Below are 72,089 nucleotides of genomic sequence, written 5' to 3'. Positions count from 1 at the left end.
TTCTATTTTCATTTTTGAACCACTATTTGTGCTGAATGTAATGATCCCCTTTTTAAATATTAAATCCAGAAAACTAATTTTTATGATAAATCTAGAAAATCGACTGTCTAGAACCGTCATTTTTGCCGACGGTCTAGATCCGTCATTTTTTCCTACTATCTAGAACCGTCATTTTTTTCTACGGTCTAGAACCATAATTTTTTATGACATTTATCGACAGTCACAATTTAAACGTGACTCCTTTTAAAATGACTACTCTTGCCAGGACAGTCGTATATTGCGCATTATAATATATTGACATTTTTGGCCAATAAGGGTTGTACAAATAACGAGAAGTCAAAATTAGAAGAAAACAATAATAAATCATAAAAGAATTGGAAGAAAAAAAGCATACATGAAAGAATAGAGAGATTGTTCTCTTAGATAGAAAATGCTTGTTCACTATCCAAAGCGAATAACCATTCTTTATGTACACCACATAACGAATGGTAGCAATAGACAACAATTTTCTACTTTCTAGTATGTCTTTTTTTGTAATTTCGTCAATAATGTAATTAACTCCCCATATGAATCTATAAATAGGGTGTGAACTCAGATCAATTCCTCCCTTGTTATCCCTCAAATGATTGTCCAAGATGTCCCTAGAGAAAGAAGGAACTACCTTAAAGTTGGAGCATTTTCCCAACTAGAAAAAGAAAGAAAAATTATTTTTCGTGTTGAGCAATGGAGGGAGAACACTTGTGCATAGAAGGCACTTGATCTCTTGTGGTTGTTGTTTCTTCTCCTACGCTTTGACCTCTTCTTACATCTTTGTGTAACTCCAATGCTCTTTTGTAAAATGATAGCAAAATGGTTCCCTTGGTGATGAACAACAACCATGTGGGGGAGTATGCGAGTGTTGGCATAGATGTTAGTTGGTTTTAGGACCATGGTGTGGTTGAAACGATTTGGATTTAGGGAGAATGTAGGTTGATCTCGAACTATGACCTCTCATTATCATCACAACTCAGGTTATGGACCTATAGATACAATGACATTCATTTAGGTTATAAGCTTGTTGAATTGCATTTGGACTAGAGCTAGGGCACCATAAATATCCTCTGTGAGGTCATTTATTATTGAACTATGTACCATGTCTAGTCCTAGGGGGGAGGTTGGGTGAATAGGATGAAATAAAAATGTCTTCTGATTATCAAAATTCACCTAGCTAGGAGTTTAATTTAATTATGTGATCACCTAGGTTCATTCACCAAATCCAATTTTTTTCTAGTTCTCTAGTTTGCAAATAAAATGAATTACACTTGGAATTTAGGCATTCAACACATGTCATTCTAGGCATTCAAAGCATTAAGTGTAAATGTTGCGGAAACGTAAATAAAACAAGAGATACAAGATTTATACTAGTTTAATAATTTGCCTATGTTCACTCCTAAGGCCACATTTGCAAAGGTCTTGGTGTTTACTAATTAAAGAGGTTTTTTGTTCAAATCAAACGATAAATGAACTTTTTTCCTAGGCTAAATCTCGTAATCTTCGAATTTGAGAAAGGCAACTCCTCACTCAAAAATTTTAGTTTTGTGTTTAGAAAACTCAGAATTTTGTCGCTTGTCTAGAGTCCTACTCAAGCAATTGTTAATTTGAAAAGGCAAAACTAAGAAACTCCTTTAGAAGATTTTGAAATTAAAAATAAAATTACAAGGACTCACTCAATATATAAGATTTGCCAATCGAGATCTTAAGTTCTTCAGGTCCTTGAGCTTCATTTCTTTCATCAATTTGTGTTCATTGCTCCAAGTAATGTACTAATGTGTGTAAGGTGATGGAAATATGAGTCAAGATGAATCAACTGATGGATCTTCCAATCAAGCTCTGGAATTCTTCAAGTCTTTATTTTCACTCTTTCCATTTTCTCAGTTTACTCATTTCTCCTTGAGTTTACCAATGTGTGTGTGCAAAGGAAGGTTTGATGGTGGGAATGGGATCAAATAAGAGGTCTAAAGAGGTTGAAGGCGGGTTCAACTAATGTTAAGCTCTCATGTAGGTTGAGGAATGTCCAAGGTATGTAGGAGGCTTGGGAGCTCAAATTCGCAAGTGTTGATCAAGCCCAAATGAAACCAATGCTTCAAATATATAGAAAATGTGTTGGGCAATAACTATCTACCTGTGGAACATAGATCAACTCGTCATTTAGATTGTTCAAACTTGTTTCAGGTATGTATTTGAAATTCTATCCAAGTCCTTCTAAGGCAAATTCATATGGATCTTAATAAACATGCCTTTATTTCTGTGCTTCATTTTCTAGTTTTTTTTACCTAAAATAAAGATTGTGATTAATGTGAATTTAGACTAAAATATCTCTATAGAATCTGAGAAATGTAACAAAGATCTAGACTTCATTGTATTTTGGAAATTTTCTTTATGCATTATGACTTATGAAAATCTAGCAAAAAAAAAAGAGAACCGCACCATTTTCTTTATAGAAGGAACATATTCATGTTTTTGTGTGGAAGAAACCTAATTGAGTAAAGACAAATCTAGCAAAAAAAAATAAAATAGACCTTATATTGGCATCCTAATCTTCTCAATCATTCACCTATTTTGTTTTTTTTAATTGGGGTGTAATAAGTAAAAGTTGGGGGTGCTAATAGTAGCTTTCTTGTAATATTATGACACTGGGGTAGTCACCATCTTGGTTGATGATGTTTTGAAAGATTGGATATTGATTGCCCTTTCAATAGTTATATTTCTTGAGTCAACAATTATTGGATTGAATATTATTGATTATGCAATCGGTACTTGTCTTGTGTTGAATTTCTTTGTAAAACCCCCACCTTTGTACCATTCTTAATGGTTTACATGTACATTTAAACTTTTTTTTTACAGCTTTTTGTGGTGTTGTCGTGTACAACTACTTGAACTTCAAGGAATCCCTTACATCTCAAGTTCCTATTGAAAGTATCCCCGAAGGAGCAGTAAAGGTCAGTTTTCTTTTTTATTTATATATTTCATTGAGTGTGTATTAGAAAATTCATCCAATAAATTGGTTCTTATTTCCACTCTTATTCTTGCTAATATCATACCCTCTACTAGTAAGAGGGCTTGTTGTTTTTTTACTGCTAAATATAAAATCTCTTCTTCTTTAAATAATGGTATTACCATAACCGACAAAACCCATCCAATAGTCCAATGCTTTGCATTATCGAATTTGGCAACCTTTGGTATAAAGGATCTCCTTTGTGATAATGTTATCGAATTTTGATTTTTTTTCTTTGGGTTCTCTTTGATTGTACACCAACTTTTAATTTTCATTAAAAGAGGGGCATAAACATATAGATTATACCCATTCACCTCACCTATATGGATTAAAAAACTTCTTGTACTATAATGTAGACATATATGTGCACGATCAATTACTATATAGTTGTTATAATTACTATTGTAATTGTTGTAGTTTCTAGATGGATAGAGATGAAGAATTGGATGATTCATTTTATGAAGATATTTTTCATTGTTGTCAAATTCGGAAAAAACTTGTTGGGGAATGGGATCGAAGGCGTCGTATGGCAGCACACGTGGTATGTCTTGTGGTTGCCAATTTGGTTAAATAGTCTGAGTATAAAAATTATGTGGATCGCTCTATAATGCCGAGCAATTTAGAAAGAGAATGTGTGAGACAAGAAATCATGAATGAACTTAAAACTAATGAAAAATGTCGTGATATTATACGTATGGAACCTGAAGATTTTGAAAATTTATGCAATCTGCTTCAAACTTTTTGTTGACTTATTCACACTTGACGAGCTACAGTTGAAGAGTAAGTTGCCAAATTTCTTCATATATTATCACAAAATGTAAGGAACCGTACCATTTCATTTTTTTCGTCGTTCTGGTGAAACTATAAGTCGTCATTTTCATCGTGTTCTATGAGCCATAATATCATTAGCTGAACTCTATCTTAAACAACCTGATGGATTAGAAGTTTCTCCAAAAATATTCAACAATAATAGATTCTACCCATACTTTAAGGTAAACATAATTATTACTTCCTTTTATATGAATTTCATTTAAATAGTAAAAATATTATTTTTGTAATAAAATTTGATATATTATATTAATATCAAGATTGCATAGATGCACTTGATGGAACACATATTCGTGTGAAAGTTTCTAATACAAATGCACCAAGATATCGTGAAAGGAATGAATATCCAACACAAAATGTATTGACAGCATGTACTTTTGACTTGAAATTCACATGTCTTACCTGGATGGGAAAGGACTGCATCAGATTCAAGGATAATTAAAAATACATTAACAAGAGAAGATAATTTAAAAATCCCTAACGGTAATTTATTTAACTATTAATATAAATTTCTTTTATCCAATTAAAAATACCATTGTAGTAATGATTTTTAATCTTAATAGGTTAATATTATCTTGTTGATGTTGGATATATGCTTAGGAGTGGGCTTATGGCACCTTACAGAGGTGTGCGTTATTATTTGAAAAAATATTCTACACATGTATCACAAAATCCTCAAGAGCTATTTAATCATCAACATGCATCCTTGCGCAATGCAATTGAAAGATGTTTCAGAGTATTGAAGAAAAGATTTTCTATTATAAGAAGTACGACACGCCCACTTATCCAATTGACACGCAATCAGAAATAATTTTAGCATGTTGTATTCTCCACAATTTCTTAATGGGTGTTGATCCTGAAGAGCGTCTTATTGTTGAAGTAGATAGAGAGATCATAAATGAGTCAAAATCTCAAGAAGATGTTTATTTTCAAGAGAATGATGATGAAGTCTCTAGACTAGGAACAATTTTAAGGGATAACATAACAATTACCATGTGGAGTGATTATGTACTGAATCAATTGTGATTCTTGATTTTTTTTCTTTACATGCAAAATTATAGCTGGATGATTGTATTGTAAGACTATATTCAATTGTTGATTTAAATTTTCACTAGGAACTTATTTGATATTGGATATATGTTTTAAATGTATTATCTTGTTTGCATAATAACTTACTATGTCACAAATTATGGCTTAATTAATATAGTTCTTTATTTTTGTATATATAATAGATGAGCAGGTCTTATAAAACAAAAAAACAAAAAAAAACAAACTTGAAAATGGAATGAGCAAATGAATGCGATTTTCATTGACGTATTTTTTCACCAGAACGGCAATGGAAACAGAGTTAATGGGACTTTCAAAACTACTGCATATGACCAAATTGTACTTGAATTGAATGAAAGACTTGAGTATAAATTTAATATACAACTCGTAAAGAATCGTATGAAAATAATTAAAAAGAACTTCAATGAGTGTTATGATATTTTCAAGGGTGGCCTGAGTGATTTTGCATGGAATCAAGGGACAAAGATGAAGGATGTTGAGCCTGAAATTTCGAAGGCATTAATTGAGGTTAAATTTTTTTACTAATTTAAACTATGTCACTTTAATTTGCTTATTAACATGCAATAATATTTTAAATTTTGATTTTCTGTATTGTTGTAGGCAAAACCTAAAGCAAAGAAATGGATGAATACACCTTTACCTCACTATGAAAAACTAACAAAGCTCTTTGAAAAGAATAGAGCAACAGGACAAGGTGCTGAAACAGTAATAAGAAAAGTGAAGCAATGGAATAATGATATGTAGACAGGTGGGGGGATGAAAGCGGGTAGGAGTGGTAAAACACTTATTGATGATATTGATCATATGGTGATAAATGATGACATTTGTTTAGAGGGTTTTGAAGGTTCATATGATATGCATGAAGATACTCGACCAACAAGACCTTATGAATCAGTTTCTAACAAGTCTGCAACTTCCTCACAATCCAAGAAGAGAAAGACATCATCTTCAACAGATTATTCGGGAATTGAGGATTCAATGAAAGAGATTGCATTTGTAATAAAAAAAGGAAATGAAATTTCTTAGAGAAGGAAATGATATTCTTAGAGGCGAAATTCGTGAAACAAATGAGATTCTTCAGAGGACTCGAGCATGTGTTTACTCAAAGGAGGATGTTTTCGAAGAGTTGTTAAGGTTAAAAATTGATTCAGACTTACTTGATTGTGCCTACTCTTTCCTCATCGAAAAATCAAGAAAAATGAGGGCATTTTTTGGTAACCCGGTTGATAAGCGTTTGCGATACTTGATGACAATGTTGAATAGTGCTAGAGATTCTTGATTCAGCACCTTTCAACAGGTGAGTTTTGTTTTGCAATGTCGCGGAAGATTCTTTTATATGAACTTAGTATGGTTGGTTCTTACTTGAATCTTTGCTTATTTGTATTGAATTTGTAGATGTAGATCTCAAAGGTGAGTATAACGAATCAGATCCATCTATTGTCCAAAAGAAGTGCTTTTGAGTTTGTTTTTTGTGTGCTTGTGGCGAGTCTTTTTAATTCGATTTGTTTTTCGTGTCAAGTGTCATGTGAACTTGGTTGGATTGGGGAAGGAAGGAGGGAGGGTATGTACGGTTATATATATATATATATAGGGTCCCGTTCAGCACCAAACATTTTAGCCAACCATTTTTGTGCTATATGGGTTAGAAGTTTTGGAATGGGCTGATTTTTGGTGAGGATGATCTCCTCAGTTTACAAGTTGAAAAATTGTGGACCGTCCATTTTTTGTAAACTATTTTTGATGGGGTTAGAAGTTTTGGAATGAGCTGATTTTTGGTGATGATGATTTCCTCACCGTAGAGATCATCCTCACCAAAAATCAGCCCATTCCAAAACTTCTAACTCATGTTTTGAAAAATGTTTTGCCAAAAAGTTAGCCATTGAACGGGACTCATATATATATATATATATATATGGTCCCGTTCAGCAACAAACATTATATATAACATTTTGGCAAAACATTTTTCAAAACATGGGTTAGAGGTTTTGGAATGGGCTGATTTTTGGTGAGGATGATCTCTACGGTGAGGAGATCATCTTAACCAAAAATCAGCCCATTCCAAAACTTCTAGCCCCATGTTTACAAGTTGAAAAATCGTGGACCGTCCATTTTTTGTAAACCATTTTTGATGGGGTTAGAAGTTTTGGAATAGGCTGATTTTTGGTGATGATGATCTCCTCATCGTAGAGATCATCCTCACCAAAAATCAGCCCATTCCAAAACCTCTAACCCATGTTTTGAAAAATGTTTTGCCAAAATGTTTGTTGCTGAACATTTCCCTATATATATATATGCTCCTGCTTTAACTTTTTTATAGGTAAATGCACTTGTTAGTTGAGTATCAGATGCAAATTTTTATTTGTAATTGATTGGATTTTAGGGTGTGAAGCATAGATGATAGAATTTCACATATGCCTTTGGGCTACAACATTTTTAAGTAACTACAATGACCAATATTGTTCTAATTTAGTTAGAATTGAGGCCTCTACTTTTCAGTTTCTGATTTAGTTTCAATTGCCATTTAGGGCATTTCCCATAGTATTGTGCTTCTTCTGTATTACATTATTTATGTCTTATGTTTGGATTCTATAGGTGTACTTGGCAGTGTTGCATGGAGACACAGAACCACTTAAATATCATTGTAGCCATTTGAACTCAACCAAACTAACCATTTTGAATATGTTGAACCAACTTTGCTGGACAATGACCAATACTGCGCTGACGTGGCAGAGAACTACATATTTTTTTTTCCTTGTTAGATTCAACACTACCTAACAAATGAACTTGAGAACATGTGAACACTTAGTTAGCACCAAATCATATCAGTTAGACACCACTGCCTTGATGATTTAGTTTGTACTGGTTAAATCGTGGCTAGTGATCTTGATGAACTTGGCTTTATACAATCTAGGATAATTCATTTGATGCAAGGTACTGGTCAAATATATTTACATACTAATGTTCTTTTTATTACTTTCTGAAATTGAGTAGTTACTTCAGTGGTTTTTGCACATCTCTTCACTATGATATTAATTTTTTTTTGTTCTTTTTTAATTTTCTAACTTTGGTTCTTGAACTTGCAAGGCTCATTTACTAAAACTTCAAATATCCTACATTGCATGAGCGTGTGTTATTATTAGTTTTCTTTGCATATGTCCAAACGAGCTCAAATTTTTTTTCTCTTACGAGAGTTATTTTAAAATTTCTTGATAAAATAGTAGTTTCTGATTTTGTGAATCCTAATTTTATCGCTCATCTCATCTCTCTTGGTAGTTGGTTTATGATAAAATGTCCTCAAACACAAACTGTCAATGGAGACCCATTCTCCTATGCATTCAAGTTAATTGTATCATGTTATCCTATCCTTTTTGTTACTATTCTTACATACCTGAACAAACACCTTAAGCTTTGTTATTGGTAATTAAAAAATCTTGACATCCGTTTAATGTTAATAGGCAAAGAATGTGAGACGGGCGTTTTTGGTTCTTGTGGGAGCTTGATAAGTCAAGCTAAACCCAAGTTAAGTCATTGGCTAGGTCTGACATAGAGGGTGGGGGGCAAACATTTAAATGCTTGGGCATGTGGTAAGGCATTTCATTAGCCATTGCTCCATGAGAAGATTACTTCTTAGGGCGTGGAGCAAGGCATTTCACTGGCCAAAGTCCTGAGATGAAATCCTCTTGAGCATATATTTTTTTTCTTCTAAATATTCCAAACTCATCAAAATCAAATTAAAATTGATTGAGTTACTTCTATGGTTTTATAACGCTTTACCTTGCAAAGTTTCTATTCCTCAAATAAAAACAAATTTTTGAGTGGAACAACTACTCTTAATTGAAAAACAAGCATATATTACTGCAGCAAATATTGATCCAAGTTCAACCTTTAAACGTCACTGATCCACTGAAACCAACAAATCTTGTAATCAATTTCAAGTTTCAACCATTTAAGGCCAAGACCTTTTCTTAGAATGGAATATTTATTTGATTATAATGTATTAAATCCAAAGGAACATGTGATGATTACTCGAGGGTGCCGAAGTAATAGTTTTGTTGTAATCATATCAAGTGGTTATGGGTTGTTAATAATTTATTTCAGATTATCAAATCTTCTCCAATATATTAAGGAAAGTTACATTTTTATTTATTTATTTTTATTTCAATAATTTGAATCCATCTCAACAATTTGAATTTAACGTTTTATAATTGGGTTAAGATCTGGTGACCAATGGAAAAAACACATGATCCAAACCATTTAAATATAAAATCCAATGGTTGAAATTTATCCTCAAGATAAGTGTCTTTGTTATGTGTGTTAGTAGGATACTTATAAACCTCAATTGTTGGATTTCGCATTTAAATGATCAGGATCATATGTTCCCTCATGAATCATTCGAAAGTGTAACTAGAAATCCCTCTCTAATATAAGGGATTTCTACGTGTTCCCTTAGGACACTTGTTAATAAAATCCTTATATTAAAGAGATTCTATTGCCACACCAACTTTTGCTTAGGATGTTCTTGGTAAAAGTGGGTGTGGCAATAGAAACTCTCACTTATAAGCATTCAAACGAAAGGTACCCCTCAAACTGATATGGAATGTTTGGTTGTTTATATTTTGTATCATTGTATAAGTAGAATTTTATTTTTTAGACTATGAAGTGTATAATAGTCATTTGACAATAATAATTTCTCTTCTCTTCTCTTCTCTTATGAATCCTAATCAAACAGAAGAAATCGGACTTTTTCTCTCTCTTCTCTTTCAATCCAAACAGGATGAAGAGAAATTAGTCTTCTCTTCCCTTCCATTCCCTTCTTTTAATGAGTTTCTCTTCCCTTCCCTTCTCTCAATCCATACACATCATTAGAGTGTAAAATAAGAATATAGACCACACAAGGCAGTTCTATAATAATGACCACAAGATCTGCCAACCTCTAGCCTATTGTCTGAAGTAATTGTGGAATCTAATTCAATTTTTAGCTCAATCAGATAAGGATATTCCCTAAAGCTTGGAAGTATAAAGCCCTCTCAATACTTCTTGGATTATCCTGCTAATAACTATGTTTTTTTTTTTTTATCTCTTCTAGTGTCACTAGAAACACTGTTGGTTCTTTTGCTTAACAAAGGATGATATGATGGATGAATATTTAATTCAATCATGAATATGTAAATAATAAACACACCCAAAGACATTAGGTTGCACCACAAAAGTAGCATGACCAAAGCGCAGAAGGAACGATTAATAAGGAAGGATTGAAGCAAGACAGACAGACCAAAACATTTGAAGAACCTGCATGCTAAAGCGAGGTGCACACTCAACCCAAGAAGGTGACAAATTTCTCATAGCCTCTCCATTTGGTTGAGGAGTAGCATAGGAAGTTTGATGAACAATCTCATGCTTAAGAAAATATGATCATAGACCATCATCTAGATATTCTCCCCATTATCTAAGTGGTGGATTTTTAACTTTTATTTCAAATTGGGTACACCATTTTTTGAAAAATCTTAAAGATGGAAAATACGTTGGTCTACATAAGATATACCCAAGTGTATCCATTTGTTATCATCAACGAATGTTACAATCTAGGGAAGACCAAACAGAGAGGTAACTGGGGATGGTCCCCAAACATCTAAAGAAAATGGGTTTCCCAAAAATCTAATTTCCCTTAAGAAACCCAAATCCTAAAAAAATTAAATAAAATTGATACAAAAAAAATCTGAAATTTACTTAAATAACAAAACTATAATCAAGTAGACCCTAAAATTGATATAAATTTTTTTTTTTGAAATTTGCATGTTTATAGCGTTAGAAAAATCAAACCAAAAATCCCGTTTGATTCAGTTGTTTGTTGAGAGAGAAGAGACAAAGTCGAACTCCTGCTCCATAAGAGATGTGTGAGAGAGAGAGAGAGAGAGATCCGTGCGAGATCGAGACCGAACAACTGTGCGCAGCTGTGTGAGATGCTTCTCGACACAGAAGAGAAGAAAATAAATAGAGAGAGAGACCGTGAGATAGAGAGAGAGGGGTGTGCAACAGAGCTTCTGTGAGATCGAGAGGTGTGAGAAAGGTTTTTTGTCGATGGAGAGAATAGAGACGAGGGGTAGGGGCAAAATCGTATTTTCACATGAACCGTTTATTCGGTGATAAATTCTCCCACAAACGCGAAAAAAAAAACGATTTATATCTGCTTCTCGTATTTGTATTTTAAAACGTAATTTCAAAACACACTTTTTTATCGAACAGTGATTTCGATCTTAATCACAGTTTTTCAGTGCAAACAATCTGTGTTTTGAAATGAAAACAAACACCACCTAAGCTTTCAATATCACTATAGAATCTGAAGATATCAGTGGCGGTTTAGAACCACCTCCCACACTACAATAATCACTGGCAAAATCATTAATGATGGTTTCTTTGCACGTCTACAAAAGTGGCGTTGACAATTCTAATAGCGTTCAACTCACAGAAGTTTTAAAACCACCCCTAATGTTCTTGATTTCCAAGCAGTTTTTAGCCACATAATGGCGGTTATTTGCAACCACGAATTTCAATCATTGACGGTCCGTAAAAGTTGTTAATTCTTTTAGAGGCGTTATAAACTTTCGTTAATACCATTAAATATATTTTTAAATAAAATTAAATGCTAGTGCTGACAGTTTTAAACTGCCATTATCTCGTTAATTTGTCTTTTAACATCAAATTAAATGTCATTGTTGGTGGTTAAAACCCGTCATCAACTTTATTTAAAAAAGAAAAAAAATTATATAATTTTGCTTTCATGAAGATTTATCAAGCGTCAAGCTCGAAAATTGAAATTATTGAGGCTCAATGTTTTAATGTTGAGCCTGACATTTTTAAAAGGTTGAGGTTCAACGTTTTATTCTTGAAAAGATTTCGACTATACAATGTCAAATATATCTTTTCGAAGCATTCAAAATGTATATATTATAATGGCAAAATAGATACTCAAATCAAATGTTATAGTTAAATTAGAAGGTGTCATGTACAAACGCACATATCAAAAGGACTTATTTGTAATTTAAAATATTGATTAAAGGGTTTTGAAGATTAGATAATAAACAAGATAATTTTTGTAATTTTGAAAACTAAGTAACGTGATTCAAAGTCGTGAGTTGCAATTTTCTTGGATTTTTACCAAAATGACCTTGATTATATTAAATTGTAATATAAAAGTGAGGGCATTTATGGTCGCTCAAATTTTGGTGTTGAACCACTTCTACTCTACCTTCTCTCATTCTACTAGCAAAGATATTTACAATTATAAGTGCGTTGTTATCCCTTCATTATTCATTGTCATAAATCGTTCAAACATATCAACTGTTACATATATCTAAATCTTTGAAACTATGAGTATATCATTCTTCATTCGTGAATCACCACCACAAATCGCCAGAATGGATCACAATCTCCATTGAAAAACTTAGGTAGGTTAAAAGAGGTGAGAAAGGGAGTGGGAGTTGGATATCTGAATTAGTTCACTTTCTCTTAATCTGGATTCGACCAAGCATCAATTGCTTGATTGGGTATGAGTCAAATAATTTTGGACTATTTAATATTTTTCCACTATACTTCTTTCCTAATTTGTATACTATTCTATTTTATCATTATAAACCTTTTATTCTATAATCATTGATGTTGTATTAAAGTAGTATAAAATAATATTTTGAAAAATCAAAAAAATATAATTTTCAAAGCAATATATCATTCAAATCTAGATAGACATAGGAAAAGATCTGTATCTAACTCGGATTTGAATTGGATCAAGGGACATTAGATCAAATCATATTCAACTCATTTTTTATTCGAATTTACTTTAAGGGTCTAAATTGAGATTTCATATAAAATCTAAGCCATTTTAAACCTGACCTCATTCATCTCTTTCTTATTATCTCAAATAACCTAAATGATGAGTCCCCCCCCCCCCCCCTTAAAGCAAAAAATAAAATAAAAATAAAAATAAATCAAACCTCTATAATAAATTACTTTTATCTATTGAACCTCTTATTCAATAGATAATTTTCAAACTCTCCTTTATTCATCACCTTCTGCTTCAAAAATCTTATCTTGTTTTTGAGATTTAAAGAAGATAAAATCTTAAGGGTAAAGAGTGGGGAAAAGAATTTAGTTGAAAATATTTTGGGAAAGAAAAATTCAAAAAGGATCTTTTGTTACAAGTTGAAGATGAAGGCATTTAGGTAATTTTTATTAATCTATTAATGAAGACTGAGGTCAAGGGGCATGTCATCAGTTTGAAAACAGAGGGTATCTCACATTTCAACAATATTTGAGTGGTGTGTCTCTTATTATTATTGCTTTGGGTTGAAGATTCATAACGGACTCCACTGAGGTCAAGGGTCATGTCATTAGTTTGAAAAAAGGGGTATCTCAAATATTCAACTAAAAGTTGAGGGGTGTGTCTTTTATTATTATTGCTTTAGGTTGAAGATTCATAACGGATTCCACATGATCATGATTCGTGACATGTGTAGTTGTCTCCCTCTCTCTCACTCTCTTCATGTGTTGGTTGGTTTGTTTGGTTTCATGGATGATGTGTGAAGATCACTTTGGGAGAGGTGTTTTTCTTAATTGGGTTCCGAGTTTCCTTGCGTATTCTCCATCTTTGGCCATATAGGTATTTTGCTTAATTTCTTCTTCTTCTTCTTCTTCTTCTTCTTCTTCTTTATTTTATTTTAAATAAAGGTTTTTAATCTGTTCATGCATTGCTTTCTAGTTTTCAATGAAAAATGGTAGGTATTTCAATTGAATAATCTTATTGAGATAAATTATGTTTTGTAGAGAGCTTGGTGTCTGAAATTTCTGCATCTTTGTTTATTTTTGATTGGTGAACCCTTCAGGTTTCCCTTAACTGAATTCTTGGTCAGGTCCCATAGTGTCCTGTTTCCATTTGATAAAATTTCCATATGGGATTTCCACCCACAGTTTTTTTTTTAAGTCTTTCATTTTAAATTATCTGAAATTTCTTTCAATGGTGGACAAGTCTCATCAGATTTAGAGTGTATCTGTTTTGAAAGGCAACAATTGAGGATTTTAAGTTCTTTCATGTTTAAATGTTTCGTTGACACATGTACTTTTAGCAACATTTTTCTTTCTTAGTGATTAGTAGTCTCATTTAAATGTTTTGGTTGATTATTAAAAATGGCATCAATCCTCAAACAAATCTTTTTTTTTTAATTAGCAAGCAAGTTAGTGGTTAGTAATTAGTAGGTGAAGGCGGGTTTTGAACCTAAATCGTGGTATCAACACTCACAGACTTAAACCAACTAAGCAAGCTAGCACATTTTCAAACAAGTAATCATAATGATAAATTATTTGTTATGTTTTCAAAAATCAATTTTGAAAAAAATTAAAAATTTAAAGCAGGTAAGAATAACCTAAAATATACTAGGTGTAAATGATCTCGCTGAAGGATTGGAAACATAAGAGCTGGGTCATCATCCCCCCTAAGTCCTATAAAACATCATAAAAAATACTATAATTTATTTATTCTTGTTTGTTGTCTCCTCAAAATACTAGGTTGTGAGTGTGACTCTATGAAAAATTCATTTTCCTTTAGGAGTTCTCTTTTTGTCTAAACAGAAAATCATTCTTCCTTCAATTTGATGTGATGATTCAAATATCACAGGCTGGAGAGAACTTTCATAAAAATAATATAATTTGGAGAGTATGTTGAAAGGAATTAGCATATTTTACTGAAGGTTTTAGCTCATGTGTTCTTATGGAGTTTGATAGTTTTTTTTTTTTCTACTTTTCCATTGAATGCTAGTTAAATTCTTATGCATCCAAATGAGTGCTCAACATTTACTAAAGGCAATGATATGGCTATTAGAAGCAATCCTTAATTTTAGTTTTTTATTTTTCTTTCTTGGATGTAATGTTTCATTTTTTTTTTTTTTTTAAGTTAACTCTATCAATTAGACTCTCTTTCTTTTATTTTAGTTATTTATTTTTTAAATAAAGCTAGATGTTCTATATTCATCCTTTGTTGTGGGCAAGGCTTCCTGTTTGATATTATTGGAAAAATGTTGGGAGGCTAATGGAAATCAGGGGATGCACCAAGCTCCAACAAAAACTTTACTTTGCCATCATCAAAATAATAATAATAATAATAATAATAATAATAAAAAGTTGCAACCTTCAACTTCCTTGGATCCTTGGGTTATGGTAGGGAATGTAGTTTATAGTTTGTTTTTAGAGGTTTTCGTTGTTGTTGTTCAACCAAAGACATGCTTTTCTAATGTTAGACTGGCCAGTGATTTTGATAGGTTATGCTAGAGATGAATGTGCAATGGGTTTTCTATTGGGGAAGATAGCTGACATGTCCTCTCTGGTCAGCTCTGATAATGCTTTGTATGCTTTACTCGTTGTGACCCCTCCCATCCAGTCCAGCTATTGGATCGCTCGGAAAGGAATGTTTTGAGAATGGGTAATTTAAATTTCAAATCTTCTCTAAACCCAGTTCGATAAGTACCAATTAGGTTGTACTTGAACTAACAGATCTGGTGCTTCTAATAGGGTTAGGGTGATACCAAATGGAGAACCCCATAAGGCTTGGTTATAAAGTTCCCAAACGAGCTTCCCAAAATATAAGAACTGTCTCAAGTAATAATCTTGAAAAAAATACCTCTTGTGTCTTGTATTTAAGACATCGTAAAACTCTTAATAATCTTGGGAAAAAAAATATCCTATTAAGAAATTAGGAGTTTAGGATAGAGGAAGAAAAACACTTTTCTTTAAATGTCAGGGGCATGGGGAGTAATGCCTAAAGAATGGTTGTGAAGTCTTTAATTAGGTCAATATTGATAAATCCAAGCCTTGAGGAACTACAAAAAACCAAATCACAAAAATTTAAGAAAAGTATCCCATATGAGCTATGGGATATTTCAAATTTTCCTTTGTTTAGAGGCAAGGAGACACACTAACCTGTTTTATTTTGAATAATAGTGTAAGCTCTTGGAAGAATGTTATCTTGAGAATAAATAAAGGCAGATTGCCCTTTGGTGGGTCGAAGATTTATCATCTTCAATTTGTTAATTATTTCTTTTATTTATGGATGCCTTTAATAGCTAACTTAGAGTTTTGCAAGGTCTGTTGTGTTGTTGTGAATCTATCACAGGCCTAGGGGTAAAGTTTAAATGAGAGCATGTTGTTTGGAGTTGGTGAATTAAGAAATTAGAGAAGTTATGCTCAGGTGCTTAGATATAAATTGGTTGGTTCCCAACCTAATACTTAGATCTGCTCTTTGGGGAAAACATTAGATCCAATATTATATGGAATCCAAAAATTTAAAGGTTATCAAAGATCATCGTCTTGGAAGATTAGATACCTGTGAAAAGGGGATAGGATAAAGATTTAAAGTCTTGTCTTGAGACAAGGTTTCGGTTAGGAGAAAAATGATGGTATATACCAAATCATTCCCGAATTATGTTTCAAAATGTTCCAACAAAATATTCTGAAATGGAACAAATCTTTTAACCATGGGTAAGATAACCTCGTTAATGAATTGTTTTGCGTGCAGCTTGACATTCTTTATTTCTTTGCTTTCCTTGTCCGAGTCAGTGAGAAAAGTATATGAGTTTTTGGTGGAATGACAATGAGGGTTTTGCATTAAAATGACCTCATAGGATGGTTATTTTTTTTTCTCTCAGATTGAAAGGTGTGTTGGGCATAAGGACATTTTAAATAATGAACAAGCTCTCTTTAGAGAAAGGTTATGGGGATCCATAAAGGAGCAAGAAATCTTGGGAAAAAATTGTAAATGAAAATTTGGGTGTGGTAGTCTAAAGCATGACTCAAGTAGAAGCAGAGGTCTGCATGGTTGTGGGTTTGGGGAGGTATTTAAAATGGAATGAAAGATTTTGATTGCGCCACTATGGTGAGGTTGTAAAATCTAAGCGTGGTAATACCATAGACTTGGGATCAAAATCCCACCTCCACAAACCTATAAAAAGAAAAGAAGATTTAGGAAAATATTTAAGGTTGGGAATGGGAGTGGAATTTGGTTTTGGATATGAATTGGAGATGATCCTTTGAAGAACTAATTTCCTAAGCTATTCCTTCTATCTTATAAGAAATATCAAGTTTTCCAAATATTTTATGATTTGTTTGAGGACAACATATCTTGGAATCTTGGCTTCAGAAGAAATCTGAATGTATACAAACTGGACTCCTCAACGAGGTTGCTTGCAATCATTACTTATAGCTCTATATCCCTTGGGAATAAGGATAATCTAATGTGGAGGATGGGAAGTGATGGTAATTTCTCATTCAGGACCTTTTATTACCTTGTTAAATCATTCTCATAATTTTAGTTTCCTATGACCTTTCTTTTGGGGATTGAAAGTCACATAAAAAAGTAGTGGTTTTTGTTTGTTGTGCTAATTTATTCAATTTCTTAATGATTGATCATTAATTTCTCTTAAGCGTATTTACATGGACTATTTGGTATGTGTAAGGTTAGGTCAATCATCTCGTTATTTATTGTAAACATGCTTATGAAATTTGGTAACATTTATTTTCTCTATTCCATATATTGGCCTTGTTTGAATCTTGGGCGACTTATGCCTTCAATTCTAGAGGTGTTATTTTGCAGAGGATGTTTCAATTTACTGTGTGCTAGAGTATCTAGAAGGAGCAGAATGGAAGAACCTTCCAGGAGATTGCGGAGAGTCTTAATTTGGAGGTTAAGGAAAACCTCTTTCTCTCGTCTGAGGTCTATCTCGGGAGTTCAAGCGGACAATCTTTGAGGATTGTGTTTTGGTGGGAGTTGGCCATATAGGAGGAGAGTGGATATGGAGTTCACTTTGCTGAATAAATTTACAAAAATAATAATAATGATAATAATAATAAATATGTGGACATGTGCTTCTGGAATATTACATGATTGAAGTGTATTGATCAAATTTAAAGACATTTTTTACAGAGCAACTGTTAAACCACCTATTATTCCTTATGGAGCTGAATGCTGGTTATCAATCAAGTGAGAAACAACATGTTCTTAGAATAAACATAACATAGATGGCAATATTGAGATGAATGAGAGGTAAGACTAGTAAAGATCAAACAGAAATGAGTATGCTGACAAGAATCTTGGATTTGAGGACTAGGTACATAGATGACAAGATGTAAATGAGCCTCATTATTATAATATTTGCTTGGGTTATGGATGGAAGCCTTGTTTACCTCAATTAACTTTTTTATATCTTTTCTATAAACCGTGGTTTCCCAAATTTCTCTTCTTTATGTATGTTTGTACTTACAAAAAACAAATATTTTTTTCTGGATTTATTGAGGTCACTACTATTGATTTAATAAATTTCATTGACCTTAGCATTTGTCGGATGTATACCAGTGGTATTTCTGATATTTTTTATTTAGTTTTGGACTACACAAGATACAAATAAACATGGCACATTTGCTTGTACAAATTCTTTAGGATGTAACATAATTTCTTATTTTAAAATTTAATTTTCATTTAGGTATGTAATCTGGTTTTGAGTTTACGATATATTTTTTTCTTAGTTCGCTGATTTGGGATATGGACTCAATAGAGATGCTATGAGGCCAGTCCCTAAGGAAGCTGTTATGGAGATCACATCTTATCAAAACAAGGCTGAGGTGCTGCTTAGGGACTATTTACTAGCAGATCCTTTTATCCCATACACTTCTGTCCTTGGTGGCATTTTGGCTTGCAAGATGGTATGTTCTCATATTTTCCTTTATGAAATTCATTTGTATGATAGGGCTCATCTATAGATTGTGAATGCTGACTAAGATTGGACCTCATTTACCCTCCATGAAATCACATTCGTATCTGACAGTCCATCTTCTAAGAATTTTCATATGTTGTAGTTGCATGTTGGACATAAGGCAATAGTTTGCAAACCATAATTTATTCAAATATGTTGTTTTCACTTTGCATATTGTTTGTATGATTTTATTATATAAAATCTTATACATTATTTCTGTATTTGAAAAAAAAAAAATCTCTCTCAACATGTGAAATTAGTTGCACATATGTGCCAATGTATTGGATTTGCTGGGATCAATGTGTCTGATACCAACACACATACCAATGTCCTTGTTACTAAGTTTACCTCTTTTTCCTCTGCTAAGAATAGTTTTGGTAGTTTGGGGGTTCTTGGTTGACTCTCATCTGTTTTATTGGATGTTTTTTACTCTCCCAGGCTTATCATCTCACACAGTCGATTAGTTCATTTTATTTTAAGACCTATGCTGGCCTTACAAAAAGCCAGCAAATTGACTGGAACAATCGGTGAGTATCCATCCATATGCAATTTTTTCCATCCTTTTTTTTTTTTCATTTTGACAATTTTATTTCCTTGGTATATCATATTTTACTATTTGTGCAGGGGTATATCTACTCTTCATGCCATTTTTATCACATCTATGGCATTTTACTTGGTGTTCTTCTCAGAACTCTTTTCTGATCACCAACTTGCCAGGCTTGTTTCATTCCGAAGTTCACAACTTTCTACCTTTGCATTGGGGGTAGGTTTTTTTCATTTTCTCTATAGTTCTTACATGATTTCAATATATCTTCTGGCACTATTTTTTCATTTCTGTCTTAAGCTTTAGCTCAATTTTATCATCTTTGAGTGTGATTTATCTTTTTTGTTGGGTTGAGCCATTCTCTTTTTAGGTTTAGAAATCAGAAAGAAAGAATATTTTTTTCCAATGTTCTTTATTGGAAACTTATACTTTTTATTTATGTCAAGCACCCCATCATTGAAGGGACAGCATAGTTTTATTTTAGTTCAAGTAAAACACCAATAAAATGAGCCTATTTTTTTTTTCCATGGTTTATTACTACCTTAGTTAATAACTAAAGTATCCTTGTGGTTCTTGTGATTCATTTATGATATATGAAAAATGAAACAAGTTAGACACAACATTCATTTTTTAATTTATGGGCCTGCTAAGCCAAAAATCAAGGTTAGGAGCAACTTGTTATTGAATCAGGTCAAGAAAGAAATAAAGTTTTGAAACATACCCTACAAGCCTACTGTAGATATTAGTTGGCAATTTCCATTAGTAGCCTTGCCCGCTGTTAACTTATTATTGGGAAGGCAAGCATTGGTCAAGATGCTAGCATGGCCCACAGCAACCACTTAGTTACCAAGGATGAAGGAAGGAGACTAGTCTCCCTACATTTGTTGCTCCCGGCTTCAATGTTGAGGGAGTTGGACAGGATGTCACTTCTTGAGGACTGACTAAGAGAGTGGAAGGTCCCGAGAATACGTCCACCATTGGCACCACTGCGACGGCAGGGGTACGATTGGCAACGGTAGAAGGGCCACCATGTCCTCTTTTGGTGAATGAGCAGAGTGGGTTCTCAAATGTGAAGGTCGGGTGTTGAACAATGATGGGTAGCAATGTTTTTTTTTTATAACCAATGGGTAGCAATGTTAAATTGTTAATGGGTAGCTCAACGATCCAAGTTGAAACAGAGTGGTGTGCTTAGAGGAAGAGAAAAATCGACAATGAAATAAATGAAATATGATTGATAAAATCTAGTCCCAGATGGATGACCAAGAGGAAAGCCACTTTGAAGGGAATTTTCTAGCCCCAAATGCTGGAAGCTTGGGAAGTCAGCAATATGTGAATGTTGGAAGGGTGGTAAAAAGATTTAACTAAAAAAACCCTATCTTGACTACTACAAATACAAATGTTCTCATCATAAGAGAAATTGGAGTGTTAGAGACGCATCTAATAAGTTTGGTTAATGAATCAAGTTCCCAATGATTTACATTTCTCCTAAAACTGAAGTCTCGAGATAACCACGATCATTCCTTCCCATAAAATCCTGAATGGAAATTTTTGTTTATTTGAAATAGATAATAAATTGGCAAACTAAAATCTAAAAACCCAACTGAATTTGTTGTCATTACACATACACAATAGAGATATCAAGAAAGCACCCATTAGAGTGCCACTACTTGATGATATTTTTATCCACTATTCCACAAGATGCACACCATCCCCCTCCTTCCATATTTAAGTGATCATAATTTGATTCATTTTTCTATTTCATTAATGTTGCCTCCCTTCTGTATTTAGTTTCAAGGAGTCTTATATGTATCATACACAATGATTTATGGCAGGTTTCTGTTGGGTACTTCATTGCAGACATTGGGATGATACTTTGGTTTTATCCTTCTCTTGGTGGAATGGAATATGTAAGTACATTATCTACTTGAATGGTTGACAAGCAAGCTTAACATGGGCATCCCCTCATGTTGGAGCATAGTTTTAAACTTTTAATACATGAGCATGTATTCGGCATGTTGGACGCTTGGTGATTCATGCAGATTGGTCATTGGTGCTCTCGGCTAGGAACAGCTCAAGCATGAAATTTGATAATAACATCCATGTTTCAGGTTCTCCATCATCTTCTATCCCTAATAGCGGTAGCATACTCCATGTTGTCTGGAGAGGGGCAGCTTTACACTTACATGGTTCTCATATCAGAGACGACGACAATGTGGATCAATTTGAGATGGTAGCTTTGGATAAATTATATGCACTTTAACTCTAATGTGGCTTTAATTTATTGCCTCGACTTTGATTCATCTTTTGGGCTTCTGAAGGTATCTTGACACTGCTGGATTGAAGAGGTCTACTGTTTATCTCGTTAATGGGATTGTGATATTCTTCACTTGGCTGGTGAGTTAAATAATTTTTTTCCCTGTAATTCATGTTAATGAAGGAGCCTACTTAGTGGATAATGCATATACTTACTCAAATGAATTATGGCATGCAGGTTGCAAGGGTTCTCTTGTTTGTATACCTTTTTTACCTTGTCTACTTGCAATATGATCAGGTATGTTCTCAGTTTTAAATTGTCGACTTGTCTGGAGCATAAATGAGAGTTGACTCCTCTAACCAGATATTAATGGTCAAAATTTTTTGACCACCTTAACCCCTTTCTACATGGAAAGTTTTGACAGACTAGTCTTCCGCCACATTTTTATTTTTTATCCTTCGAATTCTCCAAAAAAAAAAAAAAATTTTGAAGTAGTGTTCATATCCGATTTCACTCTCTCCATCCACATTTTTTTGGGTCTTTTTCTTACTCTGCCCTTACACTAATATCATGGGACGTGTTCGGGGGACATCTAGAACTGACAAATGTTTTTACACAACCACTCATATGCCATCCATTTTTTCAATGTTTTCTACAACACTGTCAGATGTCGTTTGATCTTGTACAATGAATGGCGTCCGAGAGATGTAAAAATAGTTGTCACCCGTAGATGTCCCTGGAATATGAGCCTAATATCATAATGTTAAATTTCCACATATTTCTATCCGATACATTTCACATAGTACTGGTATTTGGTATTGACCCATGCTTGGATTGTCCAGTGGAATTTGTCACCTTTAGAAGCCCTTGGTTCTACCCATGCCAAAGAAACCTCCAGTGACGCGGGGGACAACATATGTTGAAATATTTCCATTTCCACAAGACCTGACATGAAATTTGACCAACTAATTCTTTTTGTATACTAGAAGGTGGCATTTCCAAATGCACATGTATGAGAAGGGCTTATTTGTAATTTATAATATTTATTAAAGGATTGTCGAACATTTCAGAGTAGAAAGGATATTTTTGTAATTTTGAAAACTAACCAACGTGATGGCAGGGTCGTGCTTTACAATTTTTGTTTTTACCAAAATGAACCTGATTATATTAAATATAAATATAAAAGTAGGGGCATTTATAACCACTCAAATTTTGATGCAATTCTACTATACCTTCTCTCATTACAATAGTAAAGATAATTCAGTCGAAATAACTAAAATATTTTGGTGAATTGTAAATTCAATTAAATAAACAATTTCTGGTATAAAAATGCATGATTTTAGTAGAAATATTTTGATAATAGTAAAAAATTTCAACAAAATTATAAAATTGTATTAATCTCTATGCTGATCGAAATATTTCCCTTATATATTAACCGAAATATACATAGAAACCAACATTCAATACTTTTGTGATCACTATTGCTAAACAAGCATCATCATACTCATCGATTCTTTTTCTCACGTATTGCAGATTCAGCGGATGCACACATTTGGTTTTCTTTTGGTGTTTGTGGTGCCATTTGTGTTGGCTGTCATGAATTTAATGTGGTTCGGAAAGATAGTCAAGGGATTGAAGAAGGCATTATCAAAAAGGCTGTGAGGCCCTTTCTCATCATATCAGCATGCTCTCAATTTGTGGTGGTTGGTGTTGAGAATTCTTCTCTGATCTTTTCTTGTATAGATTCTTGAGTGAAAAAGAAGCTAACTGTTTAGCTTATAAACCATGGTTTTTAATTCCATGGGAATCAAAATGTTGTAAATGAGTCCAAGCCCATGAAGGCATTCTGTTTAGAAATATTCTTTCATAACTTTGAAACAAACAACTTGAGCCCGTTGATCAGCTCTGTTCCACGAGGATAAGAATCAAGCTATACGACTTAATTTTTTCCAGAAAATTGGAAAATTTCTGGGGGGGCTTTGATGTTGATGATGATGTAGAATTTATATACTTGATGGCTCCTGGCTACAAGCCAAAAGTGATCTGTAAGTGTAGTTATGTTAATGCAAATTATGTTACAGTATGCTTTCATATGGCTTATGTTTGCTAGTGTCTTAGATAGAATGTTTTAACTGAGATGGTCTTGATTGAAACAATCCCAATAAAATAGGGGCACCCCCCCTTTTAATGAGGGTGTCCATGGACTATTGAAAACTTAAGTTTTACCATGATTAGAGCACTCAACCTATGTCGACATGTCTCCAAAAGAATTTTTGGCTTGTGTCGACATGTTCATGTTGACATTGTTTAGTCAATGATGACATGAACATGTTGACAAGACAAAAAGGAGGTGCTGAAATATATCCTAAATCTTAGAAATAAGTTTGCGGGTGCCCTTACTAAGATGGTTGCCCTTGCTAAGAAAGGGGTGCCTTTAACATGGGCCATAAAATATTTTGGCTAAGACATTCTGAGATGAGAAGAAACATTAAACATGTTTTTTATTCTTTTTTAAATGAATAAGCTGGACCTTATTGAATTTAACATCCTCAAAGCATACAAACCAAGTTCGGATTTGGCAATTATTTGGTGGGTGTCAGTTATTTGGATTAATCTAGTAGAGTTGTGGAAAATTTTTGTTGGTGTAAGCCAAGAAAAATTGGGTGGAAGACTAGACTAAAGATCACCAATTTTTATTTTTTTTATTTTTCAGAACTAGGCGAGTATTCAAAATAATCAATAATATTGTTTGAAAAACCAAAAATAGGCCTTTTCAGTGAATTTATCTCCAATTTTTGACAAAAATTGAACAATGGGTCCAAGGCCATGGTTTCAGAAAAACAACGTTTATTTGGGTAATGGGTTAACAAATCTTTAATTGGGATTAGACATGTTTGCAGAAAAATAACTATGATTTGGGTTGATCTAATGGCTCAAATTACATAGTTTAAGAAATTGTATTGTCTTCCCCCATTTCACTATCTTATTAGTCCCATATGGACATTGTTTGACGACTAAAGTTTTTCTCATTTTACAGTCTAGTTGGTTGAATGGAAGATTGCTTATTTATATGTCGGTATTATTGTTGCTTATTTTTGTGCACTTCAACTAGGGCTGTCAATTGGGCTTTTAGCCCGTTAATTCCAATTCATCCATCCTAAAAACAGGTTAACTGGTTTGGAAAAAGCAAGTTTTAGGGCCTTTAAGTTCGATTAATTCTGGGTTGGGCTAGGACTAATAGACCCTAAGCCTTACTCTCTCTCTCTCTCTCTCTCTCAAGAGATTCAAACATTGTGCCAAACATTTTTTCAATGTATAGGCTAGAAATTTGAGAATGGACTGATTTTTTGTGAGGATGATCTCTATGATGAGGAGAACATCCTCACTAAAAACCAGCCTATTCTGAAATTTCTAACCCTATCAAAAGTGGTTTACAAAAAATAGACAGTCCATGATTCTTTAACTTGTAAACTAGAGTTAGAAGTTTCAGAATGAGCTGATTATTGGTGACGATGATCTCTTCACCATAGAGATCATCCTCACAAAATCTCATTTCATTATGAAACCTATAACCCCTATTTTGAAAAGTGTTTGGCACAATTGGCTTTCTTTAGGGCCTTCAAACGCTTCCCATATATATGGATTAGGGTCTGTATACTCATAAAGCTACAACATGTTTTGTCTTATATTGGCAAAAAGGTTCGGATTGGACTGATTTTTTGTGAGGATGATCACTTTGGTGAGGAGATCATCTTTGTCAAAAATCAACTCATTCTAAAACTTCTAGCCCCATGTTTACAAGTTGAAGAATTTTGGACTGTCCATTTTTTGTAAACCACTTTTAATGGGGTTATACCTTTTGAAATGGACTGATTTTTTGCAAGGATGATCCCCTCACCATAAAGATCATTCTCACAAAAAAATCTGCCCATTCTGAATCTTTTTGCCCATATAAGACAAAGACGTTGTAGCTTTATGAGTAATTTTATGTGTCTATGGATCTGACAATATATATATATATATATATAATAAATATATATATAAAATATTATTAATGAGAGAAGCTGAAGTAGAAGTTGTTCGGCACCAAATTTTGATTAGTCATAAATGCCCCACTTGATATTTATAGGGTTGGATATGTTGACTCATAAAAAGTAAACTCATATGTTCACGTAAAATCTCAACCATGTCTATGCTAGATTCAACGATTAAGATTTATCTTAAAGATCCGTAATATGTTCTCAGGATACATATTTTATTCCAACGTTGGGTGTGAACATATGAGTTCACTTTTCATGAGTCTATGGATCCCGACCACTACGTGAAAATTCCGAATTTTAATCAAAAAATTTGTTGGGCCTGGCCCGACGAATTTTAAACCTCAAAAACCACGGCCTGTGAACCACGTTTCCAGTCCCACTCTCAGTCTCTCTCTCTCGATCTCCTCTCTTTCTCACTCTCTCACTCACTGTATCTCATTCTCTCTTGTCTCTCACTGTACTCTCGATCTCCTCTCTCTTTCTCACACTCTCTCTCACTGTATCTCGTTCTCTCTGTCTCTCACTGTACTCTTGAACGACCTAGCTCTCTCTCTCTCTCTCTCTCTCTCTCTCTCGATTGATCGATCTCTCCATCTCTCTCTCTCTCGATCGATCGTCTTCTCCATCTCTCTCTCGCTCGATCTTATATTCCCCTCTATCTGATCGATCGATCGATTTCTCGATCTGTCTCCCTCCATAGATCTCATCTCCCACTCTATTTGATCGATCGATCTCGATCTCGATCTGATCCTCGTTCTCTCTGTATCTCATCGCTACCTATCTCTGATAGCTCGAAGTGACCTATCGACTTCAGTCCGCAAGGTTTGTCTCTCCTCCATTGACAAATCCCTCCAAATCTCTTCTCTGTTTGATCTCAAGATTAGGTTTAGGGTTTCATATTTTTTTAAGTTCGTTAATAGAGGTATCAACCTGTTTCTGGTTTCTCCTGCAGTGGTTGTCCATCTGAGGGCAACTGGAGATGTTCCGATACTTAAGCAAGCCAAGTTCAAGGTATTTATTCTTCCTTTCCAAGTTCATATTTATCTATATATCATCATGATTCCTGATTGAGGTTTACTTCTGCTTCCAATTTTCTTAAACTGTCTGAGAATTGGGGATGTTTGAACTTAATTTTTGGATCCCTAGAATCATTTATTTCTCAATTTGATAGTTGCAAGTTGTAACAATAAAAAACCCTGGATAGATTCCAACAAAGTTTCATTATTCACTTTAATTCTGAAGAAAATTTTAGAACGCTAACCTTGATTAGATTAAAAAAACAGTTAATTAATCCAATTATGGCAATTAGCTGATCAGTTTAAATTGATCTTGAAAATCTTCCAGACTGGATCATTAGAAATTTCATTAATAATGTGCCTATGCCTGCTAATAACTATTGGATTGGTAGTTAGCGGGATCGGACAAGTTTGCCAAAGTAATGGAATTTCTTCGCCGAAAAATTCATAGAGACACATTGGTAATGTTTTTTATTTTTTTCTCTCTTTTGTTTTTCTTGGAAATGTAGCATAGTACCAATCACCTATTCTGATCGTAACTAATTTTCCTTCACTCAACGAATTAATGTATGGTATTAATTTACATGGGGTTTATGTGATCAATGCACAAAACTATGTTCCTGGTAGGGTGTTGGTTGGACAACGAGTATTCAATCTTTACTTAACCACTGCAAATATATGAACATAACCTCTTTGAGCTTTCATCTTTGACCCGAAATAAATTCTCATAGAATTTTCTTAGATTAGGATTGAGTTTTTGGGCCTCCGGATCAATTTATTCTTCGTCCTTGTTATTGGAGTTTTGGGTCTTGTCTTGTTTGTAGAGGTTGTTAATGGAGTTTTGTTTGTTCAAATTTCTGTCCAAGCTCATAGATCTAAATATTCATGGGTGAGTAATTATTTATTTTGTTTGAAAACCGCATCTGGTGTGAACATTTCCATTTTGTTTGGTCTTAGTTAGGTATGTTTTGCAGTTACTGATCTCAAGACCTCCAAAACACTTGAGAGGTCTCAGACCAAAACACTAAATAACCTAAAAATCAAGACTTTTATTGCAAGTCCTTGCCTATTCTGATCTATATGCTTCTAAGTAAATAAACAGAGGTTATTGAAAGATGGTTGCATATAATCTTCTCTTTTTCTAAAATAAGCCACTATTCTATTTGTAATTGAACCATGACATTATACAAGTTTTTACTTATTGCACCCCAATTAAAAAAAATGAATGGTTGAGAATAAGTAAAAGTTGGGGTGCCATTAGAAGCTCTCATTTTTTTTTTTTTTGTTGTTAGATTTGTATTTTTAGGTTTTGGATTTTATATAGGCCTAATCCTAGTTGTAAGCAACTACTGAAATTATTTGAATGAGTGTTATAATGTTGAGATAATAACTTGAGCCAATCCTTTGTATGTTTGAATAGTGTGTTTTAATCCACATTGCTGTGGATGGATACTCTTTTTTCTGAAATTTGTCACTTGTCAGTGTTAACACCAGTGTGTTCATGTATTCATAAAAAAAAAAGAGAAAAGTGTGTTCATGTCTCAAAAACAGTTTAGTCACATTGTAATTTATCTCTCTATATTTGGTCTTTTTTTTCTCTGTTTTCAGCATATGTATATACAATTTTCCATTAAGTTGTATACCATATGAAATTACTTAATTAAAAATCTCTCATAGACCTGGAACAAACCGTGCTGGTGTATTGGAATATCAGTTTCTTAGGTTGGTGTCTGGCACCATATCCATGTTAAGTTACAGAGTTGTGATCATTCTCTTGTTTAGGAAGTAAGTGTTTATAGTAAAGGTCTTATTTTGAATTGTATATGTTGTCTTAATTTGAACGATGTTTCTGTTGTGCCACGAAAGTTCTTTTACTGCAGCGCTGACAAGGATTGACTATGACAATGATAACATCAGACTAGTATCTCAGACATTATTTAAATCTAAGTCGTTACCCCTTTTTTTCTTTTTTTTTTTTTTTTTCCCCCATTTTTCTCTTGTATTTTTTCATGTAGTTAACCTTGGTAATGTTCAATAAAAGTTTCTCTATCCTGATATGCACAATTCTTTATTAGACAATGCCTCCTTTTGATTATGATGTTCTTTGGGTGTTATTTATCTTGGGTGGGCAGGTCGAGAAAGCTCATAATGCTGATCTTCACTGTGTTGATTGGAACCCTCATGATGTAAACCTTATTCTAACTGGGTATGGGATAATTTTCTTGGCTTATCTCTTTCTTACAATTGCATTGTTATTCTGTATTGATGCTTGGATTTTCACCTCCTTTCTTTTGTAACTGAACATTTATTTATTATTCAGTGGTGTCCGGACAGATCGTCTGTTTTTGGCAGTGCTGCAGAGGATGGTCTCTTAAATATTTGGGATCATGATAAGGTATAGCAATCTATAGACATGTAACAACCTTTCCCCATCCTCTGATTGTGTTCAAGTGTACAAGTTTATCTTGAAAATCAACACAATCATGAAACAAACAATGTCCCCCCTTTATATTTCAAAATTAAAATTAAAATTAAAATTACTTCTTGTGTTCCAGTTCGGTAAAAAGAAAGAATGTGTTGGAACAAGGATGATGCCATATACTCCAGGCTTACTCTTCCAACATGCTGGCCACAGGTACGAAAAAACGAACCTCGTTCCTGAATATCTTCTAGTATAGAATTTGGTGATGTTTTAAGTTTGCGGAGGGGGCACATTACATAATTTCATATATGTCATGGACATGCGATGTTTATCTTCTGATGGAGTTTGTCCTGCTTTTATTTGTTGACCAAATATTAACTATTTGGTGTATGCATGTAGGGATAAAGTGTATGAAACCATAGGTTGTGCGAGTCTAATTGTGTGCCTGGATTTAGTTATACCACTGCTGCATTTATAATTTATGGTACTTTGTATGTTATATTTTAACATCATTATAAATACTACCACTTTTGAATTAATGGGTAAAAATGGGCAAATGGCCTTGCAGATTGGCAAGTGGGCGCAGGACAGATTGATGGAATCAGATCAGTAACTGGATTTTACCCACAAAAATGGGCAAATGGCCTTGTAGTTTTCACTTCTACAACTAAGCATTATTAAATATATGTGAAGTTTCTAATACCCAGGCTTTAAATTTCTATGTTTTGCACTTTGGAATGTTCTTCTCACAAATCTCTTTGCTGAATTCATATGGCCAGGACCATGAAGAGTTTCTTTCAACTAAGCTTGATGGCTTACTTCAGCTGATGATTGAAGTGCTTCCTTCCTGTCATTTTTCTGCCAAACATCATAGACTTGACTGCTTATACTTCTTAATCACCCTTGTTTTTGATTGGTCCGAGGTAAGTCACCCATCTTTCTTATAATTCTGTTATATTTTGATTTTTTGTCAGTGTTAACACCAGTGTGTTCATGTATTCATAAAAAAAAGGAAAAGCTTCATATATGTTTGGAAGAGCATTAACTTCTGTTCTGTTATAATGCGTTTAACAGAACCCAATCTCTTGGTGCCTTTTTTTTGGCTCAGTTTGAATGTCTTCAAACTTAGGTTGTGCTGGGACTGACTTGTAACCAGGCCCTATCTGCCCATGGTGCACTTCTACCTGAAACGCCTCAGGCTTACTAAAGGTGGAAAAGCTGGTGAGACATAATGCCACATCCGCCGAGGCTATAAAACTGCTTATGGTCTTAAAATGCTGTGTCAAAGGCATTTCCTTAAATTCATAGGTTGGTTGTGGCATTTTAGATTCACACTTCAATCTGTTTCCCTTATGTGTTGTTTTTTGCCCTAGAGTTAAACATAATAAGCTATTCTCTCTCCCTCTATGTGTGTGTGTGTGTGCGTGTGCATGTAAATATTTTCTTTTTCGTTGTGAACCAAGAATAATAAGCTATTCTTGGTTAATAACAAAAAAAATCCTATTTTTTCATCCCACATGAATCAGATAATTTTTTTTTTTGATGAGTTAAATTTTATTGATAGGAGGACAAGAAGTCCTCAAGAATTTAATGTATTTGTTATTTATTTTTATTTTTAGTATTAATATAAAAGATGTGTTTGTGGGCTTACTCTTCACGCTATAGACCATTGAAGCATCTCATCACCTGTTTCACATTTGAAAACACTGACCTAAACTACCAGCCAATCACGACCAACCCAGTGGACCTGTTTTTTCTAGGGTCAGTTTGAAAATTTCAAGTTTCCTACCTGGCTCAGTTTCATTTAAAACCTTTAAAGGCATATATGTTGTGTTTAACTTTGAATTAACCCTAATTCTTGATATGTCCAGGCTCTATCTTGTTTTTTGCTGAAGTGTTACAATCATTTTTTTTTATATATTCTCATCGCCCTTTTAAATTAGAAAGTATTTTGCCAGCACATGCATGTTCTATTTTTTTGAGAACTGTTTCACTAAACAGATCTGTCTGTCTCCAACAAAATTAAAATTCAGTCTTTGAACCTTGCCTAGTCCTAGGGGCTGGGGATAGGACTTCAAACGTTTAATGTGTTGTAGGAGCTTCCTATATGTTTGGAAGAGCTTTAACTTCTGTTCTTTGGGTCGTTATAGCTGATCGATATGGTCGAAACCTGTTATAGTGTTGGGCACAATTTCAGTGTTAGTATTGCTTGACATTATTCCCTATATAATTAAACTTGAATTGTTGTCTCAAAACTATTTATGTCATTTACTCTGTTTTAATAATACATATCAGGGTCATATTCAACACTCTCTTTGGCCTCAGTACAAGCTTTTGGATGGCTCTTATTACAAGGTTTCTTCTTGGATTTATGGATGGTCTAGTTGGTACAATAAAGGTGTGTGTACGTGCATGCGTGAGACTATATATTTGTTGAGTGTATATTTTCTTCCACTCTTAGGATATGGTTTTAATGATGATGGTGGGTTAGATGGTGTTTGTTTAGGTAGACGTGGTTTTAGGTAGAGTGGAATGGAGGAACAAGCTTTGTTTATACGACCCCAAATCCTTGAGATAAGGCTTTGTTTATGAAATGCGTTGACTTGTTTATAGTTTGGCATCTTATAAAGCTTCGTAGGTTGGGCTTTACTTCATTCCATGCCAAAATAAGCAAGAGGTTAAAATCAATTGCTAACTAAATCTGTGGTGGACTGATGCCTAGGAAAGAGATATTGATTTCTATATTATGGACGGTGTGCACTTGCCCACATAAGAGAAAAGACAGAACTATAAGCAAAAATATTTGTATTAGTAAAATTAACCTTTAGGTTTTTAGTTCCCCTGAGAATTTTGGGGTGCTTTAGAAGAAACACATGTAGCTAAACCGTTGTTTTTCTGTAAGAATACTCAGCTCCTTCCATGATTGAAGTACTTTGGGAACCATTTTTGTGTTGGTTAGTAAGGTTTTTATTTGTATATTTTTGTCTGCATCAATGAAGGTTGTAACATTAGTTCGTGATTCATTGCATGAAAACTCGCTTCTATAGCTTTCTTATTTCTTATGAATGTATACCATTGTCATTGTGTTAGTCTTTGATGGAAATTCTTTGAGTTATCAAAGAGGTTTGAGTGGTACTTGAATGGCTACTATTAATAAAAAGTTACACCTGATTTTGGAAGCATTTCATATATTTTTGGGTATTTAGCCGATGCTTAATCTTGCTGTTGAATCGTCACAGTGCTGGTAAAAGTTTTGTTGCTGAAATCTTGATGTTGCGACGAATCGTGTCAACTGGAAAAATGGCAATTCTTGTACTGCCATATGTGTCAATTTGTGCAGAAAAGGTATTTTTATTGTCTCTCTTGTTACTTGCAGGTTCCGTATTCTATATTTAGTACTGAAGATGTGACCAAGGAGGTGGAACACTGCCTAAAGATACTTCTGTAGCTGTCTGCACTATAGAGAAGGCAAATTCTTTACTCAACAGATTGCTGGAAGGACATCATTCTGAAGTTGGAATTATTGTGATAGATGAATTGCATATGGTATGGATTTCTTTGTTTTTTATCAAATCTTTCTTTGTTTGAATGTCTATGTGAAACAGTGCAAATATTTGCAGCTCTAAATGTCAATATCACCATTGTGTTTTCTTTTAACATATTTCACTGAACCAAATGGATCTTTGTTTGATTCAGGGAACTCCTGTTAACATCGTCGTCGGCTCACATGTGTGGGCTGAGGATTCGGAGGTTGCGTGGATAGATGGAAAAGTAACAGAAATCAAAGGAAACGATACCACCATAGATATATGTATCATATACTGCTTTATTGTCAGTTATTTGTAGCTTCGATAGAATTTTCGATCTTAATAAAGAGGTTTACATGTATATTAATTTTGGGTTATTTAGTTTAATTTGGAGCTTGTTTTATGATTTTTCTTTTATTTTTTCTTTTTCTGATTTTTTTTATTATTATTTCGTTCATTGTGATTGGTGAATTAGAGGACCATGCTATTGTTTGTTAAACCTCCAAATTTGACGGTCATACTCTATGGAATTTTTTTGTTTTTTTTTAAGTCCATTCTCCAATAATTTGATAGTCCAGGGCCGTCAAAAAAAAAATTCTACAAGAGAATATTTGACAGGCATATTTGACGGGAGGGTCCGTCAAATTTCTCAAAATTTGACGGTCTAAGACCGTCAAATATGGGCCTTTTTCACATAGTGCGACCCTCTAATATAATTAGGGTCATTTTGGTAAAACCTAGAAAATTCTAATCTTCGATCATATAATCATGCATCTCGAGATAAATATTTTAGAGATATGTGTTATCAAGATACGCATGAATCTCAACTATTAGAAATTGAATCTAAAACGGTTTGGATCTTGTGTTTTCTCGTGAGTCATTCTTGAGTTAACGGATCCCAATCTATTAATTAAATATATATATATATATATATATATATATATATATATATATATATATATATATATATATTAATTTTATATTAGGATTTTAATAAAAAGTAAAAAAAAACTAGAGTGGATTGACTTGTTTAAATAGATTTAATCTTTGATTGGTGAAGAAGAAGAGAGATCTCTTTTACAAGAAACGTGTGTTGATATGATATTAATCTTTTTAATCTTTAAAGTCTAATGTTCCTTTACAAGAGGAAGAACAAAAAATGAGACAAAGAGGATGCGATATGTGTTATTAAGATACGCATGAATCTCAACTATTAGAAATTGAATCTAAAACGGTTTGGATCTTGTGTTTTCTCGTGAGTCATTCTTGAGTTAACGGATCCCAATCTATTAATTAAATATATATATATATATATTATATATATATATATATATATATATATATATTATATATATATATTATATATTATATATATATATATATATATATATATTATTTTTATATTAGGATTTTAATAAAAAGTAAAAAAAAAAACTAGAGTGGATTGACTTGTTTAAATAGATTTAATCTTTGATTGGTGAAGAAAGAAGTGAGATCTCTTTTACAAGAAACGTGTGTTGATATGATATTAATCTTTTTAATCTTTAAAGTCTAAATGTTCCTTTACAAGAGGAAGAACAAAAATGAGACAAAGAGGATGCAAACGTTGAAGTTTTTGTTTGTGTGTAGATTGATTAAGAACCTTACTACTTATAGAAAATTTGAAATACTTTCAAACATGGTGAAGTAGGCAAATACGAAATTGGATACCTATTTTGATGATAAGTAGTATAATTAAGAGTCGTGCTGAGGTGACACAAGATTTACTGTGATTCTCACAATTCTGACATGGACATGCATACATTACCATAGATGATTTTTACTCGTATCGCGAGGAAATACATCTATGATTATGTGAGAATCGCAGTAAATTCTTTTTGTCATTTCAGCATTTTCCTATAACTAAACGTTACAAAACTCCAAAATGTTCATGCATTTAATAAGTTTCGAGTGTCAACATGAACCCAGACCAGGCCCATTAGGAGAGAACCATCTCTTTAGGTGTGGATTAGGGCCAATCCGAATCCAGTCCAAACCGATATTCCTTACTTCAACACATAATTTTATTTTTCGTCAAGTTGACTTGAAACTCGATTTGATTCGATTTTGGATTACCCTATCGCCAAGTTGGATGGTACTCTCTGAGTTAATTTGGAAAATCATAGATTTAACTGAAAAAATGCAACAAATCATATCATATATATTTATTTTGTTGAGAACAAAAGATAAAATGTTTTGTTCCGAGTAATGACAAAAAATTGGGATAAAGATCCATCGAAGAGGGTAGCTTTGACCATCTAAGGGTACGTGAGATGACCAGGACCACGCCTCTGAAAGTGGAGTACTTGAGTTCAAAATCTCTCATAGATGCCTAGAGGATTAGTCGAGTACTTTAAGAGCTTGAATAGCTAAGTTAAAAAACTACTAGATAATTTTTTTATTTTTATTTTTTAACTTTATAATACAAAATACTATCCAATAAATTTAATATATTTTAAGTGCACATTCTAGTGAACCCTCAAATTTTTTACTATGATACAAAATGGGTCGAATTTTATTTGAAATCTGAGTGATCCGGATCCAAATTTAAGATTTTTGAACTCTTGGAGTGGACCTGAATTAAAAAATGAGTCAAATGTGGGTTGATCTCCTTTTACCCGATTTAGATCTTGGGTCAAATATGGATCCATGGATATCTGCCTAGATTAGAAGGTTATATATATTACTTTAAGAACTATATTTTTTATGTTTTTTAAAATATTTTTTCTACTACTTTAATATAATATGAAATCTTATAAAATAAAAGAATTATAATAGTAAAAGAGAATAGTATACAGCAATTAAAAAATGACTAAAGCAAAAAAATAAATAAATGAACGGATTCAAATTGTTCGACTCGACTGACCCAAATCAAGCAGTGAAAAAAAATGGTTCGGATATGATTTTGGCTAATAGGATCCAAGTAAAAAATTTGGATCTGGATATGGATATACTTAAATCTAGACCGAAGCCCCATTTCAACCCTATTTTTGATTTGACAGACTCGTTAGACATACCTGCCGAGTTGAGTCAAGTAATGAGTTTTAAAAACCCGCTTCAACATCAATTCGAATGGATGGAGTTACTCTCTTCATCATTCCCAATAACAAAACCTGTGATTATATAATTCATTCGTTCGAGAAAACATCAGAAGAAGATAACTAAAGCGTTGGAAAAATCAAACTTTCCAAAACCCAATGAAGAAATCTTTCTCTATATAACAACACTTCACTTACAGTTACTCTCACCTCACAACACACACCTCTATCTATCGTCAACTCTGAATCAAAACTCTCTTTCTCTCTCTCTCTCTCTCACATCACATATCACAGGAAAGAAAGGTTGATAGATATATAATGGCGACCAAGAATGTGATGTCCTTCAGTCTAGGCCTCTTCCTTTCTCTGATGTTGTTCCATGGCATTATTATTAATGTAAGTGAGGCAGCCATAACATGCACCACTGTTGACACTAAGGCAGCTGCTTGTGTTATGTTCGTTACGGGAAAGACTCCAAAGCCATCCACACCATGTTGCAGTGGACTGCAAGAGTTGGTAAAGAGTGTGAAATCTGTAGATGACAAGAAGGCCATATGTCGATGCTTGAAGACTGCAGTTGCCAAGTTCACAGGAGTTCAGGATAAGTTCTTGAGTCAGATTCCAACTTCTTGCAATATTAAAGTTGGATTTCCTGTCTCTTTAAACACCAACTGTGAAGCGTACGTGATCAGAGACACACACACTCTCTCTCTCTCTCTCTCTCCATAGTTCTAAACTCCCAACGAATAAACTCGTCCGAGTTGACTCATAAACTCACCCGAGTTGACCCATTAACTCGGAAGAGTCTGCAAGTAAAATAGTTGAGTTGGGTCAAAGTTTGTCCGAGTTATATGCCTATATTTATATTTTTATTTATTTTAAAAAACAAGAAAAATAGTTTTTAAATATTTATAAATTTGACTCATTCAGATAGACTTACTGAGTGATTGGGTTGACTCGATTTGTTGGACATTTAGACATTTGGAGCTAAAAGAATTAAAGATTTTAAATAAATATTTGTTTGATTAATGTTTCTTTCTTTTTTTTTTTTTCAATTTTATTTTGCAGGATGCACTGAAGTAGTAATATGGAGTTGCAATAAATTGATGGGAGTAATTTTAGTGAGAATCGCAGGAGTTTAGTTCAATAAAAGGATGTGGTCTATGTATCTGATGTACTGTGACTGTAGCAATGTAATCGTTAGGATGTTTTAATGGATGATGAGATGAGATCTATTTGGGCTTAAGCAATAAATAAGTTTTATATCGTTATTTGTCTGTTGGAAATATTTAGACTGAAAAAAAAATGCTTATAATGAGAGTAAATATTTGCTAATAACAAATGAAGGCGTTAATCTGTTAGATCAACATCAAGAGTACGTCTTCGATTTTTAATTTTACTCACTACACGTGGTGTTATACCATTGGGTCATCAGCTTAGCACGGATGTTTCTTAACAGCAAAGCAAATCCCTGTTGAATTGACACAATATTAGGGGTGTCAATGGATAGTCTGATATTATCCGAAATTTTTGGATATCGGATTCGAATTCGGATAGTTTTATATATTCAAATCCTTATTGGATATGGATTCAGATATTAATATTTCAAATTCAATAATATCCGATTTGAAATAATATCTAATATATATTATCTTATTTGATTTATTTATTATATATGTAATATAATATATAATAGATTTTTTAAATAATAAAAAATCAATTGGACAGGGAAAAATTATGTTTTTTTTTTAATATACAAATTATTATCCGATATCCGATAAAATAATCAGATTTGAATTCGGATAGAGTTTTAGAACATTCTTCGGATTAGAATTCAAATTCGGATATCAAATAAAATTTTTGGATTCAGATTCAGATATTGTTGTATCCAAATTGATAAGCATCCGTTGACAGCCCTACACAATATGAAACATGATTGGGCTGAGCTTTCGGCCTTTAGGAGCCCGAATTGGATTGTCTTGGGTAATGTATTTTGGACCATTTACTATTAGCCTGTACAACTATACTAGGGTACTAGCCAAGCTGGATTCAAGTTTAGGGCCAGGTTTGTATTTGGTAGAAAGGCCCATTAGGTGGCCTGTCCAATATATAGAAATTTACAATTGGAAAGATAGTTGAGAACATCCTTTGTACCAAATAGGTCTTGGGTTTTCTTTCGATTTGGACCTATAATATTAAAAGACCTAATGCAGACCTAGCTGGGGTTGGACTTCTTCATTGAGAAATTCTGCTCAAATTAAGCCCAGCCCAATCATTAGATGGATCAGTTTGGGGATTGATAAAGCCCATCTAGAATCCGTAGACCCGGCCCATTGTCAGTCTTACAAATCACCCACTATGCACCGTAGTTTTAAAACTCGCTCTGGTTAATTTGACCTAATTGGATTCTAAGGCGACTCGATTCCAATCGAGTAAATTTGTCAAATTGATCAAATCAAATGGAAAATGTATCGAGGATCTAAAGCTTGACTTACAAACCCTTGATTTTTCTCCCAAAAATCCATCAACGTCAAGCTCATTATCCTATTCAACCTTATCTTTAGTGACACATTTTTCGCGGCAGCCAAAATAAATGCCATTGTACGCTACGGCAAAATGAAATTCTACCCAATATGTATTTGTTAAAAAAGTAAAAATAAATAAAGAAAATTTTTGTAAATATTAAAAAGCCCGTGAAGTTGAAGTTGTGATCGTCACTTCCGCCATCTTTGTTTTTAGACTTCCTCCATGTCTCTCTCCCGAAGTTGCAATCGTCTTCAAGATTTCCTCCATCTTTCTCTCCCTTTTAAGCTACAAAGTTGTGAAGTTGCGATCTCGAACTCTCCCTTTCAAGTTGCAAAGCTGCGATCGTCTTCTTTGAGACTTACTCAAAGTCGTCTTCAAGGCTTCCACCATCTCTCTCTCTCACTTTGAGGGTTTCCGTGTTTCAGATTTCACACAACTACAGACCACTCGAAATTATCATCAATTTTGGTTTTTTCATGTTTCAGATTGATCGATTGTAAAACTTGTTGTGAAAATGCAAAGATATAGAAATTAGAATGAGACTTTGGGCAAGTTGAATTCGTTCCACAGGGACAGTTTGGATTCAAATGTTCAATCGGTTAAAATCTAAAACAGAGTTAGAAACATATTGGTTTTAAAACAGAATTGATTAGTAGAAACAGAGAAGCAAATAACAACTAATTTGTAAATGAAATTGAAACTGAAAAGAAAGATTGAAAATCTAAGAGAGAGAGATTAGAGAAGTCAAGTAAGCTTTTGCAATGAAACCATAATGTAGATAAATCCTGAATATAACTCAATCCATGGAGTAAGTCATTGCTCATGGATCGGACGGTGGAACAATTAAATCCTTGAAAGTAATCAAAAGATATTCATGAAAACATTAGTATGATTGAGATTGCTCAACTTATCTTCTGATTTTTCACAGAACATAGCCATTCTTGAACTTATCTAAGTAATGGCTATCTAAGTTGGATCGGAATTATAAGTTGGATTACCTTAATCAGAAGAGAATTTTCATAATTAAAACATATAAGCAAAACAAGAATCTAAATCTACACTAGAGGGATTAATTTACTCTGGCTTCCTTAACTTCTCTAATGAGAATTTAGCCAATCATTGCAAGCATTATAATTGCAGAAAAATAACAAAATAAAGAAGAAGATAGGTGAAGAAGAAGATGCACTTTAATCCTTCTTTAATAACTCCCAAAAGAACTACAGAAAGTATGAATGGATCACTCTTGATGTTCTCACTTCACTCAAGAACTCTCACAAAAGAAAATTACAGAGAATTAAAGGAAGAAAAACAAAAAATTATGGAAGAAGAGAAGAAGGCCCTTTTTCTGAAATCAACCTTCCAATATATAACCTTCGTATTCGGATAATCGGGTTGATTTGGCGGATGATTTGATTCGAATGACCCAATCAGTTACAACCACCGAAGCAATTGGAAGCTTCTGTGAAAATCTCGAGGAAAAATTCCTTGAAATCACCGCGGAGCACCAAGGTCTAACCGTGGGGTGATGACGTGGCGCCCAAATTCATCGAGATTTTGCCGGATGCTTCCTTTTTGCTTGCATGTTGTAACAGTAATTGTTACACTTTTTGTTGATTTCTGAATGTACCCTTTTCACCTGAAATTAGTAACAAACTATTGTTAGCCACATTAATTTGGGATTTAATAAAATTTATTATTATTTTAAGGGAACTAGTACTTAAACTTTTGATAATCTTGGTGAAATTACGGTTCCAAAATGAAATTATTGAGACCTTATCATAGATCTCATAGATTGTGAGTTTTTTTCATTTTTTTTTATAGCAAATCTGGTTTTGAAACATCGATTGTGGATTTTGTTCATTTTTTTTGAGCAAATCTGATTTTATTATTTTGAAGCATCAATCGTCCTTGCCTTCCATAACTTCTGGATTTAATTGTGCGTATTCGATCAGACGTTGAAGGATTAAAATCCTGGTGAGTCTCTCTCTTTAGTTTCAAAGCATCAATCCTAGGGTTTTCAACTTTAGGATTCTAAATCCATAAAACGTAAATTACTGATTATATAGGTTAGTTTATAACATTGGTTGAGATTACATTTCTAATCATTTAAAGATTAAAACTCCCAAATCATTTTTCAGATTTTGATTAAAGATCAAAATCAATTTTAGTTTGGTTTTCATTATTTGAATTCTTATTTTTTCTGTACATTTTCTCCAAATAACTTTTATGTTTCTGTTTTTCTTTTAATTTTATTTGTTGAAATGTAAGAATTTGAGGATTCCTTTCTAATTATTATGTAATATTTTAATTTGGTATTGGTATGATGTAATATTTCTGTAATAGCAAATTTGGACTTAGTTATTCTATTTTAGATTTTATTTGATCAATTGGGTTTTCTATTTTTCTTTCTGTGGTCTATCTAAACATGCAGTAACCCATCTATATTTATGTTTCTGACCTTACCCTTTATTAAATGATGAATAACTAGGTGTCTTTGGGCTTCTGTTCTTTCTTTACTTCCCCCTGATTCATGAAATGCAGCATTTCTCTTTATTACATTTATAATTCACAACTTTAATTATATTTTTTTTTCAAAGATAATCTTGGGAATTTGTCAATATGGTAATTGTGATTCAGCACAAAATGGCATTCTGTGAGGTTGTGTATTTGAATAGGAAGATGGAAGCTGCTGTGGATATGAAATGGCAGTAGGTGACTGCTGTTATGACACATGGCTGCTACTATGGTATAGGTGGGAAATGGGGACATTGAAATCTCACAGTTTTTTTTCTTTTTTTTTTTTTGCATTTTTAGTTGGATTCATTCTGAATTCATAGTTATTTACTTTTTTTGTTGGTGGGATTTTATGTGTTAGATGACTGCTTGCCTGCGATTTTCTACTTCACTGCGGTATGGTGTGGACCTTGTAAGATTTTCAAAACAGTGAGATTGAATAATGTGGAATTCATTTGTCTTTTAGCATATTCAAACCGGGTATTATTTTTCTTAAGGTACTTACTCCTTGATAATCTTTTTTGTAGGTAAGTTAGTATCTCCTGTCATCGAGGAGTTGAGCAAGAAATATCCTCATGTAACAACTTACAAGATTGATGTCGATCAGGTAAGATGAGTTTGTGCCATTTAGTTATATTTCTTCATAGTTTTTTTTTTTTCTTGTGGTTTTGATTGTATCATAGATGAACTTAGCTAAACATAAACTGTTAATGAGACGAAATTCAAATAAAATGGAAAGTTTGAGCGTAAAAGCCAATGTCGGTATCTTGAGTTTTAAAACCTAGATGGTTTTATATTTGGTTTCATGACTTCTCATTGACAACTGTTTTAGGTGATATGTTTCATAATTAATAAAATACCTTGAAGAATACAAACATAGGAGTCATTGTTTTCTTGAAACGACCTCATATGTCCATTCAAATTGTAATATGAGAGAAACATACGATTTGACTAATGAATTCTGCCCAGATCGTAAAATACAAATAAACAAGGCATGATTTTTATATTGAAGGATTCTAACTTCTAATACAAATTATTTGAGTTATGATTTGATCCAAAGTGCAGGCTTCAAATCATAGTTAAATCATCATCATCGTAACCGTCGAGTTGATACAAGTTTCATTAATAAAGTAAAAAATGTTTACATGGAATGACTCGATTACTATTACCTACTAGTACATATTTCCTATCTAAACACTCTACGATACCATAATTGCCAACTCATCATTTGCAGCAACTTACAACATAACCCTTCAAGTTGTTTCATTCACGATATAGTCTTTGGATTTGATATGTTGGTTGAAAAATAGCAATTGATATGCAAGTGTTCCTGGCTTTAACTTAGTGAACCAAATAAAAGGTTACCTTATAGAGGTATGTGCTTCTTGGAGAATTTCTAGGACTTCACACATCTCAAGGTCCTTGCTACAAACTACCTGTTTTTTGTTCTACTCCTTGATTGTCTCAAACTCCCCACTGACGTTTTGCTCGTCAAAGACAATCTAACACTCAATTAGGAGGCTATCTCATAGTTTTTCTCTATGTGAAAATTAAATGAATCAATTAGACTAATTTTTTTCTTAAATATAGATCATTGTCTCTATCATAGCAAGTTCTATTATCGATTGAGATTCTTTCTATTTATGCTCATTTTCATCTTTTTCTTACCTATGTTTTTACTTAGTTTTATTTTTATAAATAAAAATTTTTATTTATAGAAAGAAAAAGCTGCTTGATTGACCAACCTGCAACAAAAGAGTACAAAAACAAGAATGTTCTTGGGTAGAAACAAGAAAGAAGTAAAACAAAAAATACAAGTAACTTAACAAGATGCTATGCTCTAATGAATACACCACGCTTTCCATCCCACTTAAAAAGAAAAATCCTTCAAATTCCTCGAAGGTCTTGCTCTGTAATTTCTAGAATTATGAGTGATCTCCTCTCTCTTTTTTTTTTCCTTTGGGCTGGTTTTAGTGTATTTGTTGGTGCTTTTATTCATTTGGGCTTGTCTAGTGTTTTTCAATAGTAGATTTTTTGGAATTATCCCAACCTAGATGATGAGCCTGTTTTATGTCTCATCATTCACCTCGGGGTTTTCGATGGTATCAACTATTTCTCTTTCTTTTCTCCAATAAATTTTATTGTGCTTACTTCAAGAATGTACTACATGTGATAAAATTGTGCTTTGCTTATTATTTAATCTATGATTGCATCTGACATTTTGTTGCATTTACTTCATAAGAGATAGGTGTGCCTATTTTTTTTTTGGATAAGTCTAGGTGTGCCTTTTAAAATGGGTAAAGTTTCTTTTTTGCATTATTACTTATCAAATTTTTTATTTCTTTCTGTATTATGATTGAAAATTTTCTTTTTTACAGTAATTCATGTGGAATTTATTAAAAATAATTTGTTTGCAGAAAGAGCTCCAAAACATCTAAAGATCTACTCTGTGGTAAAAGAACTCGAACCTAATTGTTTTTTGAATATTTGAATATTATTTCTTTTTCGCTAATAGCAACGCTGAATGTAAGTATATATTTCTTGCTCTAGTAGATTCCAAGCTTGTATTGTTGCTCATGTATACTTCTTTCCATATCTTTTTATGCTCATATTCATCAATCCAAAGTCCAAACAACAATTCTCTTTCAAGGTGATCACTTGTGTTTTTCGGAATATGATATGATTATAGGATGAGTCATGCTCCTAACACCTACTTTTGAACGTTTTGTAATTCTCTTCAGGTTATGTTTGGTGGAGTTCAATGTTTTCGAGATCTAGAGTGTTGTGTCTAAGTGGACTAAAATATTGAACTATCTAGTTGTCGTTCTTTGGCTGGCTAGATGTCTCTGCTTACCTTCATTTTAATCCTTAAGTTTGTGGCATAACTCCAGTGATAACCAAACGATCAAAATTAGAGATCAATGTGATTTAGCAAGTCATTGGTAGAAAATAAGAGGTTAGTGAAGTAGAGTCAGACAATTTAAATTTCAATACCAGTTTGAGTGGACTCAACACCATTGGATCCTTTGTCCAAATGATATAGTGGCACTACTAGAATGAGGAAAAAAAAAGAGGTTGCACCTTAGGGTATTTGCGCATCAAACAAGTTTTATCCATTTATTTATTGAATTTAAATGTATGGATTCATATGCTTGTGGGGGCAGTAGAATACACTAGACTAGCTTAGTCATCCCGAAGTCCGGTGGTTCCCCCCTTGATTCAACTATCTCTCTCTATATGGCTGATCACTTTGGTCTCTTTTATCCAATACTTATTGATCAAGTCCAAACTATGCTGTTGAATAACTATATCTATGGAAGCTTTATTCTTTTATTTCCTTTTGTCCCTACAAACTAATTTATCATTTGGTTTTCTTAATTTGTTTCATAGTATGTACTCTGTATGGAGGATTCTATTCTTGGTATTGTGGTAGACTAAGAGGACTTTGGGGATTCTAAGGGATTCTATTCAGTGTTTGGGTCTCTTTAGGGTCTCCAAATGATTCCCTATATATAGACATTTTCTAAATCATTGCCATTCTTTGTCAAGTATAAGTTCCTAAGTCAATGGTAAAAGTAGTTTGTTAATACAGTTAAGTTACTTCTACATCTTGTTATTGACGTCTCATGGGCTTGCCTTTGTGGCTCATGAATTTATAATCCCTAGATATAAGGAGATTTTGGACTGTGTGCATGAGTTATGTTTAGCGATTTACACAGTGAGTCTGAGAAGTTGGTCATATTCTTGTAATTGGTTAATGAGGCAATGTCTAGCTTGTTTATAGGTTTTTAGGCAAAGTCTAGTCTTACTGTTGTGGGAGTAGCTCTTAAGAGTTTCCCCTATTTTCTTTAATTTGGTAGGCCTAGTATAAGTAGTTTGTGAGTTAGTGAGTTTTTTCAAACTAGTGTCAATGAACACCAACTTTAATACTTATCAATTAAGTTTGCAGATTTTTCTTGCTTTACATTGTTTTTGAGTAATTGATGATCCAACATTGTTATAGATACATAAATATGATGCTTATTTCCCTCATCTAGCTATATCTGTCAATTTCAGACAATATTACCCATATCCTTTTGTCTCTAGTCATTAAACCCTTCCATCTATAGATATTCCTTTGCTCTATACTTATAATTTTTATTCTAACATTGTTTATAGGTTAGATGCCCTGTTAGTCTGTCTTGTAAATTCAATCATTTACTTCCTCACATATAGATGTATCATACGCACATGCATCGAGGAGACTAGTTTATGAAGCATTTAAGTTTCAAGTAACTTTTAGGTGGGAAGATTGTTTTTCTTCCAGTATAAGCATTTTGATTTCCTGCAATTTGTGCTTCCCTTATTAGTGAATTTTGATTCTATTAGCATGATAACGTATTGTTGTTGTGTACAAGATTGATATGGTAAGTACTTTCTATATAAATGGTAGGCAAGTTGATTGATATTGTATTTTTAATTTCCACTGAGTAGTTAGTACTTTCTCATGACTTTAAGCTCGAGTGTACCATATAATAGTTAGTACTTTCTCATGACTTTAATTTCCACCGTACTAGTGTACTCATTTATGTTTAACTTTGCTATGGGATCAAAGCTCTTTCTAGCTTGGACTGGATGGTATTTTTCTCTTGTTTCATGGATTCTTGGTTTTGAATTGTATGTTTCTTCTGAATTGTCTATTTTTCCCATAGGCTCTTTGAGCTTTTTCTGAATGAAACTCTGTTTCCCATATGGTGTGGTTCTGCTTATCTGTAATTTTGGTTTTGGCTCTTTACTTGTGTGCCTCTTATTCAGGGCTCTCCAGATCTTAAAGCAGCAAGAGAGGTTGCAAATTATCTTAGTACTCATCACCATGAGTTTTACTTCACAGTTCAGGTAACATCTTATTCTCATGGCACAAATAGGCAAATTTTGGAGTCATGTCCTTCATACAATAGGGATGGTGACATCAGTTTTTTCTTTGCCATCTCAGGAGGGCATAGATGCACTTGACAAAGTCATTTACCATATTGAGACATATGATGTGACCACTGTTAGAGTTAGTACTCCAATGTTTTTAATCCAGAATGGAAAATGGTAAGCACTTGACTCTTGAAATATTGGCTTTACTTGATCTACCTGGTAGTACTCAGGGGAACCCAAGCTTGTCATTTGATTTGTGTTCAATTTTTTTCTCTTTTTCTTCTTTCTTGTATGGTTCTCTAGTCAGGAACAACATGTAAAAATAAACTAGGGTTTCAAGCCCCTGATGAAAAATGCTCATAACCATCAGGTAGAATCATAAATCAGGTTCATTTTTGGTGTGTATGTCTGTCTAAATGTCGGCAAAACATTGATGGGAGCAGTGGGTAGGTACATCAAAAGGTGGCAATATGGCAAACCCATAATAGACATGTATAGATCTTCAAGCTCCTAAGAAGCTGGATGTGCATTAGTTAAGGATGCTTTTCATAAAGGAATCATATTCTTTGATACTGCAGATGTCTATGGAGTTAATCATGGCAATGAGGACATGATCGGAAAGGTACACTTTTCTACTTATAACAAGTGTGAGCTGCTATTGGCACCCCAAATTTTACTTAGTACATCCCAATTAAAAATAAATTGGTCGTGGGTTTTTTGGTGGGAAGGTGGTTGTCGAAAGCTTGCCTGCAGAAAATATGTTGGTATGAAATTAGACTCTTATCCCACATCCTACCCTTAATTCTTCTATGTTTTTGTTACAAAATTCAGCATATTTGTTGTAGTGTGGTAGTATGTATATGCTGAAATTTGTGAGTTTTTCTTATCTTTCAGTGGTAAAAAAAATATTTCGAGAGTTAAACAACTTCTTGGAAAGTTGTGGGCGAGGAGGCCAACCTTACAACCTTTGTTAGAATCTATGTTCTTGAAAGATGATGCAAAAACTACTGGCGAGCCTTCACAGGCTAGTGTTACAACAAGAGCCCAAAGCAACAGTAATAAGGAGAATTCCAAGTAGAAGAAATAGAAGAAAAAGAACAAAAACAAGCAGAGGTAGCTTTCATGCATTTTTTTTATATAGTTATGGAAAATGGACATTTGTAAATATAGATTTCTATTGTTACATGAACTGCTTATTTACTATTGAAAGTTTAAGGAAAGTATTGGATCTATAACGACTAAATTTTTTAGTTTTATATAGTTAACGAAGCTAATGACTATGGTTTTTATGCTTTCTAAGCAATTATAAATGTTTGGATTTGCATTCCTTGTAATTACACATATTACTTTTATTTTTGTTGAAGGTAATATTTTTATTTCTTTTTTTGGACCACTTGGACATGAAGCTAAACTTCTCTAGAATCTACTTGAAAAGTAAGGCTTTGCTAGAATTTTGTCTACATGACATTGGAACTCGAAGTAGCATTTAATGTGCATTGGGTTAGTTGTTCTTTTATTTAGTTTCTATGTATTTGTAAGTTAAATCAGTGAAATTTCAGCCTATACCTTAATACTATCACATAGCCTCATTTTCTATGTGTGAAGCTGTTGTCTTTCACTTTTTTAATCCATGATATTCCTTCAAAATTGCTTCAGATTGAAAGAACAGAACCCTTGTCAGATCTCTAAGAGAACCTACTTTAGAATTGAAATGTGAAATAAATTTACATGATTCACCTTGTACCTCTTTTTTTTTTCTTCTTATTCTTGGAGATTTTAACCTTGCCTAGGTAAATTCTCACTGATAATTGAATATGTTGTATTTTAAAATATTTTATTAATAAATAGATATTGATTGATATGACTAATTTAATTAATGTATATGAATTGTAGGTTGATGAGCAGCACAATCAGCCTGACAATGATCAGTGCCCACAACAACAACTATGATAGATAGTTTTTATTTTTTGAGTAACAAACATGGATTTATAAGCATTCTCTTAATTCAATCGACTTATTATTTTGTTATACTTGTCTCTTAACTAATTTGACTTACTAAGTAATTGTGTTTAATTAACAGGTTGTATAAAAATAGGTATTTAATTACAAATAATTTTAAAATAAAAGAAATTAAAAAATAAAAATAAAAAATCTTATTAGCGACAGCCATTACCGCCATTATAGGCATTCAAATTGTATTTATAGCTACGGTAAAAAACTAATTAGCGGTGGTCACTACCGTCACTATGACCTTTAGCTACGCCACCTATAGTGGCGTTACACGTGACCATCACTATTGATAATAGCGGCGGTTTTTTGGTATTTGCGACGGTTTTTGACCCCCGCTAAAAACCTAAAATTTTGTAGTATAACCAATGGTTAATATAAAATTTCTATAGGGATTTTCCAATGTCTAGATCTCCCATGTACAACACCTTATCCTACTATTGAGGCCGACGACTTGAATCCTATTTCACCATTTATGATTTCAGTTTGAGAGGAAAAAAAAAATAGAACTTAGACTAACTCTTCTTTTTTTTACCTTAGCACATCCCTTTTATAAATTTGTGGAAAATGAAGTATAGAATCTACAGAAAATTAATTAGACATTAGTTTTGTAGCGATGGAGAAGTGACATGTTTCCTGTATGTTATGTTCTATTTTTGAGATGGGTTTTTATGAAATTGTTATCCAAGCTTTCATATATAAACTGCTGCTGTACCCTGAGGTTGTCTGCCAAAAGTTTAAAACATCGACCCAATCAGTACTTGTATTGATTGTGAACGAGATGAGATGCCATCACCAAGATCAGGTTCACCAATCTTGAAAAAGATCTTGTCCTTTTTGAGATACTTGAGTCATCTTGGAATCATGGAATTTATATATTTTTATTTATATATTGCATTTACCTATCAAAAAAGTGGTGATACTACATACTTGACTTCAAATCTGCCCTTCATAACTTGTCAAGCAAGAAAAAATCAGTATTTATATGATAAATTTGTTGTAGATATCTGTTTTTTTTTCCTTACACAAGTTAAAAAAACAAAACAATAAAATAAAATTGATGAGTGTTTCCAAACACTCAATTATAGACACAATTTTCGGATATTTATCTTGATTTTTGTACCTATTTATCCATATTAAGATAATAATCATGATAAGCCTCAAATCACCACGTTGCATGTTAATTAGGCTTAATTATATATAAATAAATTCATTTACTAGATAAATCTAATTACGTGCGTTTCTTGTGCAGAAAATCAACAAATTGGAATCAAAATCTCAAGACAAAAGCATTTGGTCCCACTTTGGAATGCCCTTATCCTTAATTCATATTCTCCTCTTTTGTCTTTTTGTGCAAAGAAAAGTGGAGGCTACTTTTAGACTCTTCTACACATATTTTCTTTATAAACAGAGCCTTCATTTCTAGAGAAAGGGTCCCATCTTGGTTCTCTTATCCAAGACTCCTTTAATCTAAGGCTCTTAGCCTATTCTCTTATTTTTTTGTATTTTCATCTTCTAGTTATTTTCTTTTGGTAAAATAGTCTTGTAAGAAGTAGAAGAAAAAGAAGTTGTAATTTTCTCCATGAAATGAAGAAAAGTTCTTTCATCTCTTATCTTCACTCTCTTGCAATGACATTAGGCTAAGTTCCCCTCCATTGGAGAGTGGAAAAGCCTAGAGCAAGTTCTTGTGTTATTTCTAATTTTATACTTTTCTTTTATTTAAAATGCTTATGAATTCTCTTTAAGTTTCTTGCACATTTTATTCTTAATATAGATACTTTATGCTTAGATTAGATAAAGATAAAGTATGCTTAAATTAGATAATTTGTAGTAAGAAATTTTCAAAGAATTCTACTTTATTTTTGTTCTCTTATTTCATTTTATTTGCAAAACTTTCCGATCTAAGGAGCTAACACCAAGCCCTTATGATTGAGTTATAAAAAGGCTAGAGACTAGGAATTGTTCATTAACATGTTTTAGGTAGATCCACCTCCAATGGTGTTTTAATTCATAAGTTTACTTGCTTTTAATTTCATTTACTTTAGTTTATTTTCTAGCAATTTTGCATCTTCTTATAAGTTCAAAAATACAAAGAAAAACAGTTTTAATTCCTTTTAGTTAATTTTGATTTTATCTTCTTAGCTTAGCTCTATTCCTCCTTTCTATTGGGTTCGATACCCTACTTGCCCCACAAGTAAGGTAAAACTAAGATTATTATTAACTCCGGTGAGAAGAACAACGATAGTCTCATCAGAATTTTGACGCCGTTGCCGGGGAAAGGTAAAGGTATTAGTGGCAAGTTTTGATTTAAAATTAATTTCTTTCATTTTTATTTTATTTTATTTTTTTCTTTTGGTTTCTTTCTATAAGTTCAAGTGTTCTTGAGATTTTAAGAGAGAAGAAAGAAGAAAAAAACATTGAAGAAAAAAAAAAAGTCATTCCCGTTTATTTTTTCACCTTTGACAGCAGAACTTAAACTGACTGTAACTTTCTGCTCCGATCTCCGATTATTTATTATAATATATCGATTTGGGGTAGAACGAAATTTTCTATAAAATAAGACTAAGTCAGCAAGATTGTGGTAAGTCAGATTCTGTTTTTGAGTCCGTTTACTATCATTTCTGCTAACATTTCTGTTTTGCTTCTTGTAAGTGAACATTTTGTTATCTTATTTTCTTTCAATTTCCTTGAGTCTTTAGTTAGGTTTATTTTTCTGTTTTAGAAACACTTGTATAAGATTCTTTGTAATTTTTTTTAATTATCCAAGAAGGCTTGGATTGTAATAGACTAAGGAAGGACGACGGGTGGACAATACCGTCACAGCTCCTTAGGTTCGCACACCAAAATTGGAGTTGGTGGCCTAAGTCGACTCAAACTGTCTTCACCCCATTTAGCACGGGAGGTAATCTCGAAACACCCACGCCTCTCTTTGCTAGTGGGTTACTCCTTGCCTTTGTATGTTATTTTTCCAATTTGCATACACTTGGAATAGTTAATTAAGTAGTAAAGAGCACCCCTCTCCTAGGGATGGCATGATAAGATAAGGATTGGAAGTCATTACCAATTCCTTGCTCTAATTAGGATAATCAACTCACTAGTCATCCAATCAAATTAATTAAAATTAATTAGACTTGACTATAAGGCCCATGAGCTCAATAGGAGAAATTCCGCTTCAAGTTGTGCCAATTGCGTTTCTTGGTCATTTTTCTATCTAGTAAGATCTTGTCCTTTGAGGGGATAGACTCAGTCTATTCAAGAAAGGAGGTATTTAAGAGTGCCCTTACTTATGCATTGTGCGCTTTCTCCGATCTGAAGATCCGAATGATTCAAACTTGACTTCATAGAACCAAATTGGAAGGCTAGTTGCGCTATTTCTACCCAGTTAGGAGCTGTCTAACTTTAGGCAACCTATCTAGGTCCAGTCTTTTCTTTTTGTGATTGTTTGATCGATTGTGTAATTTGCATGCTTGGTAGACGTTTACAAAACAACGTGTTAGAACCATTTGATCTTGAGATCGAACGTACCATCAATAGGATACGTAAGACACCATCAGTAGTTATGATGGGTGATCGAGAGTGAACTCTCAATGAGCTCTTCGCTCCAGCTTCCGCATCTCTTCCTACATGCATTGTTTTACCATTGAACAATGCACCTCAGTTTGAAATTAGGGCTGCCACCATTAATATGCTCCCTAAGTTCCACGATTTAGAGCGTGAACAACCTTACACCCATGTTAATCGATTCTTGATTATATGTCAAACTTTTAAAAATCAGAATCTAGATGAGGAGAGTATCAAGCTTATTCTGTTCCCGTTATCCTTGGAAGACCACGCAGCTACGTGGTTGAACTCCCTAACACCCAATTCCATATCTACCTGGGATGTTCTATCCAAGAAATTTATGGCCAAATTCTATCCCGTGGCCAAAACTGAGAAAATGAAGGATTCTATTAGAAATTTTAGAGCCCGTCCTGATAATGAATTTTCCCAAACTTGGGAAAGATTCAATGATTTATTGGTCAAGTGCCCACACCATGGTATTGACAAAGCACAGTTGGTGCAAAGTTTTTATAGAGGATTAACAATGAATCAACATACCTTAGTCGAGTCAATGCATAAGGGTCAGTTCATGAACCAGACTCCCAACAAAGCGTACGATTTCCTCGTAGAGTTAACCGAGAGTGCTCAAAATTGGAGTACTAACCAAGAAGAATTTGATAGAGATGATCCGATTAGAAAGACAGGCATGTATGAGATGAAGGCAGACCCTGATCTCAAAAATGTTATGTCTAGTCTAGTGAGTGGGATGAACAATCTCACGAAGAAGTTAGATGCCTTTACCATCTCAGCATCCAAACCTCACCTAGACCCTCGTGCAATTTCGCAAGTAACTGTCGAACCGAGTTCTTTGTGCGTCATATACGACGGCAACGACCATTTGGTCGAGTGTTATCCCACCTTGCCTCAAATCAAAGCTGAACAAGCAAATGCGATTAATGGCTATAGTGCTTTTAGGAAGCCAACTCCAAACTCTTTTAGCCAAACGTATCACCCAGATAATAGGTTTCATCCTAATTTCTCATACAGACATAACGAACCTATTCAATCTAGTGGTCCGTCAGGTTACAATAAGAGTTTTCCTAGGCAATCTGGTTCTTCCACAAACCAAGCTATTGTTCCTCAAATCTCTTATCAACCCTAACAATCTACAAATTGCAGAGCCATCATACCAGATCCCATGACCAATTACAAGCAGCCTGCCCAACAACAGTCGTCCTTAGAATCTATGATTTTCGAGTTGATGAGACAGCAACAACAGTTCATCCAAACTCAACAGCAAACCCATCAAAATCAAACTCAGATTAACCAGGTCACTGCGCAATCCATAGCTAAGATGGAAGTTCAGTTGGGGCAGTTAGCTCTCTCCTTGAGTAGGAGAGAGAAAGGTCAATTTCCTAGTAAGACTATCCCTAACCCTAGAGGTCAACCTTTGATTCCAAACGGATCGAAAGGTCAATACGAAGTAGGAAGTCATTCTGGAGCTCCACAAGACTCAGTCCAGGCTATCCACACCTTGCGTTCGGGAAAAAAAGTGGACAACAAGGTCCAACCTTTTGACATGGGAGAAAAAGTCCTAGAGAAGGACAAAGTTCAAAAAGAAGTCATAGAGTCTCCAATAGAGAAAAGAGAAAGATTTGAAAATCCTCCTATCATTTTGCCAATTTCAAAAGCTCCATTTCCCCATCGCCTTAGAGATTCTAAAAAAGGTAAGCAATTTGAGGGTGTCTTAGAAGTCTTCCAAAATGTGCATATCAATATCCCATTCCTAGATGCCATTAAGCAGATACCTTCTTATGCGAAATTCCTAAAGAATTTGACCACAGCTAAAAGGAAAACACCATTTCCTCGGAAAGCTATCATGGTTGCCCAAGCTTCGTCGCTCATCCAACAAAAGATTGCACCAAAATTTAAGGATCCTGGATGTCCGACAATTTCCATTCATATTGAAAATCAAGTGGTCGAAAAATGTCTCTTAGACTTAGGGGCTAGTGTGAACCTTTTACCATATTCGGTTTATAAACAATTAGGTTTGGGGGTTTTGAAACCCACCGATATCACGTTGAGTCTAGCCGATAGGTCCATAAAAATTTCAAAAGGTATAGTTGAGGACGTGATAGTTAAAGTCAAAGATTTCTATTTCCCTGTTGACTTTGTTGTCTTAGACACAGAGCCAGTCATCAATTCGAACAGTCATATTCCTATCATCTTAGGACGTCCATTCTTAGTCACGTCTGACGCAGTCATTCGTTGTAGAAACGGAATTAGGACTTTAGCATTTGGAGATACGAAAGTGAAACTGAACGTCATCCACAATTTTCAAGGAATTGATGTAGATGATGGTATGGAGGAAGTGAACATGATAGATACGCTAGTCAATCAAACGTATCAAGAGTTAGGGTACTCTGATCCCCTAACAAAATGTTTGGCTCACTTTGGCCTTGACTTGGACGTCGAAGAGTCTATAAGCGAAGTTGAAAGGGCCCTCGATCCGAGGGGTACGCGGATCCGCTTTTGACCCTTGAGGTTTGGGAGTCGCCACCTAGTTATTGTGGTCTAGGAATCATACTGACTCTAACATGGATAAAAAGAACTAATCTACCATAAAAAATCTGAATTCGGGGATCAAGTTACGGGGTTGGAAGGTGTTAGGCACCAACCCCGCCCGGCCAAAGTCGGTCTCTACTAAAGTCCCAAGTAAATTACATTGCTAAAACCTAGATAAAAAAATAAATAAAAATAAAAATTTACCTTTCCGATGGCAAGGACTTGGTTCCCTCAGATCTGACAAAAAGAGCTCCTTGTACCGTGCTCCCTTGCTTCGTTCTGTTTCCGGATTTGACTTCGGATCTCCGAGGTAAGGTATCTCCTTGTTTTTGAATCTGAACTCTTCAAGTTCGTTGCGGATTTGGGGGTATTTTTAGAAGGCTTTTGAGTATTTTCTAGACTAAAATTGAAGGAGGGATGTTAGTTAGGAGTTGAGGCTCCAAAACTAGGGTTTATGGGGGGCTAGGGGAGCTTCTAGACCTACTTCTCTTAAGGTTTATGATTTGATACGAAAATAGGGTGTGAGCACCTTTATTTATAGATGTTTTTAGGGGTTGATTTGGATAGAGTTAGTGTTTAATTAGAGATCTTTTAATTAGAGTTGTGTTTTAGTTTGACTTGTTTTAGGTAGAATTATGTTTTAATTAGAATTGTTTTAGGTAGAATTATTTTTAAGTTAGAACTCTATTAGATAGAGTTATTAATCAATTATAATTCTATTATGACTTTTGATCTTATTTGATTGACTTTTAATGTTTTGACTTTAGTCTTAATTGATTGACTTTTAATATTTTGACTTCAGTCTTGCTTAATTGACTTTAATTTTGACTTTAGTCTCACTTGATTGACTTTTATACATTGACCTTAGTCTTGCTTGATTTACTTTTGATTTTTGGATAACCCCCCTCCATTATTTCTTTCATTCTTTGGACCCCCAAATGGAGGGGTCCTTAAAGAAATATCCCACGAACCCTCAACAATTTTACCCGAAAGTCCGATTGATCGATTTTTTAATTCAAAATTTTAAATTAATTTCATCAATGTTTCAATTTAATTATTTAATATTTGATTTATTAATTTCGAAATTTTTAATTATGAAAATTGTGAAATTACCGTTTTGCCCCCGGAGAGGACTTTTCACGTTTTAAGTCGGTTTTTAATGTTCTAGGATGTTTTAGAATCAATTTTTCGTAAGGAATTCAATGAGAATGTTGGTTTGTGTCATTTATGAAAATTTTGTGTGTGAAATGATCGTGAACTTTGTGAGGGGTATTTTCGTAATTTTGTCAAATTCTATTAAAATTGGCGAAATGATTTATTTGGTTTCGATTTGTTATTTTATGTGTTCGAATGGGTTTTCCTAAGCGTAACGTAGGCTCTAGGGTTGTTTTGAGGTTAGGGGTATTTTGGTAATTTGATAATTTTTAGTGATTTTCATCGTGAAACTTCTTTTTGATCTGCAAGATGATGATTCCTATGTTTCTGGGGTCGTATTTTCCTAGCGTAGCGTAGTTTCTAAGGTTTTGTCAATTCGAGATACCTCATCTGGATTTCTGAAACAAATCTGGTAATAAAGTAAAGCAATGGAATACACATCCATTATTGGGAATCCTTGCGATCGGGTTGACGAATTGATTAATCAGGCGAATGCAAAAATGGGGTGTCTACAGAAGTCAATGCTTTGCTTGAATCTGTTCCACTCTTAGATTCTGTGCGGTGGCACGCAAAAACTGAAAGTCTTCTTGTGCGCGCATCCAATCTTGTTCCTTCTTATATCGAGCCTCCAAAATTAGAACTTACGTTACTTCCAGAGACCTTGAGATATGCATTTCTTGGTAAGAATCAAACCTTACCCTTGATCATTTCCTCTCACCTTAATGAAGTTCAAGAGAGAAAGTTGTTAGGAGTATTAAAAGAACATCAAGAAGCTATTGGTTGGAGCATAGCTGATATCAAGGGAATTAGTCCATCTGTGGTAATGCACCATATTCGCTTAGAGGATTTCGCTAAGCCTTCCTTAGAACCTCAGAGACGGCTAAATCCTATCATGAAAGACGTAGTTCGGATGGAAGTGATGAAATTGCTAGATGCAGGTATTATTTATCCTATCTCTGACAGTCGTTGGGTGAGTCCTATACAAGTAATTCCTAAGAAGTCTGGTATCACTGTGGTATTGAACCAAGACAATGAATTAATCCCCACTCGAGTCCAAAATGGATGGAGAGTATGTATTGACTATAGGAAACTCAACTCGATGACTTCTAAGGATCATTTCCCCTTACCTTTCATTGATCAAATGTTAGAGCGTCTGGCAGGACATTCTTACTATTGCTTCTTAGATGGTTATTCCGGGTACAACCAGATACCCGTTGCTTCAATCGATCAAGAGAAAACAACTTTCACCTGCCCTTTCGGAACTTTCGCGTATCGTCGCATGCCTTTTGGATTGTGCAATGCACCCACTACTTTTCAACGGTGCATGATGAGTATATTTTTTGACATGCTAGAAAAATATCTCGAAGTATTCATGGACGATTTTTCAGTTTTTGGATCAAGTTTTGAGGAATGTCTCCATCACTTGACTTTGGTTCTTGTACGTTGCAAAGAGGTCAATCTAGTCCTCAATTGGGAAAAATACCATTTCATGGTAACATCGGGGATTGTGCTAGGGCACATTGTTTCTGCTAAGGGGATCGAGGTAGATAAGGCAAAGGTAGGTCTAATTGAAAAATTACCACCTCCTAGAACGGTCAAAGAAATTAGATCATTCCTAGGCCATGCAGGTTTCTATCGTAGATTCATTAAAGATTTTGGGAAAATCTCGAAACCTTTATGTGAGCTATTGGGAAAGGATGTTCCTTTCGACTTTTCAGAGTCATGTCTCTTTGCGTTCAACAAGCTCAAGTCTGAGTTAACCTCGGCACCTATTATTCAACCTCCAAACTGGAGAATTCCATTCGAAGTTATGTGTGATGCTTCAGATTATGCAATAGGCGTTGTTTTGGGTCATCGAATTGAAAAACAACCTCATGTTATCCAATATGCTAGTAAAACCCTAAACGATGCTCAGCTTAATTACTCTACAACAGAGAAGGAAATGCTAGCAGTGGTCTATGCCATTGAAAATTTTCGCCCCTACCTCATAGGATCTAAAGTCGTAATCTACACAGATCACGCAGCATTGAAGTACCTTCTATCAAAGAAAGATGCTAAAGCAAGGTTAATCCGTTGGATTCTACTTCTACAAGAGTTTGATCTCGAGATCCGAGACAAAAAAGGGGCAGAAAATGTCGTAGCTGATCACTTGTCTAGGATAGTTAACAAGCCATCCGAGGAATCCTTACCCATCTCTTAATCCTTTCTCGATGAGCAACTTATGCAAATCTCTCAAGCCAATGCTCCATGGTATGCGGACATTGTCAACTACCTAGTTACAGGTCAATTCCCAGTTGAAATGACTAGTCAAGAGAAACTCCGTCTTCTGTCAAAAATAAAATGGTATTTCTGGGATGAGCAATACTTATTTAAGTATTGTCTTGATCAAATCATTAGACGTTGTATTCCAACCTGTGAGCAAGTCAGTATCCTAGAGTTTTGCCATAATCATGCCTGCGGAGGGCACTTCAGTGGTAAGAAGACCGCCATGAAAATCCTACAATGCGGTTTTTTCTGGCCTAGTATTTTTCGTGATACCCACGAGTTTAGCAAATTTTGTGATAGATGTCAAAGATTAGGAAAAATCTCTAAGAGAAATGAAATGCCTCAAAATCCTATACTGATCATCGAAATTTTTGATGTGTGGGGTATAGACTTCATGGGACCCTTTCCTATCTCCCAAGGTTACCAATACATCCTAGTTGCCGTTGACTATGTGTCAAAATGGGTCGAAGCTGTGGCATGTAGAACTAACGATCACAAGGTTGTGATAAAATTCATCAAGGAGACGATTTTTTCAAGATTTGGTACTCCGCGAGCTATCATAAGTGATGGTGGCTTGCATTTTTGCAACAAGATCTTTGATGCGTTGATGAAGAAATACATCATAACGCATAAGGTTGCCACACCTTACCACCCACAAACAAGTGGACAAGTGGAGATTTCTAACAGGGAAATAAAGATTATCTTAGAAAAAACAGTCAATACTTCAAGGAAAGATTGGTCTTTGAGATTGAGTGATTCACTCTGGGCCTATAGGACTACATTCAAGACACCCATAGGGATGTCTCCCTACCGATTATTTTTTGGCAAGGCCTGCCATCTTCCTGTAGAACTAGAACATCGTGCATATTGGGCGATCAAACGCCTCAACTTTGATTTTGATAAAGCCGGTGAGAAGCGAAAGTTACAACTAGATGAGTTAGAAGAGATTAGAAATGACTCATATGATTGTGCCAAAAGGTACAAAGAGCGTACCAAATTCTTTCACGATAGGCACATTCTTAGGAGGAATTTCATTCCTAATCAAAAAGTTTTGTTGTATGACAATAGACTCCACCTTTTTCCAGGAAAACTTAAGTCTCGATGGATTGGCCCATATATTATCCAAACAGTTTACCCCCATGGTGCTGTTGAAGTTCTTAATCCTAAGGACGGATCCACTTTCAAAGTGAATGGCCAACGTCTCAAACCGTTTCTCGAGTATGTTCCGCAGGAGGAAGTTCTTTTTCTCGATGATCCCGTCTATCAAAATTAACTATGTTTTCGTCTAGCTAAAGACGTTAAACTTAGCGCTTCTGGGAGACAATCCATGCACTTCAAGGGACATTGTGTTAAATATCAACAGGATTATAGGGTCTGTCTCAGGTGCTATCTAACACACTTCATTTCATTTTGTCAATTTCAATTTTACTTTTGCATGTATATGTTGAAATATTGAAGAAAATATAATGTTTAAGTTTGGGGGTGTATGGGTCGGATTTCCACTTATTATTTTCTTCTTTCAAAAAAAAAAAAAAAAAAATTTAGTTGGCGACTTTGTTGTATTTTACTCTAAATCTTAGCTTGTATCTTTAAGCACTTAGTTAAAAATATTTAATCAGTCTTTCATTGGAAGCTATGATCTGGAGTCCCCATTTGTGTTTCTCTTAGGTAAAAATTAGAGCAAAGTTATCTTTTGTTTTATAGTCACTTCTAACAAGGTTACCAAGAGTCTAGATTGTATTAAAAGAGTTTATTACCTTCTTTCTACCTAGAGTTTAAGGAAAAATTAGGTTTGATGAACTTTGACTTCCTTGTTCAATTGATTGGTTGATTAGAAGAAAAACAGAACTGGGTTGTATACACCTTGTACAGCAACCATTGAATTAGATTGGGTATTTTGAAAAGGGCTGCCTACTTTTCTTAGAAAAAGAATGAAGAAGTAATAGAAAAAAAGAGACCTTTCAAAAAAAAAAAAAAAAAAAATCAAAGATCTAAAAGTTTATGTAAAGTTTGAGTAGGGTGAAAGCCATCAAGTGTAAAAATGTGAGTATATTGGAATATCATAGATAAAGCCCCTTAGAGGTATTAAAGTGAATATCCACACTTCTCACTACCCCAGACAAGATGTTAAGTTTAGAATTAAACCCTAAGTTACTCCAACTATTCTTGAGTAGTTAGAAGGTTGAAACTCATTTGAGGAAATTGAATCTCTTAAATTTCTAAGTTAGAATCACTATCGCTCAAAGGTCAATTTAAGTCTAAGTTTTGTCATAGAGAAATAAGGGTTGGGACTCCATACCAAGCAGTACTTCCAATTGATTGAAAAAAAAAAAGACTTGTGCTTTTCAATATAAGTTTTGATTTTGACTATTTTTACTTCAAAGTTATTTTCAAATTTTGTGGGTATATTTTCTATAAACCCTCACGAGTCAAACTCGTCCACTAGGGATAACCTAGAGGTTCAAGGGCTTGCTGCATTCGCTAAATGCAGTCGAGGTGCCTGTGAAAGTGGTAGTTTTATTTTCTAGGGACTAGAAAAAGGTAAGTTTGGGAGTGTGATGAGTGTTTCCAAACACTCAATTATACACACAATTTTTGGATATTTATCTTGATTTTTGTACCTATTTATCCATATTAAGATAATAATCATGATAAGCTTCAAATCATCACGTTGCATGTTAATTAGGCTTAATTATATATAAATAAATTCATTTACTAGATAAATCTAATTACGTGTGTTTCTTGTGTAGAAAATCAGCAAATTGAAATCAAAATCTCAAGACAAAAGCATTTGGGCTCTCTTTGGAATGCCCTTATCCTTAACTCATATTCTCCTCTTTTGTCTTTTTGTGCAAAGAAAAGTGGAGGCTACTTTTAGACTCTTCTACACACATTTTCTTTATAAATAGAGCCTTCATTTCTAGAGAAAGGGTCCCATCTTGGTTCTCTTATCCAAGACTCCTTTAATCTAAGGCTCTTAGCCTATTCTCTTATGTTTTTGTATTTTCATCTTCTAGTTATTTTCTTTTGGTAAAATAGTCTTATAAGAAGTAGAAGAAGAAGAAGTTGTAATTTTCTCCATGAAATGAAGAAAAGTTCTTTCATCTCTTATCTTCCCTCTCTTGTAATGACATTAGGCTAAGTTCCCCTCCATTGGAAAGTGGAAAAGCCTAGAGCAAGTTCTTGTGTTATTTCTAATTTTATGCCTTTCTTTTATTTAAAATGCTTATGAATTCTCTTTAAGTTTCTTGCACATTTTATTCTTAATATAGATACTTTATGCTTAGATTAGATAAAGATAAAGTATGCTTAAATTAGATAATTTGTAGTAAGAAATTTTCAAAGAATTCTACTTTGTTTTTGTTCCCTTATTTCATTTTATTTTCAAAACTTTTCGATCTAAGGAGCTAACACCATGCCCTTATGATTGAGTTATAAAAAGGCTAGAGACTAGGAATTGCTCATTAACATGTTTTAGGTAGTTCCACCTCCAATGGTGTTTTAATTCATAAGTTTACTTGCTTTTAATTTCATTTACTTTAGTTTATTTTCTAGCAATTTTACATCTTCTTATAAGTTCAAAAATACAAAGAAAAACAGTTTTAATTCCTTTTAGTTAATTTGGATTTTATCTTCTTAGCTTAGCTCTATTCCTCCTTTCTCTTGGGTTCGATCCCCTACTTGCCCCACAAGTAAGGTAAAACTAAGATTATTATTAACTCCGGTGAGAAGAACAACGATAGTCTCATCATAAATCAGTTGTCTGTAATTCTATAATTCAAAAAAAAAAAAATGTTGTTGCCCTTGTATTAATTCACAAGGCTTAAGATGCTGATGATGATGTGTTCTTGCCATTGGTACTGCATCAATTGATTGTGTGTATGTATGTGCGTGTGCTCTTGCCATTGGTACTGCATCATAAGCGAGATTTTTTAATCATTAGTGCTTTTATAACAAGATTAACTTTTTGAATGAGCTTGGAGATAATTGAATAAGACATCTACAGAGCCATTAAGAGTACTCTCAAGAGTGGCAAGATGATTAGAGAAGTGAGTGCTACTGTTGTTACCTTGGTTCCTAAAGTGGAAATGCCCTCAATTTTTGGGATCCTAATTCACTAAGTGTTGAGCTTATGTTTCTAATCATTTTACCCACAGCCCATCTCAAGGTGACTTTGCACCCTGAATTTCAAAGGGTGGGACTGAATCAGAAGTGAGATCCAACTCTAAAGAGCATTACTTAACGATATATTATTCACCTTTTCTTCTCTTTTTAATTCATCTTTGTTTGAAACTTCGAAGCCCTTTAATTTCTCTCCTTTATTTTTCTTCTTCTTTTGTTTTTTTGGATCAAGATAAGTATCTACTTTGCCAACTAGATTATGTTGTTTACAGGTAATTACGAAAGAAAATCAAATATAGACATATAGAACTACCCTTATGTACAAAAAATGGCCTCAAAACTCATGAGTGGTATATTTGTGTGGCTTAGAAAGTTGAAGAAAAGTTGGACCATCAACATGCCTTTTGGAGCGCTTTCTCGAAAAAATATTCCTCTAGACTATACTTTCGGAATCAAAAGAGATATCCCATGTAACAATTGTCAGCATCACTTAATGAGAGATAATTTGCGCCTCGAATGATATTAAATGATCACAATTTTATAGACATTATACAAAGGCATCAGATCCTTTATGTAAATCATGACCTTCGCACATAAATGGTGACAATCTTAAGCATATTGAACATTAATCCTTTATGGGTTACAGGTAAGGTGACTAATCTATTCCTTCTCTAAGCGATGCTAACAAATCTAGTTATCAAAACACATCAAAATAAAGTTTGACTGAACGAGGAAGGAAATTGGACGCTCGTCCTGTGCTGTGGTGATTCATGTAGTGCCTTTGGGAGTAGCGAAGCAGCCAAGTCCAATGTGGAGGAACTGAACTCTGTCGGAAGCCTCATCCGCTGTGGAACCTAAGTGCATCTACTAAAAAAGGTTGCGTGCCTATGATTTGGCACTGGTCCCATGCCTTATTTTTTTTCTCAAAGGAGGTTGCACGCCTTGTCTCTTCACACCTCTTTTTTCATTTTTAGGTAGGGGTGGGTCACTCCGTTGTATACAAATTCTCGGTCAGTTTAGCTAGTCATCCTTGGCATTAGCCCTTGTCAAGCAATACTAGATGTCAGCACAAGAAATATATCTTCTTAATGGATATTTAATTATAATTAAGTTTCTATGTAGTAGTTATTATGTTGGCATTGGCAATTGTGAGAACTGTTTTTACTCAATTATTTGATCTATTATACCCATTAGTGTTTTTGAGAGCTAATTGATTTCAATTTTATTGAGGGCTGGCTTGTTTAGGGATGAGGTACTATTTAATGTTTTATATCAGACAGAGCAAAAGAAGGCTAATGTTGTGTCATGTCATTAATGTATTTGGACACATGATCTCATTTGGTTTTGTATCACCTACTAGGCAGCTTGTTAGTAAGTGAAATTTGAAGCAAATTTAAAGCAGGGAGGAGGAGGAGGAAAGCAGGACGAGGATGTTTAAGGTGAGTTTGGAAGCAGTCCTTTATTTATGGTGGATTAGCTTTCACACTAAATTGAACAAAAGGTGACAGCTTGGATAGATTGAGTATGACTTCTTGCTACCAAGCAACAAAAGCTAGCTGGTCACATTGTGTGCACTTTGATATTTTGGTCTCATCAGGTACAGTGGATTTCTCTCATTATTTTTCCAAAGTCGCACACAACACACAACTTATTTGTATTTCAACTACATTGTTGGCGTTTAAGTTCAATCCTTTGAAGGCTAAATTTCTGCAGGCACTCAATACACTCAACAATCGTACAAAGTCAGCGACTCTTTCCCCTTTAAGTGGATAAACAAGAAGTGGTGGGAAGGATTTCATGTGACTTCAATGGCTACTGCTGGGAGCCGATGGGGTGTTAATGAATGTGAACATATATTGTGATGATAGGAGCAACACCAAAATCAGTTTTGGAGTTAATGAATGTGAAGGATCTAACACTAGCTCATGTGAAGAGTCATTTACAGGTCAGGTTAATTAATACAATCAACTTCACTTGGTTGAAATTTGAGAGGATTTTTTATTTATTTATGTTATTATGATTATTGCCATTTATATTGTAATATATTATTTTAATATTTTTGGGGTTTTTCATAGTGGGGGTTAGAAAACAAGTGGTAAGGACAAAAGGGCATCTAAGGAGTAATCCACCAAACTCTTGAAGCACAGAAGCTCTCATCTGATGAGAGGTTGAAGCAAGCTGAGTTGCAAGGACTTCTTTGTGGGTGCTTGCAGGTCATCATACAGATGATGGGTCTTTTCTTGAGTTGCAAGGACTTCTCTGTGGGTGCTTGAAGGTCATCTCTTTATGCAGTATGCTGACCAAATGATGGGTCTTGTCTTGAGGTCTTCGCTTGCAGAAGTGCCACTGTTCATGAGGAGGCCATGCTTGCCATTAATGGAGCCTTGGCCTATGCAACAGGCCCGGACTTTGCAAAGTATGTGCAGGAGTTCTATAAGTATATTGAAATGGGTCTCCAGAATTTTGAGGAGTATCAGGTTTGTGCCATCACTGTCGGTGTGGTTGGGGACATATGCAGGGCATTGGAGGAGTAGGTGTTACCTTACTGTGATGGCATAATGACACAGCGCCTCAAGGACTTGTCAAGCAATTAGTTGCATCGGTCTGTGAAGCCGCCCATCTTCTCATGCTTTGGTGACATTGCACTGGCTATAGGAGAGAACTTGGAGAAGTACTTGATGTATGCAATGCCCATGCTGCAAAGTGCTATCTGCCCAAGTAGCGGGTGCTGATGATGAAATAATGGAATACACTAACCTTCTGAGAAATGGAATTGGAGGCGTATTCAGGAATCTTCAAAGACTCAGCTACTGATGCCGTATGATAAAAGAGAACACTTCAAAGAACTATCCGGCTTTGAACCAGTATCTGTGAGCATTAAAAACACTATGGTTGACATGGTTATATCCCATTTTGTTTTTCTGTTTGAAATTTTAGTAAGGTGATGTTTTTCAGATGAAACAATTAAGCTTTATCACAATGGGGGAAGGAGTGCATACAGGTGATACATTGTCATTGTTATTGCTGAATGAGATTGCTTGTTCGAACGGGGAGTCCGTAACAACGACCAATTTGATGTTGGAACTTGCAATTCACCGGTCAGAAGGAAAAGAAGAGAATCTGTTGAACGTAAAAGATTTATTTTAACTCCTATGTAATAAATGGCATTGCTCAAAGTTAGCTAACCTTGATATACAATAGAAATCATGCTCTGTTCCTTAAAAATTATATCCCCTTCATCTGAAGCTATGGCCTAAACTGAGTTGGGTCTGAGTCAGACCCACCTAGGTGCATCCATTCCAGATATGATTTACATATGCTTTATTGGGATTCTTGATTCCAATCGGTGTCACACTGTATCCATCTGACCTAATCCAGTATTTTCACATTCTTCTCTAGCCCAAAGAGATCAATAAACATACTTTCAATTGTCTCAACCATTATCAGTGCTGGTTGGTAAACCAATTTTAGGATTAAAAATGCTACTAGTAGTTAGGCCCAAAATATGAGGGTTCCATGGAGTTCAAATAAGAACCAATCTTATTGGGCTTCGTTTTTTGGATTCCCAAATAAAGCTTAGAATAGAAAAGAAAGATGCAAAACAATTGTCTCAAGCAGATGAAAATATGGTATTCGACGGCCTCAAGCCAACGAAAATATGGCATTTGACGGCCTCAAGCCAACAAAAGTATGTTATTCAACGGCCTCAAGCCACCGTTTGTTGTAAAAATCCCAGATTCGACGGTTTTGGGCCGTCGAATTGATGAAATTCTATGGTCTCTGACTGCCGAATTTTTTTTTGACAAGGCCCAATTCGATGGACCAATTCGACGGTCAAGGCTGATGAATCGTTTCATAATTCGACGGTTTTGGGCCGTTGAATTTATGATATTTTCACATAGTTTTGGGAAGAGGCAACAAAGATAATAAGGAACCTGATAAGAGACATGGATGCAAAAGAATTTACTTGGCATCCTTTGTTACTTCAGTCTTTCAATGGGGATGGTAGAACGTGTAAAGATGACGGAGAGTTACCTAGTCAGCATTTATTTTTCATGGTCAATTTTTTATAAGGTTCATTGGCTTTTGATGTGGGGACATTTATGAGATTGCAATGAGATGTATGGCTCACATCGTTTTTTTTGTCAACAAGGCTTCCATCAATGCATTCTCAGTAGTTTGATTCCTTTGATAGGAAGTATCAGTCTCGTGTGATTATATAATTTGTGGTTGTCATTAGCGTATATTGAATGCTAATAGATCACATGTGCCCATAGCAGTCAGGCTACGTTTCTAGTGCACAAATAATCAAGTAGAATATGAGGCATGCATAATGGGTTTCAAGGCAATAATAGAGATGGAAGTCGATGAGATCAATGTATTTGGGGATTCCAGTAATGTTGTATACCAGACTATCGGTGAATGGTAGACACACGAGAAGAAAGACTGGTACTGTACCTCGAGTATATCAAAGAATTAAGTACTAACTTTTCTCGAATCACTTTCAATTACATGTCATGGGTCAAAAATCAGTTTGCAGATGCACTTGCAACCTTGGCCACTATAATTAGAGTCATTGACGAAACACCTATCGATCCCTTGGAGATAGGATTCAAGATTAGCCAATGTACTATTTACCAATTGAGGTAGATGATGTAGAAATATAAACTCCATGGTTCTTTGACATCAAAATTTATTTACAAAATAGAACCTATCCTCCAGAGGCTACGAAAAGTGAAAAGAGAACAATTCAGCGATTAGCAAGACAATTCATCTTAAGCAATGGGATACTCTCCAAGCAATCATACCACGAGGGGTCTGCAATCCTCACATGAATAGGCACATGTTAGCAAGGAAGACAATGAGGAAAGGCTATTATTGGTCCATAATGGAGAATGACTATTTTCAACACGTTAATAAATGACACTTAGGCTAAATATATTAATGCACCACTAAATGAACTCCACAATATGATGTCGCCATGGCCTTTCTCGCTCTGGGGCATGAACATCATTAGTCTGATCAACCCTAAAGTGAATCATTTAGGGCAGGGATAGGCAATAGAGACCGGTTTTAGGATTTTAGTTGGTGTGGCCAATCAGCCATACAAGGTTAGTTTCTTGGCTTATATTTTGTCTTATCCATGAAACAAATTCTCAATTGTGAAATTCAAGAGGCATTTTTTGTGTTCTTTATTATTATTATTATTATTTGGGGAGAGGTGGAGGGGGGGAATCTCTTTTGTGGATGCCAAGAAAGTGCTTTGGAGATTTGCTCCGTTTGCAATCTGTTGGGGGATTTGGAAAGAGTGGAATAGTAGGTGTTTTGAAGGAAGGGTAGAGGAAGCCTCAACTGTGTCTTTTTCAATCCTTTCTTGTTTGTTTTATTGGTGTAAGGTGTTTGTTGAGTTTAGGAGAGGGTTTTTTTTTTTTTTTTATGATTCATAAATTCATCTTGGTTGCTATCAACTATTTTACTAAGTGGGTGGAAGTCATGTCTTACACAAACGTTATGAAATAACAAGTTATCAAATTTTTGCAGCGGAATATCATTTACAGATATGGCCTACCTAGCGTCATTGTATCAGATAATGCTTTCAACATGAAAAACAAAGATATGAAGAAGCTCTGCGAAGATTTTTAGATAAAGAACCATAGATCACTGACTTATAGACTGAAGATGAATGGAGCAGTGGAAGTAGCCAACAAGAATATCAAACGGGTTATTGAAAAGATGACAATAACTTACAAAGATTGGCATGAAATGTTACCTTTCGCTCTCCATGCTTACAGAACCTCGATCAGAACCTCTACTGGGGCAACACCATTCTTAATTATCTATGGGATGGAGGTAATCCTTCCAATTGAGGTAGAAATTTCTTCTTTAAGAATCCTTATGGAAACAAAGTTGGAAGAAGCTGAATGGGTTATAACACAATATGATTAACTAAACCTAAGTGAGGAAAAAAGAATTGTTGCAATATGTTATGAAAAAATGTATCAGAAGCAAATTAAAAAAGCTTACAACAAGAAGGTTAAACCAAGATATTTTAAACCGACTAATCTGGTTCTGAAGAGGATCCTCTCGATTCAAGAAGATCTAAAAGAAAAATTCAAACCGAACTACAAAGGCAATGTCTGGAGGTGCATTAATCCTCACAGAGATGGATGGTAAAATATTTCTTAAGCCACTAAATGCTGACATAGTTAAGAAATATTATGCCTAAGATTCGATACTTGAAAGGAAGAGAGGCCATTTTTCATTTTCTTTTCATTTACCAAAAGAACCCTTAGTCAAACCCCTTAGAGCTTGATCATTTCTTTAACCACCCAGAACTGAGACAACCCAAAAAATACACTAGGGCAATTTTGGGGAATAGCTAGGTATTTTCAATAAAAAGAAAGCAAGAGAAAAAGAAAAAAAAATCAAAAATAAATAAAAAATAAAAAAATAAAATAAAAAGTTCAAACAATTCTTGGCCCGCATGAGAATAAAAAGAAAGCAAAAAAAAAAAAAAAAAAAAAAAAATGTTAAAAATAAAATTTTCATTCTTGGGCTCAACTTGCATCTCAAAGGTGAAGGAAAAAATCAACTAAAAGGGTATTTTAGAAAATAATAAGGGTACCCCACAATTCTAACCTAGTGCATTTATTTTATATTAAACCTTTTTATCCTTTCTTTATTCCATCATAGCCATAGTCTAAATTACAATCCAATAAAAGTCTTCTCCGGTCAGGTAAAGGGGCAAAGGTAAGATCCTAAAATCAGTTGGTTGGTGATGACGGAATTTAAAGAACCATTTGACAACAACAAAAAGAAGTAGATAGGAGCAATAAGGACACATAGATCTTGTGTCTGCATCTTGGACCCAAGTCACAAGAGTTGTTGGAAGACGCGAGAGGAGAAATTAGATCGGATATTTGAAAGTAGACACAACTACCTGATTAGAAACAAGATTGAATCATCAGAAGAGTAGTTGGAAAGTAGAATATTAGATCAACTAGCTCAACTCAAATCACCAGACCACTAGAGTCATTGGGAATTCATATGGGCTCAAGTCTTTGTATCCATTTTGCTTTATAATAAATGTAACACAGTCTAAAAGGGCACAATGAAAATGAGAAAAGGCATTGTGAGCAAAAATATCAGTTGTGACAAGATCAAAACAATCGATACGATAAAAACCTCAAAAGGGGCATCGATATACAAAAATTGTAGAAAATCGGACTTGGTAAAAACCTTAACAGGCACTAAGGGCAATATTAGTAAGAAAAAAAAAAAAAATTAGGAGAAAAGAAAAAATAGAAAAAGCCGCAAAGAGTTCCTTTTGAATACCATCAACCATTCTAATCACCCCTCTTTGTATAAACCCTTTGCCTAACCTCCCTCAAATTCTTAAAGAAAAATTTTGTCGATCTTGGCGATGAGTCTAAAGGATCATGGCAAAGTTGAGAACGGGTCCACATAATTCTCTTGATCCTTTACCACAATGACTTCAAAATGTTCAAGATTGACTTACTTATGTCCTAACCTTGTTTGACTTGAATAACTTTGCAAACTAAAAATAATTTACTTGTTTTTTTTTTTAACTTTAATTTACAAATTTAAAAATCCAAAATAATCTCAAAATCATCAAAAAAAATATATTTTCGACCTATGAGGAAAAATATAGAATTTGTATCAAAATAATAGTTTTCAAAACAAAAGGTAATTATATCTGAGGCCACTAATACTAAAAAAATATTTTCCCATGCATTGCTTAGTGTTACATCATTTTGTTTTAGTATGCAGAAAATAAAGATGCAGGAGATATTGGAAAATTTGTTCTAGCTATGGAAAACATAAGAAGCATCTAGGCGAATATCTAAATCATGGACTCGAGCCACCAAATAAACGATCATTTTATCGGCATCGGAAGGGTCTTGACTTACTAGATATAATGTCATGTTGTCAACATAAGTATTGGAGCTCAGCCTTATCCTAAGATCATCAATCTCAGCTTGGTACCTGTAAGCATCGCTACGTCTTAGAGTCTCTCTATCACTCAAAATGACGCTCAAGTGATCAATATTAGATTGTAACCTCTTCTTAGATTTTACTCAGATACGCTCAATACAATAATGATGTACTCGAAGCTCCTCAATCTCATCATGGTAGTCGTGGATGCAAGAAACATGTGAACCAAGTCGAGGACCAAGAGTAAGAAGAGAACGACCATCTGTCAAATCTCTAAGCAAGGACTAGTACTGAAAAAAATCATTAGAAGCAATCATAGGAGTACAAAGAATTTTCACATTTTGCCAAAGTACAAAGTCAATTTCATAAATGGGAGTGCAAAGAGTCAAAATCTTCGATTAAGTCACCAAGGTCCTCAAGGCAGTGGAATCCTTGAATATGGTCATACTGATGGAGGACTCGGAACAAGAAAAAGAGTGTAGACCCCAACAAGCTAATCAAGAATAAGAAGCGATAGTTACTAAACAACAAAGAAGCCTGAACAGAATATTGGAAAAGCCTACCCATCTAATCATGCTCTCATTAATAGACTAAAGATAAGCATACCAATTCTCTTTCCCAACCACGAAAAGTGAATACTCTCTCATTGACATCATGAAAATTAAATTGGCGCTATAAAAGAAAGGACGCCTACTCGCTTTAGTAGAGAAGAGATGATCGAAAAGCCAAAACTACATCGAATAAGGAAGTAATCAAATGATAATTGAAATACAATTTTTAAACTAAAAATCCCTAAAAAATAAAAAATTTACAAAAAAAAGCTTTAAAAAAAATAAAATAAGTATGTTTATATTTTCACTTGCGAAAGGGATGCAAATCCCAAAGTATTGGATTATTCTCCAATCTCGCTATTACTCGTTTCTAGATGTTTGGGAGGTTCCATGATCGTAATATTTTCAAAGAAAAATCATAGTTTTCATATTCAAAATTTTCCTTTTCAGGTCTTAAAATCAAATGGAGTTTTGGTTCATGGTTCACCTTTGGATTGGGGCAAATTTTTTCTTGGCCAATTGTAATCTTCAGCCAAGGCAAAAATTTTCCAGAAAGAACCTGACCAGCCATGATTGGCTTGGCCTTAGGCTACCTTTGGACCAAAATACTTTTTTCCAGAATACCTCATTTTAATTTTGATTAATTTATCAGTTTTTCTTAAAGCTAGTCTCCACAGAGTTCCTCCCATTCCATTTTGAACCTAACTTGTCAGTTTTGTACAAAATAGGCATATATGGAAACATGCATCTAAAAGGCAAAAGAGGTGAAAACCAATGAATTCAGCTCCAATCTCATGGATTCAAGGAATTAAATGACCAATTTGGAAAAATTCGAAGATTACCACATACCTTTTAAGGAAATTTGAGGTTCAAAGACGAAGAATCGGATCAACTTGATCACAATAAGTTGTGAATCTTCAAATCGTCATAAATCAGACATGGCAAGCAAATTTAAATTGAGGCAACTCACCACGAGTCGAATTCACACTGTAAGTCAAAGTCGAAAGCAAAAATCTGAAATCCATGAGTTGAGGTTCAGACAAGCTAAGGAGCAAGTGAAGTTTGATTTCAAGCAAATGAGCAAATGAAGGTTAAAGTTCGGTTTAAATTTGAAAAGAAAAGTTCTGGTATGGGGGTAACCCACAGCCAAGCAAAAAACTTTAACCTAGCCATAACTTAAACATGGTCAGGATAAATTTTTTTGCCTCGCTGTACCTCATCCATAGCTAAGAAAAAAAATAAAAAATATCAGAAAATTTTGAAAAAAAGCCAGAAAAACTCAAAATATTCAAAAAAAAAAAAATTCAAAAAATAAAAGTAGTCAAAAAGTTCAAAAAAGTTATAAAGGTAAAAGTTAAAAAAGGTCAAAAACAAAAGAAATGTCAAGAAAAAAATTGGAGAAGAAGTTTTCTTGGTTTAATGTAGGGACACAGAATTCAAGAATGAAAAGTATCACAAAAAGATGTGTGAGAACACATAGAGGATAAAAGAAAAATATAATAAAAAAAGATGAATATCAGAAGATGAATCAATTACTATCATGTCTCCCAAAGGTTTGGTGTAGGGGTGAGAGCTTGAGGTCCCAAAGACATGTGCGCTCAAACTTAAGCCCACCAAAGGTGCAATGCAATGATAAGAGCTTGAATTCCCTAAAGGACATACACTAAAACCTAAACCCACAAAAGGTGTGGTGCAATGGTAAGAGCTTGAGACCCCTAAGAGATATGCGCTTAAACCTAAGCCAACCAAAAGTGTGGTGCAATGGTAAGAGCTTGAGTTCCCTAAGGATGGATGCTTAAACCTAAGCCCACAAAAAGGTGTGGTGCAATGGTAAGAACTTGAGGCTCTTTAGGGACATGTGTTCAAACCCAAACTCACCAAAAATGTGGTGAAATGGTAAGAGCTTGAGGTCCCCAAGGAATGTGTGTTCAGATCCAAACCCACCAAAGGTATGGCATAATGGTAAGAACTTGAGGTCCCTAAGGGACATGCGTTTAAACCCAAACCCACTAAAGGTGTGGTGCAATGGTAAGAGTTTGAGGTACCCAAGGGACGTGTGTTCAAACCTAAGTCCACCAAAAAGTGTGGTGCAATGGTAAGACTTTGAGGGCTCCAAGGGATATGTGTTGAAACTTAATCCCACCAAACATAAGGCATAGTGGTAATAACTTCAGGTCCTTAAGAGAGATGCGCTCAAACCTAAGCCCACCAAAGGTTTGGTGCAATGGTAAGAGCTTGAGGTCCAAGGCGGGTGCGAGTTCAAACCTAAGCCATCCCTTCAAGAGAAAGATTTAAGTAAGATTCTATTCACTTTATAACCCACTTGTGCACATGCAATCATCAAAAAATAACTAAGTTAAACCCATTTTGGAAAGTTTCATCAACTCCA

At 34.2% G+C, this 72,089-nt stretch overlaps 3 protein-coding genes, 1 long non-coding RNA gene and 1 pseudogene across 25 annotated transcripts; all 5 read left to right on the top strand.

Moving 5' to 3' along the window:
* The first annotated feature begins 13,402 nt into the window (after positions 1-13,402).
* On the top strand, positions 13,403-23,598 carry LOC147388199 (uncharacterized). Of its 5 annotated transcripts, none has more exons than XM_086420841.1 (9): positions 13,403-13,583; positions 18,520-18,667; positions 19,156-19,244; positions 19,342-19,480; positions 21,094-21,168; positions 21,370-21,491; positions 21,580-21,655; positions 21,753-21,812; positions 23,049-23,598. In XM_086420841.1, exons 2-9 carry the CDS (start codon positions 18,527-18,529, stop codon positions 23,175-23,177), a joined length of 831 nt encoding a protein of 276 aa, XP_086276967.1. In that variant the 5' UTR covers positions 13,403-13,583; positions 18,520-18,526; the 3' UTR covers positions 23,178-23,598. The 5 variants fall into 5 exon arrangements, with proteins under 5 accessions (XP_086276967.1, XP_086276965.1, XP_086276962.1 ...); XM_086420839.1 differs by having other exon boundaries at positions 13,404-13,583; positions 18,491-18,667; XM_086420836.1 differs by lacking the exon at positions 13,403-13,583 and adding an exon at positions 13,606-13,698 and having other exon boundaries at positions 18,491-18,667.
* A 2,326-nt stretch (positions 23,599-25,924) lies between these two features.
* On the top strand, positions 25,925-32,923 carry LOC147388198 (uncharacterized). Of its 17 annotated transcripts, none has more exons than XM_086420992.1 (11): positions 25,927-26,377; positions 26,508-26,566; positions 28,704-28,777; positions 28,892-28,966; positions 29,127-29,206; positions 29,562-29,641; positions 29,773-29,916; positions 30,068-30,301; positions 31,289-31,391; positions 32,370-32,539; positions 32,690-32,923. In XM_086420992.1, the coding sequence occupies exons 5-8, from the start codon at positions 29,194-29,196 to the stop codon at positions 30,104-30,106; spliced, it is 276 nt and encodes a 91-aa protein (XP_086277118.1). In that variant the 5' UTR covers positions 25,927-26,377; positions 26,508-26,566; positions 28,704-28,777; positions 28,892-28,966; positions 29,127-29,193; the 3' UTR covers positions 30,107-30,301; positions 31,289-31,391; positions 32,370-32,539; positions 32,690-32,923. The 17 variants fall into 17 exon arrangements, 14 of the variants coding, with proteins under 14 accessions (XP_086277120.1, XP_086277118.1, XP_086277115.1 ...); XM_086420989.1 differs by having other exon boundaries at positions 32,233-32,539; XM_086420987.1 differs by having other exon boundaries at positions 31,045-31,391; positions 32,233-32,539.
* Positions 32,924-35,803: 2,880 nt separating this feature from the next.
* LOC147388197 (non-specific lipid-transfer protein C, cotyledon-specific isoform-like) lies at positions 35,804-36,868 on the top strand. The gene is made up of 2 exons (XM_086421358.1): positions 35,804-36,277; positions 36,666-36,868. Exons 1-2 carry the CDS (start codon positions 35,916-35,918, stop codon positions 36,673-36,675), a joined length of 372 nt encoding a protein of 123 aa, XP_086277484.1. The 5' UTR covers positions 35,804-35,915; the 3' UTR covers positions 36,676-36,868.
* A 1,092-nt stretch (positions 36,869-37,960) lies between these two features.
* Positions 37,961-48,869, top strand: LOC147388196 (uncharacterized). Of its 2 annotated transcripts, none has more exons than XR_015171311.1 (7): positions 37,961-40,875; positions 40,999-41,049; positions 41,165-41,244; positions 43,055-45,512; positions 45,610-46,303; positions 46,434-46,652; positions 48,799-48,869. It is a non-coding gene; the product is annotated as an uncharacterized LOC147388196 (long non-coding RNA). The 2 variants fall into 2 exon arrangements; XR_015171310.1 differs by lacking the exon at positions 48,799-48,869 and adding an exon at positions 47,433-48,787.
* A 14,441-nt stretch (positions 48,870-63,310) lies between these two features.
* On the top strand, positions 63,311-64,353 carry LOC147388195 (importin subunit beta-1 pseudogene; annotated as a pseudogene).
* Positions 64,354-72,089: the final 7,736 nt, after the last annotated feature.

This window comes from Akebia trifoliata, chromosome 13 (assembly GCF_017979445.1).
Source record: "Akebia trifoliata isolate Shusen 1 chromosome 13, ASM1797944v1, whole genome shotgun sequence".
Classification (NCBI taxonomy): Eukaryota; Viridiplantae; Streptophyta; class Magnoliopsida; order Ranunculales; family Lardizabalaceae; genus Akebia; species Akebia trifoliata.
Note: the sequence above shows the minus strand (reverse complement) of the source record. Positions and strands in the feature narration are given on the sequence as shown.

Bases quoted from the DNA above. Each gene is read 5' to 3' on its own strand.
- LOC147388197 (XM_086421358.1), top strand. From the start codon at position 35,916: ATGGCGACCAAGAATGTGATGTCCTTCAGTCTAGGCCTCTTCCTTTCT.
- LOC147388198 (XM_086420980.1), top strand. The intron at 29,642-29,772 runs GTAGTTTTCACT...TCATATGGCCAG, and splicing joins AAAAATGGGCAAATGGCCTT to GACCATGAAGAGTTTCTTTC. The intron at 29,917-32,369 runs GTAAGTCACCCA...TGTTACTTGCAG, and splicing joins TTGTTTTTGATTGGTCCGAG to GTTCCGTATTCTATATTTAG.
- LOC147388199 (XM_086420836.1), top strand. The intron at 19,245-19,341 runs GTGAGTATCCAT...CTATTTGTGCAG, and splicing joins CAAATTGACTGGAACAATCG to GGGTATATCTACTCTTCATG. The intron at 21,492-21,579 runs GTAGCTTTGGAT...GGGCTTCTGAAG, and splicing joins ATGTGGATCAATTTGAGATG to GTATCTTGACACTGCTGGAT.